Raw genomic sequence first — 71,439 nt, forward strand, 5'->3', positions numbered from 1 at the left:
CTGATCACCTTCAGCATGTTGGTTTTTGCAGTGTATGGGTCTCCTTTGTCCCCACCTACCTGAGCACCAAAGGGAAAAAAAAAGCAGTGCAGATCTTCTCCATCTTGGCCTCCAGCCTGGGTTTATTGGGTTGTATTTTTGTTCCCAAATGCTACATTATTACACTGAGACCTGACATGAACACCAAGGAACATCTGATGATGAAATCTCATTAAGGCTCCTTGTGTTGGTGTTTATTTTTTGTTCAATATACATGCAATATAAAATCACATAACTTGAAGTAATGTTTTATAGGTTGTTGCTTATCTTTCTTCATTCCATTTGAATTTTGAATTATAATAATTGAGTAGTAAAGTTGCTAAAACAATTCAAACTATTTGAATTAATCATATCTTTCAATTGTCACAATCTGAATTCCTGTTAAGTCATAACTATCATCAATGACATTAATAAAATTTCTGACACCAAGCCAGATAATCTGTTACCAGAGATGTTCTAATATGGTTTTAGACTAAATTAAAGATTATGGCTAATAATGTGTGTTTTTGTTGCTATATAGGTTAGTTTTATGTTTTATTTTTTGGGATGATGTTTTTTTATTTATTTATTTATTCAAGCAGTTATAAGGTAAGCAGTATAAGTACTGAGTTTGTATCTATTGTGTGCTCCTGTATTGTTATGGTTGAAGCTGAAGTATTCATTGATAGCTAGGACATTGCAGTGTATAATTTTATGTACTATACTTAGATCAGACTGAAAGCGTCATAGTTCTAGGTTCTCTAGGTCTAGAATTTCAAGTCTGGTGGCATAAGGTATTCTGCAATGAGTAGAGGAGTAGAGAACTCTTCTTGTGAAAAATTGCTGGACTTTCTCCACTGTATTAATATTAGATACATAATGCAGGTTCCAGACTGATGAGCTGTATCGGTCTAGGAAAAGTTTTTTTAAAAAAAAACTTTTAAAAAGTTTTTTTAAAAAAACCCCAATTAATTTCAGAAATATATTTGATTGGTCTCTTCTGGCTGGATAATGTAAGATCACTCATAGATAGATAAATGAGTTATATAGATGGGATAGGTTGAGAAAGAGAAAAACAGGGAGACAGCTAATATTCCATATGTTAAGAATAGATAAAATATCTACATGAACATTGGAGCAATTTAACCTTTTTCTCTGAATAAATTAATGAGACTAATTGTTATTTTTGACAGTCTTCAATCAAAAGAAAAATGTGTACAGCTCTGAATGGTTTGGGCAAAAAATCATGTAGACATCTGATATGACAGTTAAGGTTTGCTTATGAGTATTAAAATTGGTTCCTGTTTTTTCTCCATGTCCATATCCATATCCATTTCCATATACATATAGTGTGTGCATATCTATGTGTGTCTGTGTGTCCTGTTCACTTAGCAATTCAAAAGCATGTAAATGCAAGTAGATAAATAGGTGCCAGTTTAGTGGGAAAGAAACAATGTTCCATGCATCTATGGTGTATAGTCATGCCAGCCACTTGACCACAGAAGCTGATAGAGCTGAGTCTTCATTTGTGAATCAAAGATTAACACCGCCCATTGGGTTGATCATTATTGACGGGAAATTTTTACCTATATCTACCTAAAGCTTTACCTATAAATATATAAATTTGTTTTTCTGCATGTGTCTTTTCTTTGTCTTTTTGTCAGTCAGACCTTCAGCGTATTACAGATTAGGAAAGCTATGTCATATAAGTCAGTACTACTTTTATCTAACCTTGTGTTGGTAATGGTCTACGAATGCCATTACTTCTGCTTTCTACACTATCTCTCTTTCATTCAGAAAGCACTGGAAAAGCAAAGGCTTCCCAAATACAATGGCAATGTATTTTTATTCACATACTGACCAGTTTCACTCATTATACTAAATCAGGATTCTAGATTGTCTGAATTTTGATTTCTGTCATTGTAGTGTCGAACCTACCCTAGCCACTTCTAGGTTATATGCAAAGGTAATAAACATTTCCTCCCTCCAATCATTTACCAAATCAAAGTGTCCAGAGCCCAGCACTCAACAGGAATTAACTCAACAAGAATGAAGTGGTATATGGTTTCCTGCCTAAGCAGAGGGTTAGGCTACAAGACCTCCAAGGTCCCTTCAAACTCTGCTATTCTATTCTATTCTATTCTATTCTATTCTATTCTATTCTATTCTATTCTATTCTATTCTAAACTTGGTGATGTTCCATATGGACCATGTCCATCAAAAGATTGCCTCACAACACATCAGGAAAATCCTGCCATTCCTTTGCAAGAGTCACACACTTTTGGTTGCAAGGTATATGATGTATGTATGTATGTATGTATGTATGTATGTATGTATGTATGTATGTATGTGCAAGATCTGTGTATCTTATATTCCATAGTGAAGCTGCTTGAAGTAAAATGCAGTGAGATTAACTTGGAAACATCCCTACCATCTGTCCTATTAACTGTGCTCATGACTTCTCTAATAAATTCTTACTTTGTCTCAGAGTGCTGAATTTGGGATGGAGAATTTCGTTGAAATGCTGACATGTGTATCCAAAATTATAATTTTCTTATCTTATAAAGAAATTCTGGATATTATCCTGACTCTCTTTGTCATTGCTTTATCCATTACCATAACTATTGCCTTTATTCTGGGAATCTTCACTAAGTAGAAACTCCTGTAGACAAAGCCAACAATCAGAAAATCACCTACATCCTCCTGGTTTCACTCCTGCTTTCTTTCTTGACCTTCCTCCTGTTTATTGGTCACCCCATGGAAATGACCTGTCTCCTTCAACAAACCATTTTCAGTGTTATTTTTCAGTTGCCGTGTCTTCCTTGCTGACCAAGACTGTAATGATGATGGTGGCCTTCCAAAGTATAGAGTCTAACACAATGGGAGACTGAAAGTCCATTGTAGTAATAACTGTAGGTATGAATTTTGTCATGCCACTTGGGGTTTTCTATCAGTTTCTGGTGACACTTGTCTTCAAACCTATGAGGTGGAAGCCTCATAGTACAGAGCTCAGCAGTGCATTCTGTCATGACCCACAGCTGGCCCATATCTGGCCCACAGCTGATGTGTGGCAAATCACTCTGTCACGCAAATCAGTTGTGCTAAAAAAAAGAGCAAATAAAGCACAGGAAGAGGGCAGGAGTGTGGGGGTGGGGCCAAATGATCATCAGAACTAGCAGTTCACCCATACCAATCTGAACTGGTAGAATCCCACCCTTGAGTCTACACCAGAGGTGGTATTCAGCAGGTTCTGACCAGTTCTGGAGAACCGATAGTGGGAATTTTGAGTTGTTCAGAGAACCAGTAGCAGAAATTTTGAGTAGTTTGGAATACCACTTCTGTCTGGCCCCGCCCCCATCTATTCCTGCCTCCTGAGTCCCAGCTAGCTGGCTGGGTCTTCTTTTGTGGAGCTAAAAAGCAGGTTAATGGGTTGGGGACTCTGAAGGGAATGGGGATTTTGCAGTATCCTTCCCATGCCACACCCACAAAGCCACGCCCACAGAACCAGTAGTAAAAATGTTTGAATCCCACCACTGGTCTACACCTTTGGAATCTGAGCTTCAGATTAATGTTCATCTTTGAAGCAATTGACTGTCCAGGCAATATATGTAACTAATTAATTTATACTCCATTAAATGATTTTAAAGGGTACAATGGAGAGAGGTCTCAAGATGCACACTTAGCAGTAGGACTCATATCTGCGCATCATATAGCATTGGCCATGGGCTCAGCTCATGCTGTTTAGCCATTCACCTTCAGCTATTGTTGGTATTGTACTGATATAGCACCATCTCTTGGTTCCCTATGTAAGAAACAGAAAATATCACCACATCATGAAGAAGTCAGTAACAAGCTATTTTTCTGATTAATGCACCAGGGAATTCTGACTAGATCTTCTTTGTAACCATGAAGACTGATAGTCATCCACATTTTGAAAGATACAAGACATTTAACAGGGGCCTCCAATAGCTTGATATATCATGATCTGGAATTAACCATTCTGGAGTATATAACCTTCATTGAGAAAGATGGCCTCATCCACATCAGACAGAATGAGAACGAACTACAATGGCCAGAGGTGGTATTCAGCAGATTCTGACCAGTTCTGGAGAACCGGTAGCGGAAATTTTGAGTAATTCGGAAAACTGGCAAATCCCACCTCTGACTGGAGATTTTACAGTATCCTTCCCCTGCCATGCTGACCAAGCCACGCCCACAAAACTAGTAGTAAAAAAATTGAATCCCACCACTGATAATGGCCCATCACCTAGTTCAAGAACATTGAAGTTTTTTCCACATTTTAAGCTTTAGAATCTCAAGAATAAGTTTGCAGACTAAAAACAATCAAACTTCCCTGAATTGTTCCTTTCTTGATTCTCAAATTAGGATTATTTTCCTGAGTCAAACGAAACTTTTTTCTCCAACTGCCCACTTTTGTGGCAATGTTCATTCCCATTCCCTTCACATGTTAAAAATCATGATTATTTATTCTCCTTTGGGATTTCCATCACCAGAATTAGTTGCCAATCAATGTGACAACCAATGGGATAGACAGCACCTGATAATCTGATTTGTAACAGCCTCTTTCAGTGATGAAGGCAGAGGTTGGAGTAAAGCTGGGCAAATACCTCAGCAGTCAAAAATTTGGAAGATAAAACTTCCAAATCTGGGGGCAAACTGGACCTTCCTCACTGTAATTGTGGTCTTCTGTGATCTCTGGGATTTAACTCTGTGCTGAAGAAAGAACTGTAGGAAGGATCCCTTGCAGTATATGTCAAATGTTGCTGCTGCTGCATGTACAGCTTTTTCTGCTTCAGCTTCTGTCTCAAATTCCCTGTGCCAGTATGCTGATGAAATGTCCATTTAAGGTGATAATAGAAGAAAAGGAATGGTTCCATTACTACAAACCAGGAGACTATTGGATTACTGGAATAATGTATGGAATCCCAGCTCTATTGTACCAATTTTCCTTCTCAAAGCCTCCAACCCACCAACTAAAAAGGTAACTGTCAGCACGTCTAGGATTCTGGTGATTGATTTTACCTGCTCCAATGTCTTTTCTAGGAATGATTTCATATCTCCTATTCCTCACCTTGAGAAAGGCAAGTTATTATTGCTCATCTCAATTTGCTTTAGAGCAGGGCTTCAAACTTGACAGCTTTAAGACTTGTGGACTTCAACTCCCAGAATTCCTCCTCCAGTCATGTTAGCTCAGGAATTCTGGGAGCTGAAGTCCACAAATCTTAAACTTGCCAAGTTTTAAGACCCTTGGTTTAGAGGAAAGGCTCCTGGGGAACAATGATTTTGTAAAACCTGAGTTTTTTGTTCTTTCATAAGTGTCAGAATCAACACTGAGCAACACCGGCACTGCCAACACTGTCCCATGATGAATCTTGCCTAGACGGGTTCTGCCTGCTTTCAAAATGATTACCTTGGGACTGTGGAGTCAGTAACTTATTTATTCATACATTTTATTTATTTATTAACAATAGTTAAATAGTAATAAAGTGATTGAATAAATACTTTAGAACAGAGTGAGATCTCTTGTATTTTATCCTCACTGTTTCGTCCCTTCCTTACATTTACTCTATAATTCCTACCACCCTCTCCACTCTTTCTTTCCACCCTTTAACACCTTTGTGGCTTCCCTGTTCCTTTCGGTTTAAATAAAAAGGATACCTTTTAAAAACCAAATTCAAGGAGGGGAGAGACTTTATGTGATAAGTTAATGTTTAGTCACAGAGGAATCACATTAACTATAGTTAACTGTAGAATATAGGAGAATAACTCTAAAGCCATGAATATTCTGCAGCAAATCTCTAGGTCTAAAAAAAGGTCTAATCCAGCATTTGAATCCAGCTGTTAGTCATGTCCAGGGTAGTATAACAGGTAGAAATGGGGGGTAAGGGTATGGTTTTAATTACATTTTATGGATTGTTGTGAATTGATATGAGCGATATATTAGCTTTGCTAATTAGGTTAGTCAATAAAATAAATGCTTTGCTTTTGCAAAAGTTTATTCTAAGCAGTTTGAAGCAGTTAAAATGATAAGAAACCTTCACACTTTCTTCTTGACTAAAAAGTTACTGTTACTATTGTAACTGTTTTCCTTACCTGGCTACTGAACTATAAGAATAATTTTCCTCATTTTTCCCTCCCAAGTCATAATTTGGAGAAATTTATAGGCAGAATCAGTTTTGGTGATTTTGATAGGATTCCCTTGATCCTGACATAATAAGCTTGCTATCTCTCTCTGATAATTCTTTTGGCAAGAAGCTCTTAGTGGTGTGAATTTTTCATAGAAATTTCAAAAATGTCTTATTACCTGCGAAGTCCAAATAAATGGAATAGTTTAATTGAATAATGAGTATCTGATTATCTTTTTGGCATTGCACTATATAGATATAAAGCTACAGTAAATATGACGGGCTTTCATGAAAGTCCAAACTGAAGATTTATTTATTTATTTATTGAAATTTGACAAACAAAAATGAGAACAAGAATAAGAGAATAAAAAAATACAATGACAGGGATGTTAGTGCACTTATGCATGGCCTCCTCTACTGACCACTTAAATCTGATGTAAGGTCCACAGAAGTCAATTTGTGACTTAAACTGTGAAAATTTGTAGCTGTGCGTTTTTGTTGCTACAGATGTTGGCGTTATGTTTTATTTTTGGGGTGATGTTCTGACTTAAAAAAAAACCAGTTAATTTGAAATATATATTTGATTGATCTCTTCCAGATGGATAATGTAAAAAAACTCATAGATAGATAAATTAGTTAGATAGATGGGATAGATTGAGAAAGAGAAAAACAGAGAGACAGCTAACATTCCATATATTAAGAATAGATAAAATATCAACACGAACATTGGAGCAACTTTAATCTTTTTCTCTGAATAAATTAATGAGACAAATTGTTATTTTTGACAGTCTTCAATCAAAAGAAAAATGCCTAAAGAGATGCCTAAAGAGATTGAAGAAATGCTAGAAAGCAACATAACAATGATGGAATTAACTGAAGCACTTAAGAAACAAAATAATGGGAAAGCACCAGGTCCAGATGGGCTTCTGGCAGAATTCTATAAAACATTTCAAGAATCATTGAGCATTCCATTGCTTGAAGTTATGAATGAAGCTATGTCAAAGAAGATGATACCTAAAACATGGTCAGAGGCTTATATTACACTTATTCCAAAAGAAGAGGCTGATCCACTGCAAATTAAGAACTATAGACCTATTTCTCTATTAAATGCAGACTATAAAATTTTTGCTTCAATTTTAGCAGAAAGACTTAAAAAATACTTAAATAATTTTATTCACCCAGATCAAAATGGATTTCTGCCAAAGAGACAAATTAGAGATAATATGAGAGTAATCTTGGATACTTTGGAATATTATGAGGCACATTCTGAAAGGCAAATGGCTTTGATATTTCTAGATGCTCAAAAGGCATTTGACAATGTGAACTGGAGATTTATGTTATTACTATTGGAACAGATGGGTTTTTCCAGAAAATTTGTCCAAGCAATAGAAGCCATATACAATAAACAGACAGCAAAGGTAATGATGGAGGGAGAACTTACAGATTTTATTAATATAAGAAAAGGCACAAGACAAGGATGTCCCCTATCTCCTTTGCTATTTGTATTGACTTTGGAAGTGTTGAATAGAAATATTAGAGATGATAAAAGCATAAAAGGAATGAAAATTAAAAAGGAAGAATTTAAACTGCAAGCTTTTGCTGATGACTTAGTTTTTATTTTGGAAGATCCGTTAGAAACAGCTCCAAAGTTATTGGAAAAGATAGAGATATATGGTGAGGTGGCTGGTTTGAAAATAAATAAAGACAAAACAAAGATTTTGACAAAGAACATGCTACTGAGACAAAGAGAAGAACTGGCAGACCTGCTGAAAATCCAAGTTACGAATAAGGTTAAGTATCTGGGGATACATTTGACAGCAAGATGTAGCACATTAAAAGAGAATAATTATATTAAACTTAAACAACAGATAGCTATAGACTTGAAGAAATGGGAAAACTTGCAATTGTCATTAATAGGGAGAATTTACAACAATTAAGATGAATATTTTACCTAGAATCCTATTTCTCTTTCAAACAATACCAATTAGGCTCGGAAAAGACTATTTTGATGATTTAAATAAAATTATGTTGAAGTATATATGGCAAGGTAAGAAAGCGAGAATAAAGCTAAAGCTTTTGCAAGATGCTAGAATTAGAGGAGGTTTTGGTCTGCCCAATTGGGAATTGTACTATCAAGCTGCAAGTTTGATGTGGGTTAAGGAATGGATAACATTAAGAAAGACTAGATTGTTGACATTAGAAGGTCATGACTTGCTGTTGGGTTGGCATGCTTTTTTATGGTATAAGGGAACTAAAACACAGGGTTATTTTAGAAGACATTATATACGGGAGTCTTTGTGGTTAAACTGGGAGAAGATAAAAAGACAATGTTATTTGAAAATTCCAGTTTGGTTATCGACTATTGAAGCATTTTCCTATCCTATAATTTATAAGAAGGAACAAACAGTTAGATATGGGGAACTATTGGGTGAAAAGGGTGAACTTAAATCTATACAAAGTTTAGAGGAACAAGGTATAAAGATGAATTGGTTTTCATATGCGCAAATACATTCAAGGTATGATGAAGATTCTAAAACAGAGGGATTCTATGATAAACAGACTGATCTAGATAAGATTTTGATGGGTACTGATGAGAAGGTGATTAAAAAATTATATGGTTATTTATTGGGAATTAAATTAGAAGAAGAACAAGTTAAAGAAACTATGATTGTTTGGGGGAAGAATTTTGGATATGGGATTGATTTAGAGAAATGGCAAAAATTGTGGTCTCAAAATTATAAAATGACAATGTCAACAGCATATAAGGAAAATTTGTATAAGATGTTTTACAGGTGGTACTTTCCCCCGACAAGAATAGCAAGAATGTTCAAGAACAAATCTGAAAAATGCTGGAAATGTCATCAGATACCTGGCTCATATTACCATATGTGGTGGACTTGTGAGGACGCTAAAAAATATTGGACCAAAATTTGCATGTGGTTGGAAAAAATGACAAAAAAAACATGTAGATTTGAAACCGGAGTTCTTTTTATTGGGAATCTTACCAGATACATATAGTAAAGATTTGAAATACCTGATTGTAAATGTGTTAACAGCGGCTAGGATTGTATTTGCTAAAAACTGGAAGAATGAGAAAATACCATCACAGGAAGAAATTATTAAGAAAATATTGGAATGTGCTGAGATGAGTAGATTGACATTTGAAATTAGAGAGCAAGAAGATAAACAATTTTATGAAATTTGGGATCTTTTTATCAGTGGCTAGATGACAAAATATGATAATAGAATATTTAGAAAGTTAGATAGCAAGGAATACTTTTATTTTTTTCTTTTGCCTATGTTATTTGACATTATATCTATAAAGTGTTTTTAGGATAGTTTTGGTATGATTATATGATTTCTTATAGAATAAACTGTTTAATGTTTTGTTCTCTCATAAAATATGAATGATTAAAAGTATAGTCAAATGATTTATTAATAGTGATATTAGGATATATAAGTTTGGATTGACAATATGAGTTGTTATGTAATATAACTGCAATTGAGACTATTAAATGAATGCACAAAACTGATGAACCAACCGACACACTGTATGTACATAAGAGAGTTGATGTTTTAATGTTTTGTTTGTCTTGTTTGTTTGTAGAAAATCAATAAAATTGATTTCAAAAAACAAACAAACAGTAAGCTAGCAAGGTTCCCTTGCTCCCTCTTATGGCGGTTTCACAGCCGCACCCAAAATACATGCTTTGCAGTTAAAGTGACACACACTTAAACTCACTATCACAGTTTATATATATTATTTTACCCAAACTAAGTTAGGTAACCTATGTTATTCCTAACAGTCGCCCCATGAAAATGACCTGTCTCCTTCAACAAACCATTTTCAGTATTGTTTTCTCAGTTGCTGTATCTTCTTTGCTGGCCAAGACTGTAATGGTGGTGGTAGCTTTCAAGGCTACAAAGCCAGGAAGCAGGATGAGGAAATGGCTGGGGAAGGGTCTGGCCCACTTGATTGTTTTATCCTGCTCTGGTATTCAAGTAGGCATCTGTATGACATGGCTGGGAATCTTTCCCTCCTTCCCAGATTCTGACTTTCATTCCCAGCCAGAACACATCCTGCTGCAGTGCAACGAAGGTTCAGTGACCATGTTCTACACTGCCCTTGGCTACATGGGTTTTCTGGCTGCCATCTGTTTCTTGGTGGCATTTCTGGCTCGAAATCTGCCAGGAACCTTCAATGAAGCCAAACTGATCACCTTCAGCATGTTGGTTTTTTGCAGTGTATGGGTCTCCTTTGTCCCCACCTACCTGAGCACCAAAGGGAAAAAAAAAGCAGCAGTGCAGATCTTCTCCATCTTGGCCTCCAGCCTGGGTTTATTGGGTTGTATTTTTGTTCCCCAAATGCTACATTATTACACTGAGACCTGACATGAACACCAAGGAACATCTGATGATGAAATCTCATTAAGGCTCCTTGTGTTGGTGTTTATTTTTTGTTCAATATACATGCAATATAAAATCACATAACTTGAAGTAATGTTTTATAGGTTGTTGCTTATCTTTCTTCATTCCATTTGAATTTTGAATTATAATAATTGAGTAGTAAAGTTGCTAAAACAATTCAAACTATTTGAATTAATCATATCTTTCAATTGTCACAATCTGAATTCCTGTTAAGTCATAACTATCATCAATGACATTAATAAAATTTCTGACACCAAGCCAGATAATCTGTTACCAGAGATGTTCTAATATGGTTTTAGACTAAATTAAAGATTATGGCTAATAATGTGTGTTTTTGTTGCTATATAGGTTAGTGTTATGTTTTATTTTGGGGGATGATGTTTTTTATTTATTTATTTATTCAAGCAGTTATAAGGTAAGCAGTATAAGTACTGAGTTTGTATCTATTGTGTGCTCCTGTATTGTTATGGTTGAAGCTGAAGTATTCATTGATAGCTAGGACATTGCAGTGTATAATTTTATGTACTATACTTAGATCAGACTGAAAGCGTCATAGTTCTAGGTTCTCTAGGTCTAGAATTTCAAGTCTGGTGGCATAAGGTATTCTGCAATGAGTAGAGGAGTAGAGAACTCTTCTTGTGAAAAATTGCTGGACTTTCTCCACTGTATTAATATTAGATACATAATGCAGGTTCCAGACTGATGAGCTGTATCGGTCTAGGAAAAGTTTTTTTAAAAAAAAACTTTTAAAAAGTTTTTTTAAAAAAACCCCAATTAATTTCAGAAATATATTTGATTGGTCTCTTCTGGCTGGATAATGTAAGATCACTCATAGATAGATAAATGAGTTATATAGAGGGGATAGGTTGAGAAAGAGAAAAACAGGGAGACAGCTAATATTCCATATGTTAAGAATAGATAAAATATCTACATGAACATTGGAGCAATTTAACCTTTTTCTCTGAATAAATTAATGAGACTAATTGTTATTTTTGACAGTCTTCAATCAAAAGAAAAATGTGTACAGCTCTGAATGGTTTGGGCAAAAAATCATGTAGACATCTGATATGACAGTTAAGGTTTGCTTATGAGTATTAAAATTGGTTCCTGTTTTTTCTCCATGTCCATATCCATATCCATTTCTATATACATATAGTGTGTGCATATCTATGTGTGTCTGTGTGTCCTGTTCACTTAGCAATTCAAAAGCATGTAAATGCAAGTAGATAAATAGGTGCCAGTTTAGTGGGAAAGAAACAATGTTCCATGCATCTATGGTGTATAGTCATGCCAGCCACTTGACCACAGAAGCTGATAGAGCTGAGTCTTCATTTGTGAATCAAAGATTAACACCGCCCATTGGGTTGATCATTATTGACGGGAAATTTTTACCTATATCTACCTAAAGCTTTACCTATAAATATATAAATTTGTTTTTCTGCATGTGTCTTTTCTTTGTCTTTTTGTCAGTCAGACCTTCAGCGTATTACAGATTAGGAAAGCTATGTCATATAAGTCAGTACTACTTTTATCTAACCTTGTGTTGGTAATGGTCTATGAATGCCATTACTTCTGCTTTCTACACTATCTCTCTTTCATTCAGAAAGCACTGGAAAAGCAAAGGCTTCCCAAATACAATTGCAATGTATTTTTATTCACATACTGACCAGTTTCACTCATTATACTAAATCAGGATTCTAGATTGTCTGAATTTTGATTTCTGTCATTGTAGTGTCGAACCTACCCTAGCCACTTCTAGGTTATATGCAAAGGTAATAAACATTTCCTCCCTCCAATCATTTACCAAATCAAAGTGTCCAGAGCCCAGCACTCAACAGGAATTAACTCAACAAGAATGAAGTGGTATATGGTTTCCTGCCTAAGCAGAGGGTTAGGCTACAAGACCTCCAAGGTCCCTTCAAACTCTGCTATTCTATTCTATTCTATTCTATTCTATTCTATTCTATTCTATTCTATTCTATTCTATTCTATTCTATTCTATTCTATTCTAAACTTGGTGATGTTCCATATGGACCATGTCCATCAAAAGATTGCCTCACAACACATCAGGAAAATCCTGCCATTCCTTTGCAAGAGTCACACACTTTTGGTTGCAAGGTATATGATGTATGTATGTATGTATGTATGTATGTATGTATGTATGTATGTATGTATGTATGTGCAAGATCTGTGTATCTTATATTCCATAGTGAAGCTGCTTGAAGTAAAATGCAGTGAGATTAACTTGGAAACATCCCTACCATCTGTCCTATTAACTGTGCTCATGACTTCTCTAATAAATTCTTACTTTGTCTCAGAGTGCTGAATTTGGGATGGAGAATTTCGTTGAAATGCTGACATGTGTATCCAAAATTATAATTTTCTTATCTTATAAAGAAATTCTGGATATTATCCTGACTCTCTTTGTCATTGCTTTATCCATTACCATAACTATTGCCTTTATTCTGGGAATCTTCACTAAGTAGAAACTCCTGTAGACAAAGCCAACAATCAGAAACTCACCTACATCCTCCTGGTTTCACTCCTGCTTTCTTTCTTGACCTTCCTCCTGTTTATTGGTCACCCCATGGAAATGACCTGTCTCCTTCAACAAACCATTTTCAGTGTTATTTTTTCAGTTGCCGTGTCTTCCTTGCTGACCAAGACTGTAATGATGATGGTGGCCTTCCAAAGTATAGAGTCTAACACAATGGGAGACTGAAAGTCCATTGTAGTAATAACTGTAGGTATGAATTTTGTCATGCCACTTGGGGTTTTCTATCAGTTTCTGGTGACACTTGTCTTCAAACCTATGAGGTGGAAGCCTCATAGTACAGAGCTCAGCAGTGCATTCTGTCATGACCCACAGCTGGCCCATATCTGGCCCACAGCTGATGTGTGGCAAATCACTCTGTCACGCAAATCAGTTGTGCTAAAAAAAGAGCAAATAAAGCACAGGAAGAGGGCAGGAGTGTGGGGGTGGGGCCAAATGATCATCAGAACTAGCAGTTCACCCATACCAATCTGAACTGGTAGAATCCCACCCTTGAGTCTACACCAGAGGTGGTATTCAGCAGGTTCTGACCAGTTCTGGAGAACCGATAGTGGGAATTTTGAGTTGTTCAGAGAACCAGTAGCAGAAATTTTGAGTAGTTTGGAATACCACTTCTGTCTGGCCCCGCCCCCATCTATTCCTGCCTCCTGAGTCCCAGCTAGCTGGCTGGGTCTTCTTTTGTGGAGCTAAAAAGCAGGTTAATGGGTTGGGGACTCTGAAGGGAATGGGGATTTTGCAGTATCCTTCCCATGCCACACCCACAAAGCCACGCCCACAGAACCAGTAGTAAAAATGTTTGAATCCCACCACTGGTCTACACCTTTGGAATCTGAGCTTCAGATTAATGTTCATCTTTGAAGCAATTGACTGTCCAGGCAATATATGTAACTAATTAATTTATACTCCATTAAATGATTTTAAAGGGTACAATGGAGAGAGGTCTCAAGATGCACACTTAGCAGTAGGACTCATATCTGCGCATCATATAGCATTGGCCATGGGCTCAGCTCATGCTGTTTAGCCATTCACCTTCAGCTATTGTTGGTATTGTACTGATATAGCACCATCTCTTGGTTCCCTATGTAAGAAACAGAAAATATCACCACATCATGAAGAAGTCAGTAACAAGCTATTTTTCTGATTAATGCACCAGGGAATTCTGACTAGATCTTCTTTGTAACCATGAAGACTGATAGTCATCCACATTTTGAAAGATACAAGACATTTAACAGGGGCCTCCAATAGCTTGATATATCATGATCTGGAATTAACCATTCTGGAGTATATAACCTTCATTGAGAAAGATGGCCTCATCCACATCAGACAGAATGAGAACGAACTACAATGGCCAGAGGTGGTATTCAGCAGATTCTGACCAGTTCTGGAGAACCGGTAGCGGAAATTTTGAGTAATTCGGAAAACTGGCAAATCCCACCTCTGACTGGAGATTTTACAGTATCCTTCCCCTGCCATGCTGACCAAGCCACGCCCACAAAACTAGTAGTAAAAAAAATTGAATCCCACCACTGATAATGGCCCATCACCTAGTTCAAGAACATTGAAGTTTTTTCCACATTTTAAGCTTTAGAATCTCAAGAATAAGTTTGCAGACTAAAAAACAATCAAACTTCCCTGAATTGTTCCTTTCTTGATTCTCAAATTAGGATTATTTTCCTGAGTCAAACGAAACTTTTTTCTCCAACTGCCCACTTTTGTGGCAATGTTCATTCCCAATTCCCCTTCACATGTTAAAAATCATGATTATTTATTCTCCTTTGGGATTTCCATCACCAGAATTAGTTGCCAATCAATGTGACAACCAATGGGATAGACAGCACCTGATAATCTGATTTGTAACAGCCTCTTTCAGTGATGAAGGCAGAGGTTGGAGTAAAGCTGGGCAAATACCTCAGCAGTCAAAAATTTGGAAGATAAAACTTCCAAATCTGGGGGCAAACTGGACCTTCCTCACTGTAATTGTGGTCTTCTGTGATCTCTGGGATTTAACTCTGTGCTGAAGAAAGAACTGTAGGAAGGATCCCTTGCAGTATATGTCAAATGTTGCTGCTGCTGCATGTACAGCTTTTTCTGCTTCAGCTTCTGTCTCAAATTCTCTGTGCCAGTATGCTGATGAAATGTCCATTTAAGGTGATAATAGAAGAAAAGGAATGGTTCCATTACTACAAACCAGGAGACTATTGGATTACTGGAATAATGTATGGAATCCCAGCTCTATTGTACCAATTTTCCTTCTCAAAGCCTCCAACCCACCAACTAAAAAGGTAACTGTCAGCACGTCTAGGATTCTGGTGATTGATTTTACCTGCTCCAATGTCTTTTCTAGGAATGATTTCATATCTCCTATTCCTCACCTTGAGAAAGGCAAGTTATTATTGCTCATCTCAATTTGCTTTAGAGCAGGGGCTTCAAACTTGACAGCTTTAAGACTTGTGGACTTCAACTCCCAGAATTCCTCCTCCAGTCATGTTAGCTCAGGAATTCTGGGAGCTGAAGTCCACAAATCTTAAACTTGCCAAGTTTTAAGACCCTTGGTTTAGAGGAAAGGCTCCTGGGGAACAATGATTTTGTAAAACCTGAGTTTTTTGTTCTTTCATAAGTGTCAGAATCAACACTGAGCAACACCGGGCACTGCCAACACTGTCCCATGATGAATCTTGCCTAGACGGGTTCTGCCTGCTTTCAAAATGATTACCTTGGGACTGTGGAGTCAGTAACTTATTTATTCATACATTTTATTTATTTATTAACAATAGTTAAATAGTAATAAAGTGATTGAATAAATACTTTAGAACAGAGTGAGATCTCTTGTATTTTATCCTCACTGTTTCGTCCCCTTCCTTACATTTACTCTATAATTCCTACCACCCTCTCCACTCTTTCTTTCCACCCTTTAACACCTTTGTGGCTTCCCTGTTCCTTTCGGTTTAAATAAAAAGGATACCTTTTAAAAACCAAATTCAAGGAGGGGAGAGACTTTATGTGATAAGTTAATGTTTAGTCACAGAGGAATCACATTAACTGTAGTTAACTGTAGAATATAGGAGAATAACTCTAAAGCCATGAATATTCTGCAGCAAATCTCTAGGTCTAAAAAAAGGTCTAATCCAGCATTTGAATCCAGCTGTTAGTCATGTCCAGGGTAGTATAACAGGTAGAAATGGGGGTAAGGGTATGGTTTTAATTACATTTTATGGATTGTTGTGAATTGATATGAGCGATATATTAGCTTTGCTAATTAGGTTAGTCAATAAAATAAATGCTTTGCTTTTGCAAAAGTTTATTCTAAGCAGTTTGAAGCAGTTAAAATGATAAGAAACCTTCACACTTTCTTCTTGACTAAAAAGTTACTATTACTATTGTAACTGTTTTCCTTACCTGGCTACTGAACTATAAGAATAATTTTCCTCATTTTTCCCTCCCAAGTCATAATTTGGAGAAATTTATAGGCAGAATCAGTTTTGGTGATTTTGATAGGATTCCCTTGATCCTGACATAATAAGCTTGCTATCTCTCTCTGATAATTCTTTTGGCAAGAAGCTCTTAGTGGTGTGAATTTTTCATAGAAATTTCAAAAATGTCTTATTACCTGCGAAGTCCAAATAAATGGAATAGTTTAATTGAATAATGAGTATCTGATTATCTTTTTGGCATTGCACTATATAGATATAAAGCTACAGTAAATATGACGGGCTTTCATGAAAGTCCAAACTGAAGATTTATTTATTTATTTATTGAAATTTGACAAACAAAAATGAGAACAAGAATAAGAGAATAAAAAAATACAATGACAGGGATGTTAGTGCACTTATGCATGGCCTCCTCTACTGACCACTTAAATCTGATGTAAGGTCCACAGAAGTCAATTTGTGACTTAAACTGTGAAAATTTGTAGCTGTGCGTTTTTGTTGCTACAGATGTTGGTGTTATGTTTTATTTTTGGGGTGATGTTCTGACTTTAAAAAAAAACCAGTTAATTTGAAATATATATTTGATTGATCTCTTCCAGATGGATAATGTAAAAAAACTCATAGATAGATAAATTAGTTAGATAGATGGGATAGATTGAGAAAGAGAAAAACAGAGAGACAGCTAACATTCCATATATTAAGAATAGATAAAATATCAACACGAACATTGGAGCAACTTTAATCTTTTTCTCTGAATAAATTAATAAGACAAATTGTTATTTTTGACAGTCTTCAATCAAAAGAAAAATATGTACAACTCTGAATGATTTGGAGAAAAATCATGTAGACACCTGATGTGACAATAAAGGTATGCTTATGAGTATTAAAATTGGTTCCTGTTTTTTATCCATATCCATATCCATTTCCATATACATATAGTGTGTGCATGTCTATGTGTGTCTGTGTGTTCTGCCAACTTAGCAATTCAAAAGCATGTAAATGCAAGTAGATAAATAGGTGCCAGTTTAGTGGGAAATAAACAATGTTCCATGCATCTACGGTGTGTAGTCATGCCAGCCACTTGACCATGGGAGCATCTTCAGATAGAGCTGGCTCTTTATTTGTGAATCAAAGGTGAGCACCACCCCTTGGGTTGGTCATGACTGACAGGGGAAATTTTTACCTATATCTACCTAAAGCTTTACCTATAAATATATAAATTTGTTTTTCTGCATGTTTCTTTTCTTTGTCTTTTTGTCAGTCAGAACTTCAGTGTACTACAGATTAGGAAAGCTGTGTCATAGAACACGGATGGGATTCAAATTTCTTAACAACCTGTTCTGTGGGCGTGGCCTAATTTTTGAGTGTGGCTTGATGCTCGTGTGACTGGCTGGGCATGGTTTGCTGACTGGGCATGGCTTGGTGGTCATGTGACTGGCTGGGCATGGCTTGTATGTAAATATTATAAATATTTATGTAAATATTGAATTTTTTATCAAATAAAGAGCAACTTTTATCCAAAATCAGGCAGAGTTGTTCACAGAATCACAGATTCACTTAGAGATCTGTGTTTCTGCCATCTGCTACCTGAATCTTCACTGAATAATAGAAGCTTCAGGCTCAGCTCTGCTTTTAGATTAGCTATAAAGTAAAAAATCCAATGATTTCCTGCTTTCTAGCTAATCTAAATCTCCCAGCACATCAAAACGGCTGATGGTCGGGGAAAAAAGAGGAAAAATAGCAAGTTAGCAGGCAAGTTTGATGGCATGCATGTCAGGTAAGAAGTGAGTTGGTGGGCGGGGCAGGGTGGGGCCAGCCAATGGCGTGATTTTCCTGTTGTCCTTCAGGTAGAACCCCACCCATGGTGAGAGTAAATTTTGCACACATGTGTAGACCATTTCCTAAAATCCTCAGCTGTGCTGCCTGGACAGCTGGCAAATGCTGTGAGAGGGTGCGCGGCATCTGAAAATCCTCTTCTTTCCTGCTTTTTCAACCTCAGCTGTGCCACACAAAGCAGCTGAGCTTGAAAAAGCAGGAAGTAAAAGACAGCCAAGAGCCTGGGCAGGAGGCTGGGCGAAACAGAGCAGCAGACACCGAACCGGTTTTGGTGTTTGCTGCTCTTCAGAGCTACCGGTTGTATAGAACCGGGCCGAACCAGTAGCATCCCACCCCTGTCATATATCTCAGTACTACTTTTATCTAACTTTGTCTTGGTAATAATCTCTGAATGCCATTACTTCTGCCTTCTACACTATCTCTCTTTCATTCAGAAAGCATTGGAAAAGCAAAGACCTCCCAAATGCAATTTCAGTGTATTTTTTTTTTCAGCCTCAGCTGGGCATTGGATAAGTCTTGCAGACAAGCCTCCACCATCCATCCATCAGAAAATCTTCCCAAAGCTTGCAGAAAAATGAAACACTAACTTTCTTTCAGCCCCAGCTGGATACTGGATAAGTCTTGCAGACAAACTATATTACTCATAAGCTTGTTGGTGAAATTCTGAAGTTTATTTCAGCACTTCCAGTCCTGATAGGCAAAAACAGATATCCGGAATAAAGTTAGTGCTAAGAGCAACTGCCTCTAAGCGCTTCTTATGCTGTCTCCCCAGCCCCTCCCAGCTAGCCTGACATCCGCCAATTAACACACATCAAACACACATCCCCATGCCTCCTCCCCATGCCTATTTCCCAATGCCTAGCCCTGCTTTTGCCTCTTTTGTTCTGCTTGTCTGTTGGCTCTTAATTATGCTAAATCAGGATTCTAAATTGTCCGAATTTTGATTTCTGTCATTGTAGTGTCGAGCCTACCCTAGCCATTTCTAGGTTATCTACAAAGGTGAGAAACATTTCCTCCCTCCAATTGTTTACCAAATCAAAGTGTCCAGAGCCCAGTACTCAACAGGAATGAAGTGGTATATGGTTTCCTGCCTAAGCAGAGGGTTGGGCTAAAGACCTCCAAGGTCCCTTCAAACTCTGCTATTCTGTTCTGTTCTGTTCTGTTCTATTCTATTCTATTCTATTCTATTCTATTCTATTCTATTCTATTCTATTCTATTCTAACTTGGTGGTGTCCCATACACATCATGTCCATCAGAAGATTGCCTCACAACCCATCAGGAAAATCCTGCCATTCTTTTACAAGGGTCACACACTTTCAGTTCCCAGATATATGATGTATGTATGTATGTATGTATGTATGTATGTATGTACAGTTTGGCTTAATTTGGATGTTGGATTTCTCTCATTTACTGTGAGAGTAACAGAGAAGAACAGATGTTTTTGGCTATGAGATCAGATTCAGGTCAGAGCTGAAGAAGCTTCTTGGATGAGAAGTGAAATATCTTCAGAGAAAAACCAGAAAGTCCAGTTGCCTCTTGAAAAAACATCTTTAGGAAAACCATGACCTGGATGACTGAGAATGTCCATAGTCATCATCATTAACAACAAATGTTCAACTCATCTAAAAACTAGCTTATGAAAATTTCCCAGGGACAGTTTATCTGCACTGGTTTCAGACATATATAAGTTATATATAAGTTCACGATGTGCTTTTAATGCAATTGTTTCAAAGAAGATGAATTCTAAAGATGACTTCCTCAGTCTCACTATAGGTAGTTCTCGCTGAACAATAGCAATTGGATTTTCTGTCTCAAAGGGATGTGATCATCAAGTATGATGTTCTGTGATCACATTACTTAGAGATGGCTATCTTAGCAGTACTTATTGCTGTTGTTAAGTGAAAATTGTGGGTCATTAAGGAAAGAACTCACATTTATTTATTTATTTATTGTCAAACATGTACAAGAAAACAAGTATAGGTATGAACATAAATATGAACACAGGGAATAAATACAAATAAATGGGGACAATAAGACAGGGATGGTAGGCACGCTGGTGCACTTATGCATGCCCCCTTTAAGGACCTTTTAGGAATAACAGCAACTTGCAACTTCCTTCACAAAGCTGGCAGAAATTCATAAGTCCTGGATGGCTTGTAAGTGGGGGAGTGCTATGGCCTAATGTGGGATGGGAGTACTGTGCCAGCTGGGGAAAAATTGGTAAAGTGACGCATGAGCGCATGCAGGCTGAGGACAGGTTGCTGTGGCACAATACAAGTGCATGTGAGCTGGGGAAGGAGTGCTGCTTTGAGGCACAAGTGCAACTGGGCAAGTAATGGGATGCTGTGTCCCAATGCACACTATGGAGTACAAGATCTTGTATTCCATAGTGAAGTTGCTTGGGGGAAAATGCGATGAGTTTAACTTGGAAACGTCCCTACCATCCGCCCTATTGACTTTGCTTATGGAAAGCTAGCAGGGAAGCTTGTTAATGGTTATCATGGCATTGTAGGATGTTGCAACCATTGCAAGGGAGAACTACTTGCCTAGCAACCAGATTGTAATCATGTCACTGTGGGCTTACTGGAATTCCTATTATTGGTCCACGGGAGAGATGGGCAAGCATGAACACACGAAGCTTCACTTGTGTCTGCAGAGGATGCTTGCACTCACACATGAAGTTCCACTCCCACGAGCAAAGGGTGCCTGCACTTATACAAGTGGAGCTTCATGAGCAAACACAAGCACCCTCCACTCAAGGACCCTCTGCTTGTGTGAGTGCGGCTTCACGCATGAATGCAAGCACCATTTGCATGAGTGGAGGGTTCACATGAGTGCCACTTGCAAAAACAGAGCTGTGTGCATGCACATGCACCTGCCACTCACATGCCCCTCCCCATGCCAGGCTGGACTGCCAAGCTGGAATAATTGGGGATCACTGATTTTGACAACACATCATGACTACCACTTGTTCAACACAATCCCAAATTTGAATAGTCATTGTATCTGTGATTGCTAATGGAGGACTACTGGTAGTTATCCATTATAATTCAGAACCCACATTGACAGACAAAGATTGTTTAGAAAATCTAAAAAGAAGATTACCACCAAGGCATATTATGTTATAATGCAAGTAAGCAATACAACTGAGCCGTACAAAAAATATTTTCTAAAATCGGGAGCCCTCATTCTTTTTTTGCATTAGATGCTCCTTGGTGTTCAATTCAGATCTTAGAATAATGATGTAACATTTGGGGACAAAGATGCAGACCAGTAGGCCCAAGCTAGAGGCCAGCATGGAGAAGATCTGCACAGCCACCATGTATTTCCCTTTGGTGCTCAGGTAGGTGGGGACAAAGGAGATCCAAACACTGCAGAAAACCAGCATGCTGAAGGTGATGCACTTGGCTTCGTTGAATGTCCCTGGAAGCTTTCGGGCCAAGAAAGCCACCAAGAAACAGATAGCAGCCAAAAAACCCATGTAGCCAAGGACAGAATAGAACATGGAGACTGAGCCTTCATTGCATTGCAGCAGGATGTGTCTTGGTTGGGAATGAAAGTCAGACTCTGGGAATGGGGATGAGATTCCCAGCCATGTAAGGCAGATGCCCACCTGAACTCCAGAACAGGACAAGACAATGGAGTTGGCCAGACTTTTCCCCAACCATTTCCTCATCCTGCTTCCTGGCTTTGTAGCCAGGAAGGCCACCACCACCATTACAGTCTTGGCCAGCAAAGAAGATACGGCAACTGAGAAAACAATACTGAAAATGGTTTGTCGAAGGACACAGGTCATTTTCATGGGACGACCAATGAATAGAAGGCAGGTCAAGAAAGAAAACAGGAGAGAAACCAGGAGAACATAGGTGAGTTCACGGTTGTTGGCTTTGACTATGGGAGTTTCTTGGTGTTTAATGAAGATTCCCAGAATGAAGGCAGTGGTTAGGGACAAAGCAATGGCAAAGAAAGTCAGGATGAGTCCCAATGATTCTTCATAGGATAAGAAGCTTATGCTTTTGGGGACACACTGATCCCGCTTCTTATTGGAATACTGGTCATCTGGACACTTTTCACAATGGGCTGCATCTGAAAAAAAATCAACTTTGCATATTTGATAATGACAAGGGCTCTTACATTAAGTTCACTCTCTTGATTGTTCTAGGCAGTGGTGAGATTCAATTTTTTTTTTAAAACCAGTTTTGTGGGCGTGGCTTGGTGGACATCGCAGGGAAAGGATACTGTAAAATCTCCAATCAGAGGTGGTATTTGCTGGTTCTCCAAACTACTCAAAATTTCTACTACCGGTTCTCCAGAACTGGTCAAAACCTGTTGAATACCACCTCTGGTTCCAGGAAGTGGAATAAAGTTGTTGACTGTGTGAACTCAAATTGTACTAACTCAAAATTTTCATGTCTAATTTAAGTGGAATAAAGTTTATGTTTTCCCTCCATTTTCATTATGGAGTGTGGCTCTTAGATCACCAAGTCTGGCCTGTGGCTGGAAATATTTCAGTATTTCTTCCCTGGGGAATTTGTAGGTCCCAGCATTAATTAGAAATAACCATAGTTTGTTTTAAAGACTGAGAGACCAATGAGATTATCAAGTCTTGCAAAATGTGTCTTCTTTCCTGAAACCAGGTAACAAGGTAACAACTTGAGAAATTTTATCTCCCTTTCATTATGTATTTTAATAGCCACATCATCACACAAGCTTGGGTGATGGTATCCAATCCTTGAAAAGTTTGGATTCTGTCAAGAAATTTAATTTTTATTGCTTTGTGGAACTATGAAATTACTATGCTCCTAATTAGATCTACAGCTGGCAGGAAAGTAAACAACTTTAATAAATGTTGCCCAGAAAAACAAGAGTGAATATTGATTCCATCCTTGATTTCACTTTTCTTCCCTGGGTTACCTACCTTCTTGCACAGAAAATGTTCCTTCCATACACAGAGAACAGTCATAGCAGCAAATTGGTGCTCCCTCTCTCATGAGCTTGGCATATCCTGGGTAACAACTTTCTGAACATCTAGAAGAAGGCACCATCTAAACATAAAGATCATTTAGGGCAACTTATGAATTGAGGTGGAGTGGATTTTATTTCAAGGAACTGGTTTCTGGTAACCAAGTAGCACAGTGAGCCAACTCAGTCAAGGAGTAGTGGCATAGCAGTTAATGATGGGGATCGCCACTGCCTTTCTTTTCTAGGTATTGGAGACACCATTTAACCCAAACCTTTATGGAAAAGGACTTTATGTTCCAGCAGCAAATAAAAATGATGATTCTCGTTCTGGTTCAGTCTCTGTTTCCTACCCAGAAACATTCCCTTTGTCTTATTCTCCATTCAAAGGAAAGTGGTTCCATTGCAAAATGTGTTTCACCTCAGGGCATATACAGGAATGCTATATCATCTGTCATTCTCTCCCTCTTTGCTTGAGCAGGAAATCTCCACATGCTGACTTTTGTATCTCTGCAAAAATCCCTATGTTTCTCTCCTGCAGCTGAACATTGTATTATGAATGGTCTTTTTTTAACTGCCCCCCTTTACCCTATCACTTTCTCAGCCTGACATTTCTCTCTTGTGCAATTCAGTGGGCTGTTCTCTCTAACATCTGGATTTTCTCTTATTGAAAGTAAGGTTGTATGATAGCCTATTAATTATAGCACCATATTTCAGTTCACTAATGAAAACAGTAAAGACCCCAACACAATTTGTGGAATAGTAGGTTGTGATAACTACTGAAACACATCTAAGGGGACATGATGGCTAATGAATTGATGGGACTTTGGGTTCCCTTATTTGGAGATTATCTCAACTGTCCTCCATGAGAATTATTCCTGAGCAGAAAAGTCTTCATACTTAGAGTTCATAAATAGAAGACTCAAAACCAAGCAGCATCAGCTATTGTACCTTGTTAAATGATGTTGGCCATTGTATAGCACTCTGATTGATGGAGACCTTGACTTCTGAGGAGACTTCTCCTTCTACACTCCCAATTTCCACCCCAGCAGTAGACTTGTTAGGATAAACTGTCCAGTGGATAATATGAAAGTCAGCAGCAGGAACTCCATTTCCATCCAAATGAACTCTGTCCCTGGAAATATTGTGAAGCTGGAAGTTTCTCATGAACTGATGAAGCTGCAATGACAAAGATAATCACACATGCAGATTAAACATTGAGTTCTTATTCAATGATTCTATTATTATAATTCTGGACTGGGAGTGCTCTGAATAATTCAACTTCTTTGGCTCAGCACTTTGGTCTGCAAGAGAATGATTCCAGATTTTAAGCTTCTGTCCCTACTTTTCTATGGAATACCAGATCTTTTTCAGATATGCTGTATCTTCTACTTTCTTGAAGGGATCATTATATTGTCCTACAAAGCTATAGCTTAGCATCAGGGGTGGGATTCAAATTTTTTTACAACCGTGGGTGTGGCTTAAGTGGTGGGCATGGCTTGGTGGTCATGTGACTGGGTGGACATGGCTTGGTGCTCATGTTATTGGCTGGGTGTGGCCAACTCAATATCACTCACATCGAGGCATACATCTCTTCGCCTGACTTCTCATGACTGTGAGGATGCTGCAACAGTCGTAAGTGTGAAAAATAGTCATGTCACTTTTTTCAGTGCCATTGTAACTTTGAATGGTCACTCCACACAAGCAAAGTACCAGCAAAGGAGAGGAAAAATACTCCAGAGACGTTCCTGAGACAGGAAGTCTAGTCCTGCCATGAATGTAATAAGGGTTAACGGAGAGGCAGTTTCTGTAAGCAACACCAGAATGTTTCCTTGCTGCCTTCCTTACAGTATTAGGCCAGTAATTTCTTCTAACAACTGGTTCTCCAAACTGCTTAGAATGTTAACAACCAGTTCTAGCGAAAAGGTGTGAACTGGTAGAATCCCACCCCTGCTTAGCATCATAATATTAACAGCAACAATAAAAAAACAAAATTGCTAATGGCTAGTCTAGTGAAGAGAAGGACCAGGGGAGACATGATAGCAGTCTTCCAATATTTGAGGGACTGCCACAGAAAGGAAGGGGTCAAGCTATTTTCTAAAGCACCCAAAGGCCACACAAGGAATAACAGTTGGAAACTGAACAAGGAGAGATTCAGCCTGGAAATAAGGAGAAACTTTCTGACAGTGAGAACAATCAACCAATGGAACAGCTTGCCCTCGGAAGTTGTGGGAGCGCCATCACTTGAGACTTTCAAGAAGAGATTGGACTGCCATTTGTCAGAAATGGTGTAGGGTCTCCTGCTTGGGCAGGAGGGTTGGACTAGATGGTCTACAAGGTCCCTTTCAATTCTGATTATTTGTATCTGTATCTAATGATAAAATTTCAAGAGTTAATAGAATGTAATCAGATCCAGGTTTTTCTGTGATACCCTACGAGACTTTCTTGACTTCTTATGCTTTATTTATTTTTTTAGAATGATCCTGCTAATGTGTGTTTGTATGTGCGTGTAACTCATACTCTATTTCCTATTCTCGGAAATGGTTCCTTTCTGGAGATCCAATCTACTGTAAATGTCTTACATGTTGCATCCCATTTCAGTTCTCCCCCCCTGGCTTTCAGATGACACAGCTCTGAACACAGCAAGCCTAGCAAGAAATAGAGAAGGACACAAGAGATTACCTTTGGGCCATTGTACAAATTGCAGAAGCTTTGAGGGAGTGGAAGGACAAAGCAAACCCAAAGAGATAAAGTACAGAATGTACTTGGTTAAGAACAGACCCCAGAATCTGGGAACATAGAGATTAGTGCTATAGGGATTCTTGTTATCCCTCCTTGTGTCAGCAAAACCACTGATGCCCTGAATTTTATTGTATGGATCATTGACTCCATTTTGATTTTGTGCAGGAATGGGATTGTACCAGTTCAGCCCAGTTCTGCAGAACCGGTACTCTGAAGATCATTTGGGAGCGAACTGGTTCACTCCAACGATCAGCTGCTGAGCCCACCAGGCTCCATACTGACCTTTGTTTCCTGCTTTTCAACCTCAGCTGTATCACGTGGCACAGCAGATTGCCATGTGTCAGCTGTTGAAGACACAGGGAGAGTGCAGGAGTGCAGGAGGAGGTCAGTAGGAAAGCCTCTGTGCACATGCGAAACAAGCATTTGCCACACACACATGCAAGGTGTAAACACAAAGCACACCCACCAAGCCACGCCACCGAACTGGTGGTAAACCAAGTCAAATCCCACCACTGATTTGTGGCATCTGTTTGGCTTTATCTTCTTCAGTGAATCTGTCAGTGCACCCATCTCCCTTCCCTTTTCAATCATATCTTGGGGAAGGAAACATGCATAGGCAGTTGTGTGTGCTGCAGGAAGGAAAAGCGGCAATGAAGGAGAATCTAAACTTTAACAACCTGTCAGAAAATGACTTCTGTATCAAATTAAGTTTTTCTTTCTACTTGTTTAGTGGGACAATCCCCTCACACACCACTCCAGTGGTGGGATTCATTTTTTTTACTACCGATTCTGTAGGCGTGGCTTGGTAGGTGTGGCAGGGGAAGGATACTGTAAAATCTCCAGTCAGAGGTGTTATTTGCTGTTTCTCTGAACTACTCAAAATTTCTGCTACCGGTTCACAGAACTGGTCAGAATCTGCTGAATACCACTTCTGCACCACTCCCAAAGCCAGACACAACTGCTCTTCTGGCCCACTTTCCCTGATATCCACTCATTCCACAGATAATGTTCAGATTATCTTTCATGTAGGATTTGCTTGTACACATGGTCTATCAGTATATAAATTTAAGTGCTATTGTTATTGCTATCCCAAATCAGCACAGGTAGCTTAAATTTGGAAGATTTATCCCCATCATCTCTTTTTCAACACTCTCAAATACTACAAAGTGGACAACTGGTATTTGCAATCTCACACCCCTCTCTATTTCCAATTTAATACTGGGGAATTGAAAGGGGAGCACCAGTGGAACCTCGATGAAAAAGTCTTACTTGCCATGGCTGTATAATCTGGGACAACTGATGGCCTCCAACATGCATCCTCCTTTTACTCCGTTGTGAGAAAGAGACAGCATTGAGAACCAAGGCCACAGCTTGGATTGCTTTGGAAATAGCAGAGGCATCCTCAGATCGCATCCTTGCAACCACATCATGGAGTGGGAATTCCCAGTTCTCTTTTTCTTTGCATCTTTCCCAAACTTTCTTAGACTTCACAGCCTTTGTGTAGGAACACTGGAACGCTTCCTTTCCAAATTGAAAGACAGCAGAAGAATATGAATTAATGTTGTGATATTGTTTCCTTGCCTTTGTCTGGGTGAGGAAGGAAAACAAAGCATGTTTTTGTTGGAGATCCACCCCATAGTAAAACATTGTTATACTTATATCTTTCAAAGTTGTTGCAATCCACACTTTTCCTCCGACGGAGGCATTCTTCTTTCCAGAAGTTTGTATTAATCCTGACAGTATTGCTGTGGCTTGAAAATCCAGTTGCCAAACTATAATTTTTATTTGACTGTTGATAAGGAAAAAAAGCTTTTGCCTTTTTCTTTTCATAAACATTTTCCCGAAACTTATATCCACATTTGCTGCAGGGATGGTTTCTGAGAGCACAATGCAAACCCCATTTTTTATAGCTAGAGTTGCCAAGTTTCTTTTAAAGTTTTCTCCTCTTTCGTTTTCCTGGGAAAGGAGGCCGATCCATGTCCATTGGAAATGCAGGAGCAGCTGGACAATGGCTGAGCAAGGAGGTTCTTGTTTTGGGGTCACCTGGTAGAAAAAAGGAAAATGATTATTTCTCTCAGGAATGTGGCTGATAGCACCATAGTCGATCTAAAATGAAAGAGAAGATAGTGGTAGTTTGTGTCACTTTTAATGATGCAAATCAGATGGTTAAATGTAAGAGCCTTTCTTCACTGCTGAGAGACATTTACAGAAAACAATGCCTACATGAAACCTGTCAATTCTCTTGTCCTGTTCACTCTCTTTGATGCTAGGGAGCCCTCTCCTAATTTATCAGTGATCCTCATGGATGAACCTCATGCAAGGACATCTTTCTGGTGAAACCCTACCCATACAACTAATTCTGGCTGATGGAGTGGATGCAGTGGGACAATTTTGCAGCCAACAACTAAGGCTCACATTTGCCCTAACACTCTATGGGCCATCCACATAATAGATCAGTGGTGAGATGCAATTTTTTTTTACTACTGGTTCTGTGGGCGTGGCTTGGTGGACGTGAAGGGGAAGAATACTGCAAAATCTTCAGTCAGAGGTGGTATTTGCCGGTTCTCTGAACAACTCAAAATTTCCGCTACCAGTTCTCCAGAATTGGTCAGAACCTGCTGAATACCACCTCTGGCCAGGTGGGCATGTGACTGGGTGGGCATGGCTATGTGGTGTTCTTTTTCCCTTTCACAAAACCCCCCATGCTCTGTTTCTTGCCTACTGAGCCTCAGGGAAGCCTCCTGGTGAGGTAAGTACAACAGTGAGAGGGGAATCAGCTGTGCTGCACAATTTAGATTAGCTAGAAAGCAAGAAATCCAATGTTTTCCTGCTTTCTAGCTAATCTAAATCGCATGGAACAGCTGATCATCCGAAATACTGGTTCGGCTGATCTGGTAGCAATTATTTTACTATCAGTTTGCCTGAACCAGGCCGAACTGGTAGAATACCACCACTGTAGTAGATGGTCAGCAAGTGATCCAAGTAGATAAGAACTTATTCATCAGTGGTAGGATTCATTTTTTTTTAACTACTGGTTCTGTGGCTGTGGCAGGGGAAGGATGCTGTAAAATCTCCAGTCAGAGGTGGGATTTGCCGGTTCTCTGAACTACTCAAATTTTCCACTACCGTTTCTCCAGTACTGGTCAGAACCCGCTGAATACCATCTCTGATGTTAGTACCTTGGAAGAGAAAACTCACCTGATTTACCAGAGAGACACACACAGAGAGAGACAAAGACAGAGACAGAGAGAGAGAGAGAGAGAGAGAGAGAGAGAGAGAGAGAGAGAGAGAGAGAGATCCCACTCAGATTGTTAGTGATGGCTAAATCCAGAATTTCAGTTTTTAATCAAAATTTGCCTAAATTCCGATTCCAGTCCATATGATGCTACTCAAGGAACTTCTTTTCTTCCAATGAATAGACAAATGTGTTTATTTCTAGACTATTGCTTCTTATTTGATTGCTTTATATGTTGAATTGAAATATTGTTTTGTATATCCCACCCCATCAAATTTATTACAATATTTGAATATTATTTTATTATTTTTATATAAATGATTTTAAAAATTTACCAATAAAGGAGCATATTTTTTACTTAGAGTTGAAATGAGGGAGACTTGGTGGTCTCTGAGCTTGGTTGTTTTCTTTGCAGACATTTCATTACCCCAACTATGTAACATCATCAGGGCACTGAATAATGAAATGTCTGCAAGAAAACAACTCAGCTCAGAGAGCACCAGGGTCCCCTCATTTCACAAAATAATATTAATATACCATTTAATTGGTTAATAATAATAGACTCAGACATCTGATTTGAAGATGCATATTTAATAACCTCATCCTAAAGAACACTGACATTGTGATAAGCTCTAGTTCATGATAGGAGAAAATAAGTTTATGGTGACATCCTTTGGGTTGTTATGTGGATAAAAGGAAGCATGTTAAAGCTGCTGACAGGATGTGTTGTAAGCTGTTTCATGGTTTTCCTTGCTCCATTCACTTTTCCTTCATATCTTTCTTTTTCAATTTGATCCTCAGACCAATACTTTTGTTTGAAAAAATAAGGAATTTTCTGACTATGAGAGTGATTCAGTGCTGCACTAGCCTACTTTCTTGAGCTCTTTCACTGGATATTTTCAAGGAGAAATTGGACAGCCATTTGCCTGGACTAGTTTGAAGATTCAGCCCCAGGGCAGGAGATTGGACTAGAACATCTCTATGAACCCCTCTATAATTTTATGACCAAAATCATCTGTTTTGTTTTGGTCACTAACTTTTAAATTTCAAACTCAGTTATTCAGCACTCATATATTCTTGACTCTATTTCTTCTGGTTTGACATCCCCATTTTACAAAATTCCCAATAGCCACGGCCTCCAGCTCATTTTAATATACTTGTGACAAACTCCACTCACACTTTCATTTACCAAAGTGGACAGAAGCACACTCTTTTGTACACCTATTAAGGGCTTTTTAACAAACACTCATTCTTGCAACAGGCCACTTTCTAGCTGTTCTTTTCTTCAAGCATTTGTGTGTCTTAACATTTTTTCATCCTTTCCCCAACTTTAATAAATGGACTACTAAGAGACCTAAATTCATCTACTTGCTATTTGAAGAAAGGGTCTTCAGTGGTAGAAGAGGAGAACTCCCAAAGCCAAGGCTTGGTTTCCAAGTCAAGTTGTGAAATGGAATAAAAAAAAGTACTTTATAACTTTCAGATCTTTTAATATCTACTCTCTGCCTTTAAAGTTATTTGTGTGTTTTGTGAGTGCTCTTTTGTGAGCTAATCTAGAATTAAGGAGCCGTGGTGGCACAGTAGTTAGAATGCAGTACTGCACTTCTGCTAACTGCCGACTGTCTGCAATTTGACAGTTCGAATCTCACCAGGCTCAAGGTTGACTCAGCCTTCCATCCTTCTGAGTTTAGTAAAATGAAGACTCAGATTGTTAGGAGCAATAGGCTGACTTTCTAAACCGCTTAGAGAGGGCTATAAAAGCACCGTGAAGCAGTATATAATTCTAAGTGCTAATGCTACCCTGTTTCTCCAACAATACGGCCTCCCCCAATAGGAAGTCCCAGCATGTTTTATAGGCATGAAATGAAATTAAGCCCCTCCCCTCAAATTAAGGCCTATATTAAAACATGCGAAATGGGGGGGGGGAAATGGTGGGGGGGCTTGCTGTTAGGAAGTACTTTTGTTGCACACCCAGATATGGTGCTGCCTGCGTTGACCCTGATACAAAGTGCCCCACCAACGCCGAGGTCAACATCCAAGCCATCGCCGCCCACCTGCCCGAAGATGCAAGGGGGGGAATTAAGTCACCCCCCAAAAAGATGGCCTAGCCATTTTTTCGGGGCTCAAAAAAAAAATAAGACCCAGCCTTATTATATGAGAAACACGGTATTACATTTGTACCTGTGGAATTTTATAGATGCTCAAGGCAGTAGAAAGATGATCAAACCGTTCAGAATCCATCACTTCAAGAACTGCCAGCAGATTCCTTTGTCTTCCACACCTGTAGTTTGGGACATTCTCCTGCCCTGTAGACAGCAAGTCCAGCATGGCCTCGTACAGTATTCTTGCATTAAAAAAGCTCTCATAGATGTTGTAACCCAGGGTGAAGTTGGGTAAGAGCTTTGGATTCTGGTTGATCTCACGAACAGTCAAAAGAAAGGGCAGGATGTGGTAGAAACTGGTTAACTCCCTGCAACATAACAGATATTCAGAATTCATCATCTTTAATTTGGACTTCATTTATCAATTCTTAAAAACATGCCAAATTTACTGCAGATTTGTATGTATATAGTGCAATGCAGGAAAAATAATCAGAAACTCATTGCACAGTTAAAAAGTAGGAAACCCCTGAATTGTTTTTTTCCTTCTTGCCTTTTGCATGTGATAGACATCTTTGGATATTTTTATTAGAAGAATACTCTGATTGATTCCAATAGGAGCTTCTTCCAAACACCAAACAAACAAAGATTCTAGTAAACTTGTGTATACCAGGATCAGAGGTATTTGGTGTTCCAAAATGAAGAGTTATATTAAACTTGGTGTATCGGGATCAGAGGGATCCTACCAAAATCACCAGAGCTGATCCTAACTATAATTTTCTCCAAATTGTGATTTTGGGGGGATTAGGAAAATAATCCATATACATTCACTAACTCGCTTGGGAAAACTAATAAAAGAAAGTGGAAAATTGCTTCAATCTGTTTAAATAAACTTTTACAAATCGAAACATTTGTTTATTTTATTTGTTTACTTATTTACAGGGCTTACAGGGCCATCAATGACTCTAGGAGTCTCACAACAATCCCTAATAGTTAAAAGAAAATACCCTTCTCCTCAAAGCCAGACCAGATACCCTCACAGCAAAATCCTTCATCTTTATCCAGTGTTTGGGAAAAGAACCACATCTTCACAGTCCTCCAGAATGCTAAAAGGAGATGTTACCAAGTATAACTATATGTCATCATTGTATTATACTGTATTATTTCTTCCTATTATACCACCCAGGAGGTAACTAATTCTGGATTCAAGTAGTGAATTAGCTCTTGAGCAAGTGGAGGTGATCCATTTCTCAACAAGTCACCTGTCAGCTTTCCAGAGAAACCCAACAACAAAACTCCGAGGCAGGCAATTTCTCAAAGTTCCATTTTATTAAAGTAGTCATACTGGCACATCTGGGAAAACCTGAATCTGAGAGTTCCAGGTTTTCCCACAGTAATTCAACATCACCATCCCATCCCCTGCACCCATCAATACATCACACTGTCCAATCACCTTCCGTCCCAACTTGAACTATCTCTTAACCACTCCTCATCTTGGTGCAGGAATGACATGAGCTTGACTGCAAAGAAGAATGCTATTATGGCTAACTACAAACACTCTACAAAATCCTCCCTCCCAATTTCCCAGGCACAGGAATGTGGCAGTGTGGAAGCTCCTTATGCTAATATGGCTTCCAAAGCTGACACCACCTTTAATCTCAGATATTATTTTGCTACAGGATATTGATGCCTTTGGAGGTATTACACTACACTGATGAATCTTTAATGTGATCCTTTGTAGCTAAATCATTAGCTTATTTCATAAGGTCTCTATCCTCCTTGAATTTGGTTTTCAAAAGGTATTCCTTTAACAAAAACCATGCAGAAAAGTGAGATGGAAGTCACAAAAGCTTAGAAAACAGGTAAAAGGCATAGGATGGAATGAAAGATTGGAAAGATAGGACAGACTACAACATAGAGGAGAGGAGATGGCTGCGAAAGTTTAGAAGCTGAGACCAAGATGGCGACCAAGGCAGCTGCATAGTCACGCCGCTGTGAGCCCGTAGGAGAGAAAAGCACCAGTATCAACAGGAATATAAGTTACAAAAGTAACAAAATACATAGATACAGGAATAGAAGTAACAAAGTAACAAAATTCACAGATTAGGTCCTCGAGATCCACAAGTAGCAGCGTAAGGACTCGGACAAAGGCAGCCAGCCGATCTGGAATAAGAAGATCCTGCCAGGGCCCAGAAATCCCGTTCTGAGTAGGACGAGCCCCTCAGACAAAGAAGACTCCTAATACTACCTCATCACCTCAAAACTTACAACTTTTCTACCTCATCACATATACCAACGATTAGATTATCAATTTCTATAAAATATTTTATTAATGGTTTAATTGATTTATTGTTTTTTTAACTGATTAGTGTGATTAGAGTGTTTAGTACAAATAGTATGATTACAGACTAGTTTAAAAGACCAAAATCCATGCAATTTAATCGAATAGCAAAATCTTTGATTTAGTGGATTTAAATGAACAGTGTGAGTAATGATTAATGTAAATAATTGACTAGTGATTAGAGTAATTAATTGACCAGGCTGATTGTTGCTTAGAAATACTATCTGATTTGAGAGATTACTACAATAGATTGTTTGATATTGTTTGATGAAATATTGACTATATAGATTACCCTAAATTGTTTATTTAATTAATTCAATCAACGTACTATTTTACCAATATTACCATGCCAAAAAGAAAATCCTACCTCAAACCACAACTCAATGAGAAGACAATCCCCACCAATGAACAACAAGACTCCTGCACCAATGAACCTCAAGACTCCTGCACATGCCTTAAATGCTGCAAAAATCTAATAGATAATAAATACTCCATCAAATGTTCTCTGTGTAAAAATACACCCACCATGACTGCTTGGGATTACCTGAGCAAATGATTCGATACCTAGAATCATCCAATGAGTTTCCATATTTCTGCAAATTATGCTTATCCAAACTAGATCTGTCTAAAAGAGATGATACCGCCGAAACCATCAAAACATCCCCAAACATTGAAACCATTGAAACATCCTCAACCATGAAACCATTAAAACATCCCTCAACACCATATTAGCATCCCTGGACGCCGTAAAAGAAAGAATAACTAACCTTGAAAAAAAGACACAACACAAAAACCTGAACATCAAATAGCCACAAACCACATCTCCACCCAACAACCACAATCCAATCCAAAACCCAATCCACAGATAAACGCAACCCAGACAAATATTGATATCCCAATCCTCTCCCAAACCCCAAAAACTTTAACCTTAGACTGTCTACTATTGACCTCACCCCTTTCCTAAGAGGTCTGTAGGGGGCGTGCATAAGCGCACCAACGTGCCTACCGTCCCTGTCCTATTGTTTCTCTTATTCTTTTATTTTTCTTATATGTACCCATTTCATATATTCCACAACTATGTATACACTTGTACTTATTATCTTGTAAACAATTGACAAATCAAATAAATAAATAAATAAATAAAAAATAAATAAATAATCTCAAGATGTCTCCCTTTGCTCAAAGGTATTGGGTCATTTGATTGTGAGATATGCCACTATAGATCTATGATTTATAAATAAAAATAAAAAAATTGACTCTCCACTGTAATAATTTTGGGAACAGGCAGAACCTCACCTAGGCAAAAGTCATCTTGGGAGTGTTTTGCCAGGTATTGAGGCTTCCTCCTTTTGTGGAGGAATTTAAAAGAGACTTTGCATGCTTAACTTTTGCAAAACCATCATATGCCCCTGGAGCCTTTTCCTAAAGCAAATTGGGAGAAACAACGTTTCTTTCTCAATGTAAGGAATTAGGGAATGGAATACTTTCATGTAAAACCACCAGAATCCTGTATATGAAAGAAATTACGTTTTCAATCGGTGGATTGGAGGCTTGGAGAAAACATATGGGTAGAGTTGAGAAATCATTCCTGATGTTATTCCGCCAATCAGGAAGTATCCTGGCTTGTAGTAATTAAACTCCTTCTTTTCTTCTATTATCGCCTTCAATGGGCATTTTATCAGCATCGTGGCACAGGGAAATTTGGACAGAAGTTGAAGCAGAAAAAACTGTATATGCAACAGCAGCATTTGACATGTATTGACGGAGATTCTTCCTATAGTTCTGCCTTTGGCACAAAGTTGGATCTCAGAGCCCACAAAAGAGCACAACTGCAGTGAAGATGGTCCAGCTGGGCCCCAAATCAAAATAGACAAACCTGCAGTTTCAGACTGGCACAGTTCCTTCCCAGTTCTACCACATTCTTCTTTCACTAAAGACCGAGATGGTTACATGTCAGATTTTCAGTTGTTGTATATCCCATTTCCGTACATCAGTTTTACAACTAATGATAATGATGGAAATGATCCCACAAACTTTGTTCAAAATAGAATAAATTACCATGATTTTGATAATTAGAAGGGGAATTGGGAATTGTTGTTGTAACAGGTGTGCAACTGAAAAAAAAACCACAATTTTGCATGACACAAGGGCATAGCTCTAATTTAAGAGTCAGGAAGGGAATTTAGGAAAGTTTGTCTTCTACTCCGTAAACTTAATCCTGAGATTTTAAAGTCTGCAATGTGCTATAACAATTGAACACTTCTTCACTAGCCAGTAGGGCAGAGATGGTATTCAGCAGATTCTGACCAGTTCTGGAGAACCGGTAGCAGAAATTTGAGTAGTTCAGAGAACTGGCAAATCCCACCTCTGACTGGCCCCGCCCCCATCTATTCTTTGCCTCCCGAGTCTGAGCTGATCGGCTGGGTCTTCTTTTGTTGTTTTGCACAGAGAATGGAGCTGGAAAGCAGGTTACTGGGGTGGGGAGGGAATGGGGATTTTGCAGTAACCTTCCCCCAGGAGTGGGGAGAGAATGGAGATTTTGCAGTATCCTTCCCCTGCCATGCTCACTGTAGTGTATTCAAATAGAGACTTCTAAGTCAATGTTCCTATTGGTTAATAAACACAACGAGCTATTGGTTAATAACACGAGCATCTAATTGGCTGCCTAAAGCGGCGGGAAGTTTGAATAGATGCCATTGGTTGCGAGCCGCTATAAAAGGGGCTGCTGCGGCTCGACTGCAGTTGAAGTTTCTTGTTCTTAATAAAAGGAGCTGAATTCAACTCCGGTCTGCGAGTCTCTTTTTGGCAACAGAACACCCACCAAGCCATGCCCATAGAACTGGTAGTAAAAAAAAATTGAATCCCACCATTGCATTAGGGACATTAGAATTTCTTACTATTCTCTCTACTGTGGATGAGACAATCTTCCTCAATAAAGTTGGATACTCCAGGATGGTTATCTCCATAAATTATACAACCCACACCCCCAACTCATCAGAGGCCCCTGTTAAACTTTACCTCTATCTTTCTAAATGGGAAAGATTATAGGTCGTCAGGGTTGGAAATAAGATCTGATAAAAAAAAATTCCCCCCAATGGTTCTGCAATGCCTTGGGTTTTATTTTGTGTATCCCTTAATTTGTATTGGCTTGCCTTTAGTGCATTAATATGAATAATGGCCTTTTATTGACTTGTTTATGATGTGATCACTTTTGCTGCCACTTACACAGATTTCCTAGTAGGGGACCAAAAGATGTTGCTAATTTAGTGCAATATCAACAATAGCTGAAGGTGAAGGGGTAAAGAAAATCTTAGAAGGTAACCCCATGAACAATGACATGGGATGAACATGTGAGATGTAAGAACCGAATTATTCAATACTCATAATGCAGGATCAAGTCTGGTTCACAATTCAAAGATTTATTAAAGAAAATAAGCGTTTGCAAATGGGCTTTCAAGTCCCTTCCAAAGTGGATTGGGTACAAGAAGAGCAAACTTCCATATTCAAACAATACATCTTATACCCCTGCACAGAACACGCCATGCCTAAGAGGCCCTCCCCACACACCAGAAGTGGTATTCAGCAGGTTCTGAGCAGTTCCGGAGAACCGGTAGCGGAAATTTTGAGTAGTTCGGAGAACCGGCAAATGCCACCTTTGACTGGAGATTTTACCAGTATCCTTCCCCTGCCACACCCACCAAGCCACGCCCACAGAACGGTTAGTAAAAAAATTGAATCCCACCACTGCCACACACGCCTTATTCTCTATATTCTAAAATGAGATAAATTATAAGTTTGAGAGTCAGCAAGGCATTGTTTTCAGTGTTTCAGTGTCTTATCTTGGTTTTACTGCTGGGCTGGTGGGCTTTACCTTGGGAGGATAGTCCCTCCTTGCCTAGCCTGGGCAGATCTTCCCATTCTCCAAGAAGACTATAACAATGTATTATGTACTTGTGACTGAACACATTTTAGGTTATAGGGTGGGGATTTTATGCAGAAAAAGAAAAACCTAACAGAAAAGCATCACAAAGAGCAAAAGAGATCTTCTAGTCTAACTATATAAATTCCATTATAAAAGAGTAACTTATAATTTTTCTCTCAAACAGGTCTAAATATATATGATATATATGCACTAATGAAACCAATACACATTGCATCTAAAAACCTCCTCTAAAACATTTTATGAAACATAAATTAAGTAGCACATTAGTTACATATCTTGCCTGGATCAACCCTGAAGATGGTCAATTGCTTCATAGAAGAACATGGATCTGATGCTTAGATATAGGAATTTATGAGCTGCAAAAGCACAGCATGGATTATGTTGTAGCTATATTTCAAAATATCTTGGTCAAGGCCTAAGTTGCATGGTTATAAAACAGATCAAGAAATATTTATGGAGTCAACAATGATCAATGGGCAATAACCAAGAAGTGTTAGGAAGCATGCTGTTGAATCGAAGCTGAAAGGAGAAAGGGAAAAAAGCCATTGCCTTTTCAATCCTATCAGGGCAATGACATCGGCCACAGTGTGCACCACTATGCAATCTTCATGTTGTGGCCCACCAGCAGCCAGCAGAGCTGGCAGCAGATTCAGACAGATTCAGAGGAGGTTGGGGAAGAACATGGGCCAGTCCTGGAATCTGGGAAAGGCTCTGACAAGTGCTCTGCATTGGAGGCAGAGATAGAAGCAGGGCCGTCCAACAGTTATCAGCTGCCTTCAGAGTTGGAGATCAGTGGGGCAGAAGAACAGCTGGAGTCTGTTCCTGATGTGTGCATGCGCAGAGTTGCCAGGGGAAGGGAACAGTTAAGGAACAAGGGTCAACTCGGGAGTAAAGGTACAGGTGGAGGGTCAATGGCCCCTCCCATAGGGAATAAAGAGGAGCAAAAGGGGAGTGGGGTTTTGCAGGAGACTATTAGTACATTTAATTAGTGTGAAGATTTGTTAGTGACTCTCGGGGTCTCCTTATCAAGTATTGCCTTGTACAGCATTGCGCTTGGAAGATATCAGCCTGGCAGCTCTTGAAGCCTGATAAGGTCTGAGGCAGAGGTGATATTCAGAAGGTTCTGACCAGTTCTGGAGAACTGGTAGTGGAAATTTTGAGTAGTTTGGAGAACCGACAAATCCCACCTCTGACTGGAGATTTTACAGTATCCTTTCCCTGCCACGCCCACCAAGCCACGCCCACAGAACCAGTAGTAAAAAAAATTGAATCCCACCACTGGCCTGTGGTTATAATTCACCCTTGAAAGACTGTTTGCCAGGACTTTGCTGGATGTGAATGATAGGAATTCAGATTAGCTTAATAAAAATTGGTTTTGTTGGACAAGGAGTCTGCTTCATGATTTTGTGAAGCCTAGGTCAGAACACTTCAAAAGATCAGGTTGAGGTTTTGCACACAGAAATTCTAGGGACATCCCAGACAAAGCAGTTCACCTTGGTCTAGTGACAATTCAGGTTCTTGCTTAGTGGAACAATTATCAGAGTACCAAAGAGATTAGTGGTGCTTTAGCTACCCCAGAGGATGGAAATACTGATGTGTCCAAACCAAGCATGGAGACTACTTGAACAGGATAGTAGCAGAAAAGACTAGGGCTGTATGCTAGACTAGGAAGTTGAAAAAAACATACTGCAGTGGGGTGGGCAAAGTATTTCCATACTGTTTCCAGACAATTACATTGTCATCGTTCCAAGTAATGAACTCAGGGAAGTCAAGACTCTGACACTTTGCTTGGGTTCAAGAGATCCTTTATTGAGTATATCATATTGACACTTAGAATGGTGAAGCTCGCTCTAAATTATTCCAATGCTCAGGGATAGTTAAAAGAATGAGACTTCCCAGTGGTGGGATTCAAATTTTTTTACTACCGGTTCTGTGCGCATGGCTTGGTGGGCATGGTGTCGCTTGGTGGGCATGGCTTGGTAGGCATGGCAGGGGAAGGATACTGCAAAATCCCCATTCTCTCCCCACCCCACTAACCTGCTTACCAGCTCTGTTCTCCTGTGCAGGAAAACAAAAGAAGACCAGCCAATCAGCTGGGACTCAGGAGAATAGATGGGGGCAGGGCCAGTCAGGGGTGACATTTGCCGGTTCTCTGAACTACTCAAAATTTCTGCTACCAGTTCTCCAGAACTGGTCAGAACCTGCTGAATACCACCTCTGGTTCCCACTCCCCCTTTGCCTCTCAGGTTACATGGGCCAATCAGTTCAGATATAGGTTCCCGCTCAACTTCAACAGGTGTCCATTGATATGACCTTGGTTCTCATGCCAGCTGGTAGATGTTATGCCTAACTGGCTGAGGCACCACATTCTTGAGTCCCCCCCCCACACCACAATGCTCTCCTCCCTCCCCCTTGAATGACAACCAAGAAATGAAGCAGAAGTAAGTATGGCTTCACCTGAAGTCATTTTGCAGGTTGACATACATAGGAATAAGCCAAAGTTTTGTATTTTTTTGTGTAAATTAGTTAAATAATTTGCTATCATGACATAACACAGTGGGCCAAGCCTTCATGGGTGACTACACACATCAATGAGACCATTTTTATTTTGTTTTGTGCAGAATTCAAAAAAAGGGGATATTTTAAGGTAATGTTTTAGTCTGATGATTTAGTCTAATTGATTAGAGTAAAATATCACTTCCTGGACACAGTTATTCCAGGGACCTGTCCTAAATGGAGGAAGAAGCTTACACCATACCAAAAATAGGTAGCAAGGAATTTACTGTTTTCAGTGGCTAGTGAAAAACCGTTCACTTGTTTTAGCGTATTGCAACATTTAGTATTTCAAGAATAATTTTGGTGAGTAAGAAGCAGTCAGACTTTCCAGAACTGGTCCCTTGAGGGAACATTTAAATTGCAATTATGCCCATGGTCACAAAGGTTTCTTATAGAGAATCCACTGTGATCAATTTTCCCTTTATTATTAACAAAATGATGGTGATTTATTCTATTTCCACAGATCCCCTGGAATTCCCCTGCTCAGAAACCAAAGTGAGAATACATAGCTATTCCCCATCAACAGAACATGACAAATATTGGGTAATTTTTCATATAAAAATCCTGAAAATAACCCCAAGAATGTCAGATGGGGTTTATGTAGTCAGGAACTATAGTAGCATGACATTTTATGCTTCTCCCTCCAATTTTGCTGCCAGGATGTATCTCTTCTTTGGTGAGACAATATTGCTTCTCCTAAGAGAGCTCTGAGATCAAAGACAGTGGCTCCTCTCTCAAAGAATATCGCAAATCTCCCTCATGGTATGGAATATGTTGCCGCTGGATCTTTTCTTGGTGCCCCTTTTTCCCTGTGGGGCATCAATGGTCAAATGTCAACTGAATGTATTAGAAGGGGAAAAGTACATGTTAAATTATTACCATCCAGGAGATTATATGATTAGTGGAATCATATCTACATCCAGTGCTGTCGTTCAACCATATCATTTCTTCACGCCTCCCACCAACAGATTTGCAAGGTAATGACTAGTGTACACTGAATTCTGATTAATTGGTAATCTTTTCAGCACAGATTCCCACTTCCTAGTGCAAGGTCACTGTGACCTTTTCCCCTCTCCCTATGTGCTTTAAAGAAAACACTTATTCTACCTATGGCATATCATGCACTTTGAGAGGTTTAACTGTTCTACATAGTTCTTCACAACATACAGTAGGGGATGCAAGGGAGAGTCACCTAGCTTAAGGCAAAGAAAAGAGGTCCTTCCCACCATATTTTCTCATTGCCTACAATGTTGTCTATCTTTCTCTATCCCTTCCTCCCTCTCTCCCTCTTTCCTTCCCTCTTTCCATCCCTCTTCCTCCACCTTCCTTATTATCTTTATCATCTCCTGGATATAGTCCTCCACTGATGACTTCACTCATGGGCCAATTTACAGCAACAAACATCTGACAATATTCCCTACATTGCAATGTAGTGAGAGTGAGGATCTCATAACCTATTAACATCCTCACCCCTCCATGATGAGTTTTTAGATTGACCCATCCCATCACTCTTCCATTTGCTTCAGACCAGATTTTTAATAGTCCAAACTACATGTAAAAGGTAGAAATATAACTGATGATTCACAGATTCCCTTAAAAGGTTATTCAAAATAAGATATGCCTTTATGTCGCGAAGATTTTTTTTTTTACCCAAAATGAAGACCTATTAATATATCTTATCTTGCAGTAAGTTTGTGAGTTTTGTTCATGTCCTGCCCTTCTTCTTTGCCATTCATGAGATCAACCAGAATCCAAGGCTCTTACCAAACATCACCCTGGGCTACAATATTTATGAGATCCTTTTCAATGCAAGAATAGCATACGATGCCATGATGGGTTTGCTATCCATGGGACAGGAGAATGTCCCAAACTACAGTTGTGGAAGAGGAAAAAATCTGTTGGCTGTGCTTGAAGGGACTGATTCTGAACTCTTCAGTCATGTTTCAAGCATGCTGGGCCTCTACAAAATCCCTCAGGTATGAATGACAGTTCAAGGTAGGTTTTTTTTTTACATAATACTTTCCCATTATGGACCTAAACATTTTTTTTCTTCATTCTGGTATTGGCATAGATTTTGAAAGAAAGACTGTTTTTCAGAGTTCCCCCTTTTACTGCTTGAAATGGATTAAGACGATCCATATATTAACTGCAGTGTTCTCAATGACACATGAAAAGCACACTTTTGCAATTGGAAATAACTTTAAATTAAGCACCCATATTTATTCATTTTTTAAAAATCTTTACTGATCATATTTTCACAATTAAAAACATATTTCCACTCATTACAGCATGTTCATAACGGCGTTCACTCACATTGACATATTCCTGAACATGTATGTGGTTATTATACACAAAAAATGACAGTGTACACAGCAAACGAGATAAGTATGCTGGGTTTCGTATCACAGATCACTAGCTGAACACTTCTCAAGCATTTAGGACTGCGTGATGTATCAGCGGATTATGCAAGCAGATCCCAGAAAAGTGGCTTCTGCAGCTGACCAGTGGTAATTTTGTCAGCTAATTGTTTTTAAGTGCTTGCCTATGTCTTTAGGCATAGCATCCAGTGTGCCAGTTACCACTGGAACCACCTGCACTGGTTTATGCCAGAGTCTCTGCAGTTTGATTTTCAAGTCCTGATATATGGTGATTTTTTCAAGTTGCTTCTCATCGATTCTACTATCACCAAGTATGGCAAAGATCCACACTTTTTTCTTTTCCACAATCATGATATCCAGGGTATTGTGTTCCAAAATTTTGCCAGTCTGTATTCGGAAGTCCCACAGTAGTTTTGCATGCTCATTTTCAACCACTTTTTCAGGCTTATGATCACGGGTGGTGTTAAGCCTGGATTCCCCAATGGGTGTTAAGGAAAACAAACTAAACAGAACGTGCAGCGAAGTCAGATAAGAAGACAGGTAAATGTGTGAGATAAGCCTTCTCGTTAACACGCAGTAAAAATACAGATACGCTTGTGCTATCAAAAATATTGTTTATTCCATTTAAGAATTATAGCATAGTCATTATAAACAGTCCATTAGTCAAATACCAAATTCAGTCAAGTCTTGTCGAGGATACTCTAATTGCAAAGTCCGTGTTGAATAGCCAATGTCAGTACACATATAATAAATCTGTCCAAAACTTATCTTCTCTCCATTGAGAAATATCTTCACACTTCTTCACTCCCCGTTTCAGCAAGAACGCAGTCTTCAATAAGCCAGCCAGTAAGAGCCAGAGAGTGCCTTGCTGCTTATATAGTACTTTTACAGCTGCACCCTTAATTACATTCCTTTAGCTTAAAGTCACATACACTTTATCTGACAAACCATGATTCATCATTTTATTATCTTTACCCAAAACAGTTAGGGTAAAACAATGTTATCCCTAACATTCTCCCCTTTTGGGTAATAATAATAAATATTACAATAATATAACCATTTACACCTTTAAATCATAATTGTCACAACTCTCTATAAATTTTACAATACCTTGAGCTTTTGTAAACTGGTCTGCAATATTTTCTTCCGTCATGCAGTACTCAAGTTTAATTAGACCATTTTTTACAGATTCTCTAACATTTAAGTATCTTAAATCAGTATGCTTTGATCTAGTCTTTACAGCAATATTAGTAGTTAATTGCATAGCTGCCTGGTTGTCCTCGTACACAATAATAGAATCTTTAACAGTTATACCCATGTCTAATAATAACTGTTTGTACAGAATTAAGTCAGTGCATAGTAATGACAGACATGAAAATTCTGCTTCCGTCGTTGATAAGCTAATATGCTGTTGTCTGATTGACCTCCACCCTATTAGTGTCTTACCAAATAATATAACCATCCCAGATGTTGATTTTTTAGTGTTTATGTCAGTTGCAAAACTTGCATCTGCATAGGCACTAAGATTCAAATCACTTTTTGGCTCTAGATACAATGCATGATGCATTGTTCCTTTAAGATATCTTAAATTTCTCTTTAATGCTTGCCAATGACATTGAAGTGGATCATTATTATATCGTGCCAGCTGATTAATACTATAAGCTATATCTGGCCTTGACCAATTGCTTATATATGATAAGCTACCAATCAAAGATTGATATATGGTCTTATCAAATTTGGGACTTTGAGCATCAATTTTGCAAATTTCCTGACTCATTGGAGTCTTTGCAGGCTTACAAAGTTCCATTTTATACAATTTAATTAATTGGCAAATTTTATCCTCTTGAGATATCTTAAATCCTTTTGTGGTTTTGTTAATTGTCAATCCTAGATACTTTTTAATTTCACCTAAATGTTTTAATTTTATCCTTTTGGCTAATAATGAAATAATCTCAGTAGCTTCATTATTGGTCTTAGTAATCAAAGCAATATCATCTGTAAATAATAACAATAATGACACCGTTCCATTATTTTCTCTTTTAAACATACATGGATCTGCTAAACCAGATTTAAACCCTATATTGTTTAATTCTTTCACAATATATTGGTTCCATTCATAGCCAGATTGTTTCAATCCATATAAACTCTTCTTGAGTTTCCAACAATCATTGCTATTTACTTTATTATCTTTTATACCAACCGTTTTTTTCAAATATATTGTATGCTGCAATGGTGCATGTAGATATGCAGTTTCTACGTCTAAATGGTTAACTATATAATTATTCTTAGCTGCCCACACTAAAGCTGCTCTTAAAGTTGTAGCCTTAAGATTTGGTGCAAATACCTCATCATAATCAAATGTATTTTGGTTAAATCCTTGTGCTACTAATCTAGCTTTATAAGTTACTTTCCCATTATTTCCAGTCTTTACTTTGAATATCCATTTGCACCCAATGGATTTTTCTCCTGGAGGTAATTTTGTTTCTTCATAAACCTTCATTTCCTTTAATGAATTTAACTCTTTTTCCATTGCCTTTTGCCAATTCACCTGATCCTTAGCAGGATACATCTTAAGTTCATCTATGCTAGTAGGAACTTTATTTACTTGGCAAACAATACTTGCCTGATATCTTTCAGGTGGTCTGGTTATACGGCGTTGTGCGTCTAGGTATAACAGGACTTACAGGTGGACTTTCCTTTATTTCCTGTTCTTGACTATCTATCTCTTCTTGATCAATTATTTCCTCTTGATCTGATTCTATTTGCTCTTCATGGACTTCTTCTTTAATTGGACTTTTCTTATAACTATTATTTTTTTGCCTCTTATAGGGTTCTATAATTATATCATTATCTGAATCCTGCTCTAATCTATTCCATCCTATATGTTCTAGGAATTGTGCACTAGCACTGCAGTATACTCTAGATGTACCTGGTTCCCAGAATCTATAAGATCTATGGTTTGCTTGATATCCAACAAAAATTAATCTTTTAGCTCTACGTTGTCCTTTGTGCCTGAGTTGTGTAGGGATATGCACCCATGCTGGTGCACCAAATGTGTGAATATAACTCAAATCAGGTTTCCTACCATGCCACAGAGTGAATGGTAATTCACCTGTTGTTGAATTAACAACATTGTTTAATATGTGATTACCACACATTATAGCTTCTCCCCACAAATTGTCAGGTAATCCAGAATCAGATAACATTGTCCTTCCCATTGATTGCAGTGTTTGGCCTCGTCTCTCTATAAAGGCATTATGTTGAGGCCTATATGGTGCAGACTTTTTATGTTGAATACCTGCCATTTTAAGTCTATTCTGGAATTTATTATTTGTAAATTCCTGTACCATTATCTGTTATAAGAGTTACTAATTTCTTTTTAGTTTTCCTCTCTGCAAATTTTAACCAATTAAAGAAATTTGTATACGTTTCAGTTTTTCTCTTCATTAGAAAACAGAAACCATACCTAGAATAGTGGTCCATAATGCTTAATATGTATCTAGCACCACCTACACTTGGCTTTTTAGGACCTATTATATCGGCAAATACTACCTCTAAAGGCTCTATGGTAGTAAATCCATCAACTCTATTTGCCGGTATAACTTTGCTTTTGTTTTGATTACAAGCAGAACATTGCAAATACTTATTACAAGGTTTCAAACTTATTCCTTTAGATAGTTGAACAGTTCTCTTAATCATTTTAAAATTTAAATGACCTAACCTTCGGTGTAACAAGTGGATACATTCATCATGAGGTTTCTTATTATCATAAACCGTGTTAGCCACTTTTAAACCATTATCATTTAACACATATAAGTCAGTCACCTCTTAAAGATGCAGTAATTTTCTTACCTTCTTTTTCTATTAAACAATTATCTCCCCTAAAGGTAACTATGTATCCTAATCTAACCAACATTCTAACAGAAAGCAAATTAAATTTAAGTTGAGGTACATATAAAATTTTTATGTTCTCATTTATACTAGAACAATGAGCTATACCTTGACCTTTTGCCTTCAGTTTCCATCCGTTTGCCAATGAGATATGCTGTGAACTCATGGACATTTTTACAAATTTTTTGTTATCATTTGTAATACAGTGGGATGCACCACTGTCAATCACCCATAAATTATTATTTACAACTCCATTACTATACATTGCTAACTCATAATTCTTATTTATTCTTTGTTGGCTTACAGCATTCTGGCTTGCTTTCTGGTGCTTTGGTTTCTTACAAAATCTTGCAAAATGTCCTCTCCCCCCACAATTAAAACACTTTTTAATTGTGTATGCAGTAGGAGATTCATTATTTTCCTTTTGAAGTTGCTCCCTCCTTAACTGATCTCTTTCAAGTCTTCTTCTGGCCTCTTCAATCAATCTTCCAGTGATATCAGTTAAATTTAGGCTTTCTTTAGGCAATATTTCAAGGGAAGTTACGTAGTCATCAAAACTTTCGTCTAATGAAGATAGAATTATGTAGACCTGGTGTAGTTCAGAGAAAATTAACTCCTTCTCATGAAGTTCTTGAAAAATGCTTTTCATAGTATTCAAATGACTCAGCATATCACCATTCTTTTGGAGATACGTGCGGAAAAGCTTCCGTGTTAGATTTATGTGAGCACCAACGTTATCTCGGACATAAATCAATAAGTTTTTGCCAACACCCAACAGCTGTTTGCTCTCCACGTATATGAACAAGCTGCTGATCAGTTAATGATAGTCCTATGATGCAAAGTGCTTGTTCATTTTTCTGTTTAAATTCTTCTATCTTTTTACTATCTTCCTCATCTTCAGAATCCCATTCTTCTACGTTTGGTGGGTTTTCAATTATGTTCCACAGACCTTCTCTTTGTAGAAGTAGACTACATTTCATAGACCATGAAACATAGTTTGTTCCATCCAGCTTGGATATAAGGGACAAACTTTGTAGACTGACTTGTGCCATGTTTCACTATATGGATATAAAAATATAATTGATAAAACACAGCTGTCTGTTTACTGTAACATGTAACAACACAAAATCTCACTTTTTACATAAACCTGTTTTTATCCTAGTTAAACTGACTTTGCAGTCTCTCTGGGCCCATAACCCGTGTTATGCCTGGATTCCCCAACGGGTGTTAAGGAAAACAAACTAAACAGAACGTGCAGCGAAGTCAGATAGGAAGACAGGTAAATGTGTGAGATAAGCCTTCTCGTTAACACGCAGTAAAAATACAGATACGCTTGTGCTATCAAAAATATTGTTTATTCCATTTAAGAATTATAGCATAGTCATTATAAACAGTCCATTAGTCAAATACCAAATTCAGTCAAGTCTTGTCGAGGATACTCTAATTGCAAAGTCCGTGTTGAATAGCCAATGTCAGTACACATATAATAAATCTGTCCAAAACTTATCTTCTCTCCGTTGAGAAATATCTTCACACTTCTTCACTCCCCGTTTCAGCAAGAACGCAGTCTTCAATAAGCCAGCCAGTAAGAGCCAGAGAGTGCCTTGCTGCTTATATAGTACTTTTACAGCTGCACCCTTAATTACATTCCTTTAGCTTAAAGTCACATACACTTTATCTGACAAACCATGATTCATCATTTTATTATCTTTACCCAAAACAGTTAGGGTAAAACAATGTTATCCCTAACAGGTGGGATTCAAATTTTTTAACAACCGGTTCTGTGGGCGTGGCTTAGTGGTCATGTGACTGGGCGGACATGGCTTGGTGGTCATGTTATTGGCTGGGCATGGCCAACTCAATATCACTCACATCGAGGCATGCAACTCCTTGCCTTGCCTTTCATGACTGTGGGGATGTTGCAACAGTTGTAAGTATGAAAAATGGTCATAAGTCACTTTTTTCAGTGCCATTGTAACTTTGAATGGTCACTCCACACAAGCAAAGTACCAGGAAAGGAGCGGAAAATAACTCCAGAGACGTTCCTGAGATAGGAAGTCTAGTCCTGCCAAGAATGTAATAAGGGTTAATGGAGAGGCAGTTTCTGTAAGCAACACCAGAATGTTTCCTTCCTGCCTTCCTTACAGGATTAGGCCAGTAATTTCTTCAAACAACCGATTCTCCGAACTGCTTAGAATGTTAACAACCAGTTCTAGCGAATAGGTGTGAACTGGTAGAGTCCCATCCCTGCTTATGATCCCACCAGTTCTTTGCTACAGGCAAATGGTAGTTGTGACACAAGTTCCAGTGGACCATCTGAGTGACTGTGTTGTGACTCTAGGTGGTTATTAATATTATTATTGTTGTTATTGTTGTTATTATTGTTGTTATTTGTTGTTACAGTTATTTCTACATTCAATATAAGGCATATATTCATATATTTACATAATTAATTACATAGTTATACACAGTATTATTTCATCTTACCATAACTCGTACCTTTCTTTCATTTATCTACTTTACGTCTAATTTCTAACTCATAACTTATTCCTAAAAGCTAGATAATCATCCACCTTTTCTATTTCATCTTAGATCAACTATGGGGTCATCAGCCACATTCCTGGGCAGAAACATGATTTCCCTTTTTTCTACCGGGTGAGTCCAAAGCAAGAACCTCCTCATTTGGCGATTATTAAACTGCTCCTCCATTTCCAATGGACATGGATTGGCCTGGCTGCTCCAGACAATGAGAATGGAGAAAAGTTCAGAAGAACCTTTACGGTTGTGACTACCAAGAAAGGGATTTGTGTTGCGTTCTCAGAAATCCTCCCTGTGATAAATAAAAAGAAAACAAAGGATCTTCTTCAGTATTTTAGCAACAGCCAAGTAAATGTTATTGTTTGTCAATTAGATTTTCAGGCCTCATTTATATTAACAATAATAATACACGATATTGAAAAGATGAACGAAATGTTTGGGAAAAAAGTATGGATTACAACAGCTTTGACAGACATAGGTGTGAGATATTTTTATAAATTTGTTAATCTCCAACATAAACACTTTTTGATATCCTTCTTAACCCAGACAGACCGAGGGGCAAGATCTTATGATTTAAATTCATATTTTTCCATTCTCAAAACATTTGTGAAGACAGCATTTCAGTGTTCCTAATTGAGTCCTGGATTGTCAAAGAGAATTTGGGGAAGATGCACAGAAAAAGAGAAATGGGAAATCCCACCTCACAAAGTGGTTGCAGACATTTTGTCTGAGGACAGCCACAGTATTTCCACTGCAATCCAGGCTATCTCCTCAGTGGTTCATGCTGTGTATTGCTCTCATCTGAGTTGGAGAACGATCCAAATTAGGGGTCATCTGGTACCTCAGGTAGTACAGCCATGGCAGGTAAGATTTTCCTTCTGTGGAATTCCAATGACATTCAATTCTTCAGTTTCATGATGGAGCAGAAATAGTCTGGATACAGGGTGCTGTACAGTTTCCCAATTTCTCCTGTGTGTTTGATGTAGTCTATATGGGATAAGAAGATTGAGAGAGGGAGATTTCTTGTGTCTAGGTTTTTAAATGGAATACTTGAGGTGGTTCAGGATGCTGTAAGAAAAGGGAATGCTGCCTCAATAGATCTGTAGATTAAATAGCTATCAAGATGTCACTCATATTCTCCTTGATCATCCAACCTTGACTTTGTCTACTGCGAAGATCTGGGCAATTCAAATTTATGCCTCTTCTGATACAGATACAGATAATCAGAGTTGGAAGGGACCTTGTAGGTCATCTAGTCCAATCCCCTGCCCAAGCAGGAGACCCTACACCATTTCTGACAAATGGCAGTCCAATCTCTTCTTGAAAGTCTCAACTGATGGTGCTCCCACAACTTCCGAGAGCACGCTGTTCCATTGGTTGATTGTTCTCACTGTCAGAAAGTTTCTCCTTGTTTCCAGGTTAAATCTCTCCTTGTTCAGTTTCCATCCATTATTCCTTGTCTGACCTACAGGAACTTTAGAAAATAGCTTGACCCCTTCCTACCTGTGGCAGCCCCTCAAATATTGGGAGACGGTTCTCCTGTCTCCCCTGGTCCTTCTCTTCACTAGACTAGCCAAGCTTCTCAATATCTTCAGGAAATTAGCAGGTCAATTGCTAAAGTTCTCCTCTTCCTACTTACAAAATGGAGAGTTGATATGGGGGAGGGTCTTGTTTCAGAGGACATAGACAAGGGGAAGAAGAACAATCTCCAAGCAGAGGAGGAAGAAGAGAAAGGTTGGTAAGAGAGAAGAAACAGAAAGATTGCATTGGCACACCTACCAATGAAGATAGGACAACTCAGCATCAGATTGCTGAAGATGATTCAAAGACAGAGTGGAGTCAAAGTTTCAGGCAAAGAAATTTAGGATATTGGTGTTTTAGCCAAATCTATCACCGAAGTTGCTTGGCACTTTAGATCAGTATTGAGGAATCAACCATAGTGAGATGTCCAGCTTTCCCAGGGTCTTATATCTGGAGTCAGAATATATTTGTGATCTGAGACTACAACTTCCTAAAAGGGATCAGGCCTGAGTGATAAAGCAAAAGGGGGGAGAGAGAAAGAATCCTTACTTCGATTCTTTCTGCCAACATTTGCAGACAGAGGCACTGAGTTGATGCAGACTATTTTGAATTAGGATTCATATGGTAATGTGTGCCTTTTTAGCTTCATCCTTTTCTAAGAAACTTCCAGCCTTACAATCTTTCTGGGGATAATGCTTATTTGGATGAGGATGGAAATCTGGTTGCTGATTTGGATATCATAAACTGGGCAATGTTTCCCAACAAGTTTACTGTTGAAGTGAAAATAGGGAATATAGAAATAGAAGCCTTTTTAGAAGTCAAGGTCTCCATCAATCAGAGTGCCATCCAATGGCCAACATCATTTAACCAGGTAGTTCAGTTGTCATTGTTGCTATTTTATCATTTATCTAGTCCTATACATGGAAATTGAAGTCTTGCCACTCTGATGAGGGGGTCTGTGTTGAAAAATGGTTTGGTTGAAGGAGACTGTCCAGTTTCTCCTTGGATTCACAAAATCTCTCTAAGTGTTTGGACGCCAGAATTGTTCTAGGGCAAGATGGAAATGATGTGGTTGGTTAACCCAATGCTGTTTGTAGCATGTAAGAATCATGCTTTCAGTCTTGAGATTCAGGAGATACAAGATGGAAAAAGGCAACAAGTTACAGTGAATGTTGTCCAAGCAATTGCTGAGATAGGAGCAAGCAACCTTTTGCATTCCCTTCTTTGTATTACATTCCCCACTTTTTAAAATCATGGGCCGTTCATGCTGAAGATGATGAGATATGATATCCATAGCACATGTTCAGAGTTCCATCTCTGAACATGTGCTATGGACAAAATCATGCTGTCATTCAATCTTTTACAAAAGGATGATGTTTACAATACTTTGTGAACAAAGCATTTTTCACTGTGTTTTGAAAGAGACATTAAAACCACACTCCTGAATTTTCTAAATTGGAATCTGCTGAATTATTTACTTTTCATAAGTAATAATCTCATTTGTACACTTCTCCAATTTTATGTTTAGAAGGCGCCTTTTTCTAGGTGTACTCTAAGTTGTCTCCCAGGATACAGCAAGGTGATGAGAGAGGGAGCACCAGTTTGCTGCTACGACTTGAAGGAACAATTTCCAGACAGGAAGGTAGGTGGCTCAAAAGCAAAGAAGATGCCCCATTCAAGTATAAACCAGATCTGACCAATATTTATTGTTGTACTTATACTTCACTGTCTTCTTTTGGTAAATAAGTTATAATATGTTCAAAATTACTGGATACACTACTTACACAGCAATTACTTATGTTTCTCAGATGAAGCCTACTGTGAAAAGTGTCCAGATGAACAGCATTCTAGTAAGAATCGAGATCAATGTGTTCTCAAAGTTTTAAGCTACCTATCTTATCAAGAAACATTAGGTCTAAGTCTGGTGCTCATTGCCTCTATTTTGTCTCTAACCACTGCCTTCATCCTGGGAATCTTCATTAAAAACCAAAAAACTCCCATAGTCAGAGCTAACAACCGGGACCTCACCTACATTCTCCTGGTCTCTCTCCTACTATCCTTCTTGACTTCTCTTTTATTTATTGGTCGCCCCCAGAAAGTGACCTGTCTCCTTCGACAAACTGCCTTCAGTGTTGTCTTTTCAGTGGCTGTGTCTTCTGTGCTGGCCAAGACTGTCATGGTAGTAGTAGCATTTCTGGCTACAAAGCCAGCCAACAGGATGAGGAAATGGCTGGGGAAAAGTCTTCCCAACTCCATTGTCTTGTCCTGTTCTGGAGTTCAGGTGGGCATCTGCCTTACATGGCTGGGAATCTCACCCCCATTCCCAGATTCTGATTTTCATTCCCAACCAAGACACATCCTGCTGCAATGCAATGAAGGCTCAGTCTCCTTGTTCTACACTGCCCTTGGCTACATGGGTTTTTTGGCTGCTATCTGTTTCTTGGTGGCTTTCTTGGCCCGAAAGCTTCCAGGGACATTCAATGAAGCCAAGTGGATCACCTTCAGCATGCTGGTTTTCTGCAGTGTTTGGATCTCCTTTGTCCCCACCTACCTGAGCACCAAAGGGAAATACGTGGTGGCTGTAGATTTTCTCTATCCTGGCCTCCAGCCTGGGTTTGTTAGTCTGCATCTTTGTTCCTAAATGCTACATCATTATTCTGAAACCTCACATGAACACCAAGCAGCACTTAAGGATGAAAAATTATGAGAGTTGTTGATTAATAGTACTTATTTTTTCTAAATAATTACTGTACTATAAAATAAAATAGTTTAGAAATAAAATCCTTTTTACGTGTTGTAAGAAATATTTCTGATTCTTGAGAGACCTGGAGTGCAAGAAAAGTATTTATGTCATGCCAAACTGTTTAGTCAAGAAGAAAATCCAACTGGATTGACTATGCAAATGTTCTGAGTGTGGGAAATATGTTCCTCAAAAGGCATGTCCTGTGGATCATCACACTGAAGAGAAGAAGTGTCAATGATAAGAGTATGAGAAATATTTTGCTGATTGTTCTACAGTAGAATATTGAGTGAGCTTTAGGAGAACTCATCATGGCCAACTCGTCATGGGACAACTTGCTGTGGGATAAGAGTTACACTAATATCAAAGAAACAGTAGAATAGAATTATAGAATAATAGAATAGAATAGAATAGAATAGAATAGAATAGAATAGAATAGAATAGAATAGAATAGAATAGAATAGAATAGAATAGAATAGAATAGAATAGAATACTTTATTGGCCAAGTGTGATTGGACACACAAGGAATTTGTCTTTGGTGCATATGCTCTCAGTGTACATAAGAAAAAAAATAAAATACATTCATCAAGAATCATAAGATACAATACTTAGTGATAGTCATAGGGTACTGATAAGCAATCAAATCATACTAGGAAACAAATAAAACAATATAAATTGTAAAGATACAAGCAACACGGTTATAGTCATAAGTGGGAAGAAATTTTTAAGCAACACTTTCTTCAATGTGGGTGTTAAATGAGGATGATAAATATAATTAATGTACCAAGAAAATAATTTTCCTTTCCATTACTTTATTTTATCATAATCTAAGTTCCACCATAATCATAAATAAGCAATGGTGTTAATTTATTTTCTGAAATCATTTAGGAAAAGCATCACAGAGCAGCTTTTCTCTGTCTAATTTTGAGGTTAGGTGACAATCTATTACTGATGATGGTGAGGGTTTGGTGCCACTTTTCATTTCATACTTTTGCTTCTGTTTTTGGACAATTAGTAACTTAGTTTTTTGTTCCTGGGTTTTTAAAAAAATTAAATGAACATGAAAACTAGTGTAATAATTACTAGTGTAATTATGAAACTGTCCTGAATGGTTAAAATAATCAATGAATAAATAAATCAGATTGAATCAATTTGCATAATTAATCATACAGTATAACAGTGTAAAATTATAGATTTACTTAACATTATTAAGAATTGAGTTATTATTGTTGTGGTTATAACTGACTAATTCACAAAAGTCTTCAATTCTTTGAATTTCAAGATTTACATTACCAAGGCTCCTTATTAGTTTCTGCTTTAAACACGGGCATTCTATTACAACAACCATTAGGGGAATTAATAAACTTACATATTAAATGTGTTCTGTTTCTAGAAATAAGTGCAAACTAAATCATACCATGAAGGATGTCATATTTCCTTGTGCAACTATCTTGTTTCCTCATGTGATAGAAAATAAGTTTTTCCCTATTTGAGATCTTCTGCTAATATGTATGCATGCTCAAATTTTCTTTGATCAATATTCTCTATAAGATCTATGCTACATTGTAGTAATTGCTGTTGCCACTTCTGGCTTCAGTGAAAACTTTGATGTTGGTACAAAGAAGTGATAAAATCCTAGATAATATTTGAATGAATTAAAAATTAAGATTGCCATAAACAAAAGGAAGGAATATAAAGCTGGTTTATTTGATGAAGGTTAAAATAAGAGATCTACAGGTAGACTTTGACTTATGACCAGTCACTTAGTGACTGTCTGAAGTTACAACAGACCCCCAAAATGTACTTATGACCTAGATCCAATCTAAATCAGTCATTGAGATCAAAGTTTTAGTCTTCCGAGCTTTTGGACTTGTGCTGGAGTCTATCATCAAGGAACTTCTCTCTCATCACAATGTGTTACACATTCTTGTGAAAGAATAGTTCCCTGAGGAAGGGCTGCAGCATGAGTCCCAAAGTTCAGAAGACTAAAACTCTGATCCTGGTGATTGACCCAGATTGGATTATGCAAAATCTCTCTCTTTCTCTCTGTGTGTTTGTATGTACACACACACACAGAGAGAGAAAGAGATAAAACTCAAGAACTTTGAAGGATGACGGGCTTCTTTTCATTGGATCATTGGATGCCAAGCAACCATCTGGGATGTGGATTTGGGCATCTGCACTATGCAATTACATTTGTTCAGCTCCATAATGTCCAGTGGTGGGATTCAATTTTTTTTACTACCGGTAAGAGTCCGGGGATGGTGAAGGCGGCCCTCGGCAAGCTCTGGGGATGGTGGGGGCCCCAGGAAGATCTGGGAATGGTGGGGGTGAGTGGGAAGATCTGGGAATGGTGGGGGTGAGTGGGGAGATCTGGGAATGGTGGGGGCAGGCAGGAAGATTTGAGAACAGTTGGGGGGAACTGGAAAGATGCGGGAATGGAATGGTGGGGGGGGGCTAGCATGACTTGCAGGCTTACCTGTGAGCAGGCAGATCAGGTCTGCTCAGCTGAGACACAGGCACCATGTGGGAAGGCAGGTTAAAGGCATGCCATGAAGACCCAGTGTGCCGCATAGGACATGAGGAATGACTGGGCTGGGCGAGCATTGGGCGGGGGTGAGCAAGCATTGGATTTGGGTTGGCAGGGCAAACGAGCGAGCAGTGACCTGGCAACTGGGTCAGGGGTGTGGCCAGCCAGAAGTCACTACCAGTTCGATGACTGACGCCAAATCGTCACTACTAGTTTGCCCAAACTGGTGCGAACTGGTTGAATGTCACCATTGATAATATCTACATGGCCCCTTCTGACTCTGAACTTCTGTGAAGTAACTTCTTTGACTACAAGGGCATCCAAGAAGGAAAAAGAAGGTACCATTTTAATTATGAACTATTGATAGCTTTTGCCTTTAGCCTTGTAACTATTACGGACACATTGTTAGGGATAACATTGTTTACCCCAACTGGTTTGGGTAAAAATAATAAATATGGTATCATGGTTTGTTAGTTAAAGTGTGTGTAACTTTAACAGCAAGAATGTAATTAAGGGTGTGGTTGTAAAAGCACTATATATGAAGCGAGGCAAATGCAGCTCTCTCTCTCTCTGGCTTACTGATCCCTAATTACTGAATGGATTGATGACTGCATTCTTGCTAGAACGGGGAGAGATAAAGGAGTGTTGATTTTTCTCAACAGAGAGAAGATAAGATTGGACTGATTTATTCTAAGTGTACTGACATTGGCTATTCAACACGGACTTTGCAAATAGAGTATCCCCGACAAGACTTGACTGAAATTGATATATGACTAATGGACCGTTTATTTGACTATGCTATAATTCTTAAATGAAATAAACTATATTTTTGATAGCACAAGCGTATCTGTATTTTTACTGCGTGTTAACTAGAAAATTTATCTCACACATTTACCTGTCTTCCTATCTGACTTCGCTGTACATTCTGTTTAGTTTGTTTTCCTTAAACACCCGTTGGGGAATCCAGGCTTAACACTGGTTATGGGCCCAGAGAGACTGCAAAGTCAGTTTAACTAGGATAAAAACAGGTTTATGTAAAAAGGGAGATTTTTGTGTTGTTACACGTTACAGTAAACAGACAGCTGTGTTTTATCAATTATAGTTTTATATCCATAGAGTGGAACATGGCACAAGTCAGTCTACAAAGTTTGTCCCTTATATCCAAGCTGGATGGAACAAACTATGTTTCATGGTCTATGAAATGTAGTTTACTTCAACGAAGAGAAGGTCTGTGGAACATAATTGAGAATCCACCAAACGTAGAAGAATGGGATCCTGAAGATGAGGAAGATAGTCAAAAGATAGAAGAATTTAAACAGAAAAATGAACAAGCACTTTGCATCATAGGACTAACATTAACTGATCAGCAACTTGTTCATATACGTGGAGAGCAAACTGCAGTTGGGTGTTGGCAAAAACTGAGGAGGATTTATGTTCGAGATAACGTTGGTGCTCACATAAATCTAACACGGAAGCTTTTCCGCACGTATCTCCAAAAGAATGGTGATATGCTGAGTCATTTGAATACTATGAAAAGCATTTTTCAAGAACTTCATGAGAAGGAGTTAATTTTCTCTGAGCTACACCAGGTCTACATAATTCTATCTTCATTAGATGAAAGTTTTGATGACTACGTAACTTCCCTTGAAATATTGCCTAAAGAAAGTCTAACTTTAACTGATATCACAGGCAGATTGATTGAAGAGGCCAGAAGAAGGCTTGAAAGAGATCAGTTAAGGAGGGAGCAACATCAAAAGGAAAATAATGAATCTCCTACTGCATACACAATTAAAAAGTGTTTTAATTGTGGGGGGAGAGGACATTTTGCAAGATTTTGTAAGAAACCAAAGCGCCAGAATGCAAGCCAGAATGCTGTAAGCCATCAAAGAATAAATAAGAATTATGAGTTAGCAATGTATAGTAATGGAGTTGTAAAAAATAATTTATGGGTGGTTGACAGTGGTGCGTCCCACTGTATTACAAATGATAACAAAAAATTTGTAAAAATGTCCATGAGTTCACAACATATCTCATTGGCAAACGGATGGAAATTGAAGGCAAAAGGTGAAGGTATAGCTCATTGTTCTAGTATAAATGAGAACATAAAAATGTTATATGTACCTCAACTTAAATTTAATTTGCTTTCAGTTAGAATGTTGGTTAGATTAGGATACATAATTACCTTTAGGGGAGATACTTGTTTAATTGAAAAAGAAGGTAAGAAAATTACTGCATCTTTAAGAGGTGACTTATATGTGTTAAATGATAATGGTTTAGAGGTGGCTAACACAGTTTATGATAATAAGAAACCTCATGATGAATGTATTCACTTGTTACACCGATGGCTAGGTCATTTAAATTTTAAAATGATTAAGAGAACTGTTCAACTATCTAAAGGAATAAGTTTAAAACCTTGTAATAAGTATTTGCAATGTTCTGCTTGTAATCAAAACAAAAGCAAAGTTATACCGGCAAATAGAGTTGATGGATTTACTACCAAAGAGCCTTTAGAGGTGGTATTTGCCGATATAATAGGTCCTAAAAAGCCAAGTGTAGGTGGTGCTAGATACATATTAAGCATTATGGACCACTATTCTAGGTATGGTTTCTGTTTTCTAAAGAAGAGAAAAACTGAAACGTATACAAATTTCTTTAATTGGTTAAAATTTGCAGAGAGGAAAACTAAAAAGAAACTAGTAACTCTTATAACAGATAATGGTACGGAATTTACAAATAATAAATTCCAGAGTAGACTTAGAATGGCAGGTATTCAACATAAAAAGTCTGCACCATATAGGCCTCAGCATAATGCATTTATAGAGAGAAGAGGCCAAACACTGCAAACAATGGGAAGGACAATGTTATCTGATTCTGGATTACCTGACAATTTGTGGGGAGAAGCTATAATGTGTGGTAATCACATATTAAACAATGTTGTTAATTCAACAACAGGTGAATTACCATTCACTCTGTGGCATGGTAAGAAACCTGATTTGAGTTATATTCACACATTTGGTGCACCAGCATGGGTGCATATCCCTACACAACTCAGGCACAAAGGACAACATAGAGCTAAAAGATTAATTTTTGTTGGATATCAAGCAAACCATAGATCTTATAGATTCTGGGAACCAGGTACATCTAGAGTATACTGCAGTGCTAGTGCACAATTCCTAGAACATATAGGATGGAATAGATTAGAGCAAGATTCAGATAATGATGTTATTATAGAACCTTACAAGAGGCAGAAAGAAAAGACTAGTTATAAGAAAAGTCCAATTAAAGAAGAAGTGCATGAAGAGCAAATAGAATCAGATCAAGAGGAGATAATTGATCAAGAAGAGATAGATAGTCAAGAACAGGAAATAAAGGAAAGTCCACCTGTAAGTCCTGTTATACCTAGACGCACAACACGTATAACCAGACCACCTGAAAGATATCAGGCAAGTATTGTTTGCCAAGTAAATAAAGTTCCTACTAGCATAGATGAACTTAAGATGTATCCTGCTAAGGATCAGGAGAATTGGCAAAAAGCAATGAAAAAAGAGTTAAATTCATTAAAGGAAATGAAGGTTTATGAAGAAACCAAATTAGCTCCAGGAGAAAAATGCATTGGGTGCAAATGGATATTTAAAGTAAAGACTGGAAATAATGGGAAAGTAACTTATAAGGCTAGGTTAGTAGCACAAGGATTTAACCAAAATGTATTTGATTATGATGAGGTATTTGCACCAAATCTTAAGGCTACAACTTTAAGAGCCGCTTTAGTGTGGGCAGCTAAGAATAATTATATAGTTAACCATTTAGACGTAGAAAAAACTAGTTATGTAAATCACCTCAGGCAGTCCAAAACCAGTCAGAGGGAAAAAAGGTCAGTTCCCAGTCAACCTCCACGATCTCAACACATCTGTCTAAGCTGTGGAGGAAATCACCTTAGGGCATCCTGCAAGTTCAGGAATGCCATTTGTCTAAAATGTGAGAGAAAGGGTTATTTAGCCAGGATCTGTCAGGCAGGAAAGCCTTTTGCCTAACCACAGAAACCTCAGATAACTCAGCATTTTCAAAAAAAAATTGAAGACTGTTTCACCTGCTACCATGCCAAGCTGACAATCAAAGGCTCTAAAAAATCAGTGTTATTATTTCTTTAGAAGGGAAACATTGCAGGATGCAGGTAGACAATGGCTCAGCACTGTCCATCATCTTGTGAAGCACATTGAAATGACTGCTCCCCAGGATGTCAAAGAAGAGTCTTCAAGGCTGCAACTTAATCCTATGTGACTACCAAGGGAGAATCATCCCAGTCATCTGAAAAAGGCAAGTTTTTTATTCAATTTCAAATTTTTAACTGTCACTTGCCTTTAGTGGAAGTGGATGGTGCCCTCCCAATCCTGTTGGGGTTAGACTGATTCCCTGCCCTTGGCCTTCATATAGGCGGAATCCACTCTATTGCAAATTCAGAGGTGGACGCCTTGTTCAATGACTATGCTGATGTGTTCAGCGAAGACCTAGGCTGTTTTTTGGGAACCCCAATTTCATTCAACTTGGACCCTCTATCAGTTCCAATTCTTTTATATCCCCGAAGAGTACCTTTTGCAATCCGTCCTAAGCTGGACAAGGAACTAGACAAATTAATTAAACAGGGCATATTAGAGCCTGTGGCCTTCACAAAAAGGGAAACCCCAATAGTGACACCCTTCAAAAAAGATGGCAGTTTAAGAATTTGTGCTGATTACAAGTGCTTGTTAAACAAATATTTACAAATCAGCGCTTATCCAGTCCCAATTATAAAGCACTTGCTGCATTCTTTTGAGCCAGGAACCATTTTTGTGAAACTAGACATATCACAAGCCTATCAACAGTTCCCTGTTGATGACACAGCCACAGAGCTACAAACTATTGTAATGCACAGGGGCACTTTTAAGTGTAGACACCTCCAATTTGGTGTTAGTGTAGTCCCAGGAATTTTCCAATCATTAATGGAAAGACTGCTTCAAGGGTTATCTGGCGTAATATCTTATTTCGATGACATTTTAATATCTGCCCCTGACAAGCCACAGTTACTGCAAAGAGTCAGAGGTGTCCTCAAGTGTTTCAGAAAGTCGGGTCTCAAATTGAAAAAAGGGAAATGCACTATTGCCACCCCACAGGTCGAATTTTTGGGGTACAGAATTGACGCCTCTGGCATTCACCCAATCGAATCCAAAGTAAGGGCTATTCACAAGGCACCCACACCAACTAACAAAACTGAACTTCAGGATTTTTTGGGGCTCCTTAACTTCTATGCTTCATTTTTGCCACATAAGGCTTCCATTGCAGAACCTCTGCATAGACTCCTGGACAAAAAATCCCTGTGGCATTGGGGACCTAAGGAAGCCTATGCTTTCAAAGCAGTCAAATCATTACTTACATCTGATGCTGTTCTATTTCAATTCAACAAAAATTTGCCTTTAGTCTTAATTGCAGATGCATCACCTTTTGGCATAGGAGCCATTTTAAGTCACAGACTGCCTAATGGTTCTGAGGCACCCATTGCCTTTTTCTCCAGAACGTTATCTCCAGCTAAGCTCAACTACAGTCAAATTGACAAAGAGGCTTAGGATGCAGTTGCTTCAGTCAAGAAGTTCCATTTCGACACCATTCGAGTTAGTTACAGATCATAAGCCTCTTTTGGGTCTTCTGTCAGGCAACAGACAGACGCCTCAGATTTTGTCTCCAAGAATGACCAGGTGGACATTATTTCTGGCTGCATATTCCTATACACTGGTTCATCGAGTAGGCAAAAGCCTCATCCATGTTGATGCCCTTAGTCGCTGCCCCCTGCCTGTTCCAGGTGAGGATCCTGCACCAACCAATGCTGTGTTCCTAATCAATGACCTCAAGCTTCCCATCACCACCTCTGATATTGCTGCCCACTCTGAGAAGCACAAGGTAATTTCCCAATCCCTTGACTGGGTGGGAAGGGGGTGGCCTACAGCCCCTTATTCTTCCAAATTCATGCCTTTCAAAATTTGCCAGCAAGAACTGTCTTCTTTGCAAGGCTGCTTTATTTGGGGACCAGGGTAGTGCAGACCTTCCCAGTTGCAGACCTCAGTTTTAGAAGTCCTGCATGAGGGTCACCCTGGCATTGTCAGGATGAAGGCTCTAGCTTGCAGTTATGTATGGTGGCCGGGCATGGATGCTCAGATTACTAGCTGGGTGAATGCTTGTCAGCCATGCCAGGCCACCAGACCTTCTCCAGCAGCATCCTATCCAGGAACGTGGGAAGATTCAGGGGGGCCCTGGTCCAGGGTGCATATTGATCTGGCTGGCCCTTTTCATGGGCGAACATTCTTAGTGATGGTTGATTCTTTTTCTAAATGGGTATGGCTGACTTTAATGACCTCCAAAACTTTAGAAGCTGTCATTAAGGCCCTGATGAGAATATTCACCACCCATGGCCTCACTGACACCATTGTGTCTGATAACGGCCCCCAGTTTACTTCCTTTGAATTTGAGGTTTTCCTAGCTAACCAAGGAATCAGACACGCCCTAACAGCTCCTTTTCACCCTGCCAGTAATGGTCTGGCTGAAACGGTAGTCAGATCTGCTAAGGATGTCCTGGAGATGCTTGGACCCATAGATTGGCACTCCAGACTTGCTAAGTACCTGCTAACCCAGCATACGATTCCCTATGCCACCACAAATAGGTCTTCAGCTGAACTCCTCATGGGTCGCCATCTGAGGACTACTCTAGACAGACTCCATCCAAATTACACCCCAGTCACACCCCTGGGATCAAATAGCCAGACTAGTAAATTTGCTGAGAATGACCAGGTCTATGCTAGGAACTATGTGGGTCATTCTTTGTGGATGCCTTGGTGGATTGTGGCAGTAACCGGTCCTAAGTCTTACACAGGGTCCAATTGCCAGACAGTCACATTTGGTGCCGCCATGTCGACCAACTAAGGGTGCATTTGGGTACGTCTACAGGTGGCCCTCCAGACGTTCTTGCTTCAGCAAGACCACCAGCACCCAAGGAAGCTCACCATGAAAATGACAGCAACGGGAGCCTACCTGAATAGTCATCGGTCCTGCACCCGGGGCTGCCTGAAGCCGAGGTGCCCGCTTCTTCATCACCAGAAGCTGCTCGCCAAGCGGAGGAGTCCCATCCAGCAGCAGCTCTGTCAGAGCTGAGAAGATCTGGTCACCTGCACAAGTGCCCGAGTTACCTGAAGGACTACGCATGCTCCATTCAGGGAGAAAGGAGTGTTGCATTCTGAAAAGATTGAGCTGAAGTCTTCACTCCGGTCCGCGTTTCCAGCGGGAACATGGACCGTTCCTATTGGCTGATGCCATTTGACAGCTGACTATAAAAGGGAGTTGTCAAATGGCATCAGCTGTTGCCCGCCAGCTGGCAGCCTTGTCAGCGTGGCAGTCGCGGCAACCCTTTATTGTTTCAGTAAAGATAAAGCTGAAGTTTGCTCTACATTCGCCTCTGTTATTCTGCCGCTCCACTACAGTTATGGTTGAAGCAGAAGTATTCATTGACAGGTAGGACAATGCAATGTATGATTTCATATACTATACGTAGATCGGACAGAACATGGCAGAGTTCTAGGTTTTCTAGGTCAAGAATTTCAAGTCTGGTGGCATAAGGTATTCTGCAACGAGTAGAGGAGTGGAGAACTCTTCTTGTGAAATCTTTCTGGACTTTCTCAACTGTGTTAATATCAGGTACGTAATGTGGGTTCCAGACTGATGAGTTGTATTCGAGTATTAGTCTAGCAAATGTTTTGTATGCTCTAGTTAGTAGTGTAATATTACCAGAGAAAAAGCTACGTAATAATAGGTTAACAACTCTTAATGCCTTTTTGGCTATGTAGTTACAGTGGGCTCTAGCACTTAAATCATTAGAGATGAATACTCCAAGATCCTTGACAGAGTTTGGATCATCAACAAGGTCTTGACTATTCAGCCTGTATTTTATTTTCTGATTATTATTTTTTTGCCAATATGTAAGACAGAGCATTTATTTCTTGAGATTTGAAGTTGCCATTTGTTTGACCATTCTGATACATAGTCAAGGTCTTTTTGAAGGGTAACAGTATTGTCTGTGGTATTGAATAGCTTTACATCATCAGCGAAGAGAATGCAGTTGCTCTTAATATGATCACAGAGGTCATTTATGTAGAGTATGAAGAAAACTTCCTTTGGAGGCACCACTGTTGACAGGTACAGAATTTGATAGGATGCTCCCAATTTTGATCATTTGTTGTCTGTTTGACAGGAATGCGTCTATACAGTTATGCAGGTGTCCAGAGATACTATAAGATTTTAGTTTTAGGAGTAGTTTGTGGTGTACCACTGAATCAAAGGCTTTACCAGAAGTCTATGTAGATTGCGTCTATTGCTTTGCCCTGATTGAGTTGTGTAGTCCATTCTCCTGAGTCAAACAAAACTCTTGTCTCCAACTGCCCACTTTTGTGGCAATGTTCATTCCCAATTCCCCTTCTCATTTTTAAAACCATGATTATTTATTCTCCTTTGGGATTTCCACCACCACAATTAATTGCCAATCAATGTGACAACCAATGGGATAGACAGCACCTGATAATCTGATTTGTAACAGCCTCTTTCAGTGACGAAGGCAGAGGTTGGGGTAATGCTGGGCAAATACTATAGCAGTCTAATAGTTTAAAGGTAAAACTTCCAAATCTGGGGGCAAACTGGATCTTCCTCACTGTAATTGTGGTCTTCTGTGATCTGTGAGATTTAGCTCTGTGCTGAAGAAAAAACTGTAGGAAGGATCTCTTGAAGGATATGTCAAATGTTGATGCTGCTGCATGTACAGCTTTTTCTGCTTCAGCTTCTGTCTCAAATTCCCTGTGCCAGTATGCTGATTAAATGTCCATTTAAGGTGATAATAGAAGAAAATGAATGGTTCCATTACTAAAAACCAGGAGACTATTGGATTACTGGAATAATGTCTGGAATCCCAGCTCTATTGTACCAATTTTTGTTCTCCAAGCCTCCAACCCACCAACTAAAAAGGTAACTGTCAGCACGTCCAGGTTTCTGGTGATTGATTTTATCTGCTCCAATGTTTTTTCTAAGAATGATTTCATTTCTCCTATTCCTCACCTTGAGAAAGTCAGTCATTATTGCTCATCCCAATTTGCTTTAGAGCAGGGGTCTTCAAACTTGACAGCTTTAAGATTTGTGGACTTCAACTCCCAAAATTCCTCCTCCAGTCATGTTAGCTCAGGAATTCTGGGAGCTGAAGTCCACAAATCTTAAACATGCCAAGTTTGAAGACCTTTGTTTTAGAGGAAAGGCTCCTGGGGAAACAATGATTTTGTAAAACCTGAGTTTGCAAAGTTCCTATCATGTTCTTTCACAAGTGTCAGCCTCAACCCTGGGAAACACCAGGCATTGCCAACACTGTCCCATGATGAATCTTTCCTGGATGGGTTCTGCCTGCTTTCAAAATGATTATCTTGGGACTGTGGAGTCAGTAACCTTTTTATTCATATTTATTGTATTTATTTATTATTTATTTTATTTGTTTGTCAAACATCTACAAGATAATAAGTAAGGTATAAACATAAACATGAACAAAGTAAGTAAATACAGATAAATGGGGACAGTAAGTCAGGAGTGGAAAGCTCGCTGGGGCACTTATGCATGCCCCCTTTAAGGACTCTTAGGAATGGTGTGTAGTCTGGTGCCTGGGGATAAGGGTATGATTTTAATTATATTTTATGGATTGTTGTGAATTGATGAGTGATATATTAGCTTTGCAAATAGGTAAGATCTAATTAGCAATACAATGTTTCCAGAAAAAAGCTTCGCAAAGTTAAGTTTACAACTCTTAATGCTCTTTTAGCAACGCTGTTACAGTGGAGCATAAATCGCCAAAGATAAGTACACCTAGGTCCTTAACAAGGTGAGGGTCCTCTGCTAGATCAATGCCACTTAGCGTATACTTGAAATTTACCAATTAGGTTTACCAATATGTAACATAGAACATTTATTAATCGAAATTTGAAGTTGCTAAATAGGTGACCATTCAGTAACATAGTCGTGTTCACTTTGCACAACAACAGAATTATCCGTACAATTGAATAATTTTATGTTATTGGCAAAAACAACCCAATTGCTTTTAAGTTGATCACATAAATCGTTCATATAGAGTAAAACAAGATGATGAAATTTCTTATGTTGCAGTCAGAAAACCTTCTACAACATTCTTCCCTTCTTGTTGGCTGTTCATGAAGTCAACCAGAATTCAAGGCTCTTACCCAACATCACCCTGGGCTACAACATCTATTCGACATTACATACACAAAAGGAAAAACAAAAAAAAGAACACTCGGTCTTACAAACTGGAAAGAAAAGAGAAGAGGAGATGTAAAAGAAAGAAAGAAACAGAACTTTTATCCTTTTGCCAGTCTGCAAGATCCAATTCTCCTACCTTAATTTGAATACACACATCTTATCGATATCTATGCTTAAATTGCCCATTGTCCATTAAGCAGTTTATCTCTGGACTAACCAATTATACCAAGAGTTCCAATTATCAGAAATGTTGAAGCCTCTTTGTTTTTAAGTGCTATAGTTAATTTATCCATTTCTGCACAATCACATATTTTCTGGATGACCATTTGTTCTTGTAGGTGCATAGGGTGATTTCCAACACTGGGCAAATGCTAATCTGGCTGCAGTTAGGATATGAATTGTTACATATTTCATCTTTTTGGGTAAATGTTTATCAGAGATCCCTAGTAGGAAGAACTCTGGTTTGTATTCGATTTGTTCTTTGGTTATCTCCTCCAACCATTTTCTGATTTTTGCCAATATTTCTGGGTTTCTTTTGCAAGACCACCACATATGAAAGTAGGTTCCTTCTATGCTTTTACATTTCCAGCATTTTGGACTCGTGGTTTGGGTTCACTTTCGCCAACCTCGAAGGGGGCAAGTGCCATCTATAAAACATTTTGTATGTATTTTCTTTATATGCTGCCGATTTTGTAATCTTAATATTTCTGTTCCAAATCTTTTCCCATTCTGATAATGTAATACTTCTTCCGACATTCCTGCTCCAGGCTATCATGTTCCCTTTGACTATCTCTTGTTCTAATTTACTTCCAGTAAGTATTTATAGAATTTGGACATGTTCTTTGTTTGATCCTAGTAAAATTTTGCATCTAAATACTGCAGTTTGTTATAAATTCCAAAGTCTTTTTATATCTTGTTTGTATCTGGCTATGGATTTGTATATATAACCACTGATCAATTTTAAATCCCTGTTCCTGTAGTTCTGTTTTAGTTTTTTAATTTCTCATGGATCTAATAAATCTTTTATATTTAATCATTTTTGTTATGTCCAAATTATTGGGATGTACCATTGCCTCCATTGTTGATAGCCAGGATCGGAATTTTTAGATAGTGTTTTTTGCATATTTTTTCCAATTAATTAATAATGAGTCCCTAATGAGGTGTCTATGAAAGTAAGACTGCTTGGGTTTCCCACTTCCCATAAGTAAGGCATGCCACCCTCTCTGGAGGTCATGCCCTTCTAATCGCTAAAATTCTTTTGTTAAGTAAGTTCACCCAGTCTTTTATCCATAATAAGATAGCTGCCGAATAATATAATTCCCAATTTGGAAGAGCTTAGACCCCCTCTACTTTTCGCATCTTGTAAGGCCTTTACATTGATCCTGGGTTTTTTCCCTGCCAAATAAATTTAAGGTGATCTTATTTAAGTCTTCAAAAAAAAAATTTTTGACAACTTAATTGGGATTGTCTGGAATAAATAAAGAAATTTTGGTAATATATTCATTTTAATCGAGGCAATCCTGCCCAATAAGGAAAGCTGCAACTTATTCCAGGATTCTAAATCTTTCTTTGTTTGTTGAAGTAGTTTATCATAATTGTTCTCTTTTGAGTGATTTACCTTTTGTGGTGTTAACCATATTCCTAAATATTTGACCCTTTTGTTACCTGTATCCCCATCATTGTTTCTAATTCTTCCTTCTGGTTTTCTGTTAAATTTTTTGGTCATTAATTTCTATCTTTTTCTATTAATTTTTAATCCTGCCACTGTGCCAAATTGTTCTAATTCTTTTATTAGATTATAACCTTTTTTTCCATGGGTTCCTCCAAAAGAAAACCATATCGCTCAGCAAACGCTGTAGGTTTATATTCTTCTGATTTGACCCTCACCCTCTAATTTCAGAGTTTTGTCTTAACCCGTGTTAAGAGTGATTCTAGGGCAAAATGAAAAGAAGAGGTTTAGAGAGAGGGCAGCCCTGTCTGACACCTTTTTCTATATTTATTGGATCTGTTTGTTCGCCATTGATTAGTATATTAGCCTGTTGTGTGTTGTAAATAGTTGTTATAATGTTTTCAAATTTGTTAAGACTCATATTGTAAATTTTTAATTAAAAAGTGCCAATTTAAGTTATCAAATGCTTTCAGCATCTAAAAACATGAGTGCGGATTGTTTCTCCGGGTGGGCTTCATAATATTCTAGGACATCGAGCACCTAACGTTCTTAAATTGTTCTTTATTTGTCGGGATCGGAAGAAATCCATTTTGATCTTCGTATATGTGGATTTAAAGCTTGTTTTACTCTATTAGCTATGATAGAAGTAAACAATTTATAATCGGCATTTAAAAGTGAAATCGGCTCCAGTTGTTGATGTATCTATGATCTGCATCCTCCTTCGGGATTAGCTAAATCAGCGCCCTCCACGAGTCCGGCATCTTGGCTGCCAGAAGTACCCCCCTTATTAAACACTTCCAGCATCAGTGGTCCTACTAGTTCCTAATATTGCTTTATATAGTTCTGCCGGAATCCCATCTGGTCCTGGAGATTTGTTATTACTTTGATTCTCCATTGCTGACTCTCAATTCAGACCATGTAATATCTTTATTCAATAACTCTAGTCCATTCCTCTCCAATTACCTTGTCATTCGTCTCCTCTAAGTAAGTTCTTATTTTTTATCTTCATTAACTTCCTCCTTTTTATATAATCTTTGGAAAATAGTTGTAAATGATATCTTTTTTTCTTCTCGATCTCATGTTGTAAGACATCTTCTCATCCATTAGTTGGTGTATCAATCTCTTTTCTTTCACTTTTTAAGTTTATGGGATAGCCATCTTCCTGGTTTATTTGCATGTCTCAAATAATTTTGTTTGGACCTTTTTTCAAGTTAATTTCTCTATTTATCCTTGTTCAAGTAAGTTCAATTTATGTTTAATTGTTATTAACTGATTTTGTGTTCTCTGGTTTTTAGGGATTTTTGGAAGTTGTATTTCTAATTCTTTAATTTGTTGTTGGAATTTATTTTGTTGGGCATGTATTCTTTTTATTTCTCATGGCATTATAGGAGATTGTTGTTCCTCTTATAATTGCCTTCATTGTATCCCAAATATTTTGTTTCGTGGTTGCTTCATTATTATTTTCTTTTTAGAAAATAATTTAATTCCTCTTTCAGCTTCTTAATGTACTCTTCTTCGTTTATTAACTGAGTATTTAGTGTCCATCTTTTCTTTGTTTTTCTCCTATCTCTCCAAATTAGTTGTATTGGGTTGTGGTCGGCCCATTCATTTTGGTAGGATTTTAATTTCTTTTTATTTCATTGGCCAATTCCCCATCCATCCAGGCCATATCTATTCTGGTCCAGATTTTTGTGTGGATTTGAATAATATAAGTGAACTGTTTCTCTTCTGGGTTTAGTTTTCCATAAGTCTATTAAGTTTAATTCTTTCATCATGTCCTTACAGGGCATAGAAAATTCTCTTTTCCCTTCTTGTTCTTATTCACATTACTATGGTCTTTTTGATGATCAGCAATGGAGTTGAAGTCGCCTATCATGCAGATATTCCTTTTTTTCGAAACCTATTATTCTCTGATGAAGATCTTTAAAAATTTCCCTTGTTCTTCATTTGGACATGCAGATTGCTACCAATAAAATGTGATATGATTAATCCAAATTTGTATAACCAGAGTTCTTTCCTTCCGGATCCGACCAGATTAGTTCTGCTTTTACATCATCTTTCACAAATATTGCAATTCCTTTCTTTTTATGTTTGTCTGCTGGTGCTGTAAAAAGTTTTCCAAGTTTCATGGGCAAATTAAATATCTTTCATCCTTTTTCCTAATGTGTGTTTTGTAGGCATATTATGTCGGGTCGTTTGTCTAATTAATTTAAAGTTAATATCCTTTTCCTTTTAGATGTTGAATTTAAATCATTTATATTAATGGAGAGGAGTTTCTTCTCCTATCTCCATTTATCTAGGTCTGTTTAGTTTTTTGTCTAGTGATGATCTCCGGTCTTTCTTGCTGTTGTTGGGTGAGATTGATTACTTTCTTGATTCCTCAAAGCTACGATTATTTCCCTGAGTCAAACAAAAACTCTTTTCTCAAACTGCCAACTTCCTTTTTTCTCCTTTCCTTTCTCTTCCTCTCTTTCGCTTTTCCTGGTGGCAAATGTTTGTGCTCACCCCTTCTCTATTTTTAAAACCATGGATTATTTATTCTTCCTTTAGGATTTCCACCACCACAATTAATTTCACAATCAATGTGACAACCAATGGGATAGACAGCACCTGATAATCTGATTTGTAACAGCCTCTTACAGTGATGAAGGCAAAGGTTGGGGTAATGCTGGGCAAATACTACAGCAGTCTAAAAGTTTAAAGGTAAAACTTCCAAATCTGGGGGCAAACAGGATCTTCTTCATTGTAATTGTGGTCTTCAGGGATCTCTGAGGGTTTAGCCTGTGCTGAAGAAAGAAGGGCTGTAGGAAGGATCTCTCCAGTGATATGTCAAACGTTGCTGCTGCTGCATGTACAGCTTTTTTTCTGCTCAGCCTATCTCTCAAATCTTTCAAAGGCATGTCGATGAAAATGTCCATTTATGGTGATAATAGAAGAAAAGGAATGGTTCTATTACTACAAACCAGGAAACTATTGGATAACTGGAATAATGTCTGGAATTCAGGTCGACAGTACCAATTTTCATTCTCAAAGCCTCCAACCCACCAACAAAAAAGGGAACTGTCGGGGGCTAAGCGTCCAGGATTCCCAAGGGATTGATTTTACCTGCTCCAATGTTTTTCTAAGGACGATTTCCATTTTTCTATTCCCTCACTCTTGAGAAAGGCAAGTCATTATTGCTCATCCCACCTTTGCTTTTAGAGCAGGGGTTCTCAAACATGACAGCGATTTCAGGTGGGGACTTCAACCCCGTGAATTCCTCCTCCAGTCATGTTAGCTCAGGAATTCTGGAGCTGAAGTCCACAAATCTTAAACTTGCTTTGGTTTGAAGACCCTTGTTTTAGAGGGGAAAGGCTCCTGGGGGAACAATGATTTTAGAAACCCCGAGTTTGCAAGGGAGTTCTCTATGTTCTTTCACCCTGTCAGCCTAAACCCTGGGAAACACCAGGCATTTCCAACACTGTCCCATGATGAATTTTTCCTGGAGGGTTCTGGCTGCTTTCAAATGATTATCTTGGGACTGTGGAGTCAGTAATGTTTTTTATTCATATTTATTGTATTTTTTATTA

General features: G+C 38.4%; 1 protein-coding gene across 1 annotated transcript; it reads right to left on the bottom strand.

Annotated features, from left to right (window-relative positions):
• Nucleotides 1–21,580: 21,580 nt before the first annotated feature.
• Nucleotides 21,581–55,928, bottom strand: LOC148131603 (vomeronasal type-2 receptor 26-like). The gene is made up of 6 exons (XM_087958802.1): nt 55,834–55,928; nt 31,529–31,817; nt 27,382–27,633; nt 24,322–24,549; nt 23,330–23,456; nt 21,581–22,497 (listed from the first exon to the last, which is right to left on the bottom strand). The coding sequence occupies exons 1-6, from the start codon at nt 55,926–55,928 to the stop codon at nt 21,581–21,583; spliced, it is 1,908 nt and encodes a 635-aa protein (XP_087814928.1).
• Nucleotides 55,929–71,439: the final 15,511 nt, after the last annotated feature.

Source organism: Notechis scutatus, chromosome 2 (genome assembly GCF_049901735.1).
Source record: "Notechis scutatus isolate UNSWTSFEM ecotype Mainland chromosome 2, rNotScu1.2, whole genome shotgun sequence".
Classification (NCBI taxonomy): domain Eukaryota; kingdom Metazoa; phylum Chordata; class Lepidosauria; order Squamata; family Elapidae; genus Notechis; species Notechis scutatus.

Excerpts from the sequence above, each read along its gene's own strand:
- LOC148131603 (XM_087958802.1), bottom strand. The coding sequence starts at position 55,928 with ATGCGGCACACTGGGTCTTCATGGCATGCCTTTAACCTGCCTTCCCAC. Across the intron at positions 27,634-31,528 it reads GCATCTATAAAATTCCACAG|GAAGCGTTCCAGTGTTCCTA; the intron begins GTACAAATGTAA and ends CAATTTGGAAAG. Across the intron at positions 22,498-23,329 it reads AACATTTTCTGTGCAAGAAG|ATGCAGCCCATTGTGAAAAG; the intron begins GTAGGTAACCCA and ends ATTTTTTTTCAG.